The sequence below is a fragment of the Lathyrus oleraceus genome, chromosome 1 (genome assembly GCF_024323335.1).
Source record: "Lathyrus oleraceus cultivar Zhongwan6 chromosome 1, CAAS_Psat_ZW6_1.0, whole genome shotgun sequence".
In the NCBI taxonomy this organism is placed as follows: domain Eukaryota; kingdom Viridiplantae; phylum Streptophyta; class Magnoliopsida; order Fabales; family Fabaceae; genus Lathyrus; species Lathyrus oleraceus.
The window spans coordinates 21,152,368-21,224,456 of NC_066579.1; the positions used below are offsets into that span (position 1 = coordinate 21,152,368).

Here is a 72,089-nt window from a genome sequence, read left to right on the forward strand (position 1 = left end):
TGCAGTTGATCCCACCTCAAAATCATAAAAAATGAATGAGTTATGTCCTTGGGAAGTTGACCTAAAATTAGGGTTTTAGTCAAAATGACCTATAATGTTTTGGAATGGATGATGACCTTCCAAGCTTCAAATAAAATTTTGATGAACATAAAAGTTGTTCATATTGTCCTTAAGAACACGTTTTCATTTGGAATCATCTCCATTTGACTAACACATCAAAAGTTAGGTCTCAGTGCATTTCAAAATAGTCAGATGAATTGATTGATCAACTTCTCAAGTCCACAACCCATATCTTGATGAATTGATGATTGAGGACACTCAAATAAGTTCAAATATGCATGAAATAATGAGTTAAAGAACTTCCCTTGATTATATTTGATCATGGGCTGAGGTTGCTTCAGGAGCAAGGCATTGTGGCGCATAGATGAATTAGGGTTTTCTTGAAGAACAAGGTCTCAAGCCCTTTGACTTGCTTTGATCAAAATGATGAATTGAGGTACTAGGGAGGAGTATTTGATGGATGAGAGATTTGGGAACCATTACCATGCTTGCTATTATCTCCTCTTGACCATGTCTTTGTACTAATGATCTCCTTGAAGCTTTGGACCTTGTGATTGCTCAAGCTACAAAACAAAAGATGTTAGTGACATATTTTTGTGCTTTTGGTTAGTAAAAAAAATGAGAAAAGTAATGATATACAATTCAAGCATGCTTGGTGATCTCACACCACTCACAAGGAGTCCCACCCAAAGGTAAAGGGAACCAAGATGCTTATGATCCTTGAGGCTATGCAAATGAAATGTTATGATGCCATGAGGGATCTTAGGGCCAAAATTGGGGTCTTACACTATTGAAACTCACTTCGCTTAATCTCTCCAACCAACCCAACATTCCGAGACGCGGCTTGAGAGGTGTCTCACGAAAAATTACAACTCTAACCTCTCTCATTTGTTGCAGTATTGCTTCTCTCTCTACTGCTGACTTGCTTTTTATCTCTCATTGCTTTCCTTCCCTTCAAGAACTTGACCTCGGTAACAAAATCAATTTTACGCTAAATACCGATATTTCAATAGTGTTTCCTAAGTTGCGCAAAGTTAATTTCTATGGTCGTATCCATACATATATGACCGACGCATGGCTTTTACAAGTATGTAAGAATTCTGAGTTTCTTTAAGATGTTGTGATGTCGAAATACTCACTATTAACTCATCACGACATTACTTCTGCCATCCGTGAGAGACCAAATTTGAAGTCTCTATCAATTAAATGTAATGTATTTGAGTTAAGCCCTTTCTAGTTGTTTTGTTCATTAACAAAATTTAGCTGATAAATTACATCAAAAGTAAAATAGATAATGATTATTTTTTCAAAAATGTGTTTTTTAGAAAAAAATAAAACTTATGGGATGTTGGGAAATTTTTGGTACTTAGGGATGAAATTTGTTTGATTTAAAGCTTCTCAGTTTTGAGGAGAAACGACCACATGAGTGCAAACTTGTCGTAAAGTTTTATGAATTAGTTCTATAACACATTGGAAATAAAGGGCGGTTGAATTAAAACTACAAATTTTGTCATAAGGAATCAAGTTTGTTTTGTTTTAAGTGTAACTTTCCTTTATATGATGCTATCACCTTTTTTACAATGAAATTTAGAGTTAACAACCCACAGTAGGACATCAACCTGCAACTGCAACTTTTCTAGTTTTCTTAAAATGCTTTAACATTGGCACCGTTGTTTCCATGTAAGTTTCTCGTTGTTCCTCATTCATAAACAAAACTTGGAATAATTGTGCAACCTTCATAGAGTGCCAGCAAGAGAAGAAAGAAATAGTTCTATGTGATGTGATGAATCAACGTGAGATAGTAGGAAATGTTACTATGTAAGAGGCATTCATTTTCATCTAAACCAATTGGTCCAAATTTGTAGGAAACAAATGAAAAAAAAAGGGAAAAAGTAAAAAGATAAGAAAAAAAAGTGCTACTATGTCATGTGATAAAAATAATATGTTGATTGAGAAATGAGGTGGACCAAGTGCTTACCTAATAGTCCCGCATTGTTTTGGTTAGAAATAATTTGAGTGTTTATAAATCTAATAGACACAACTTAAAATGTAATATGCATATTGGGATTTGGTTATAAATGGATGGGTTAAAGGCCAGTGACTTTAATTTTAAAAGTTTTAATTAATTTATTAGTTTAGAAACATATTAATTTAATTTATTAAATATTAATTTATTTAAAAAATATTAATTAATAATTATCCTAGTCATCTTTACCACCTAATTAAAATATATTTTTTCATCCCAATCTTCGATGCCACGTCTTCAAAAGTGGAGGGGGACTACACAAATCCAAAGGCCATCAAAATTAAGGGATAAAAATCGCAGGTTTTGTAATAGGGGGATCAATTATTTAAAAAACCCAAACTAGGGGGACCAAAAGTACATTTAAGCCTAATAATTAACTTCTCCAAACAGAGACTTCAATTTGGTACAGGAAAACTTGAAATAAATTTGGAGAAAAGTTATGCCAGCAAGATTAAAACATCTGGTTCAAAATGAAAGATAGATTCCTCCAAACTAAGAACTACTATTGCAATAATCACTCAATGTGAGCAATTATAAATTTTTACACGATGAAATTTTTGGTTATTACAAAGATTGGATAATTTTTCTGAGTCCTAAAAGCCTATTTATAGATGTTAATTCGTGATGGAGGTTATTAGCACGTGTCAAAAGTGATGGAGAGAAAATTGGGAAGTGGAGAAACTTGCTAAAAGAGGTCGATTTTTCTGGACTGAGGGGTCATGATGGGCATCATGACCATGACAGACCATCTGTCATCCTTGTGACAGTCATTTATTTCATGACGGACCATCCATCATCCAGCTCAGGCAGAACCTCTCCATTTTGTTGACGTTTTGATAACGGATTGACCTCCAAGGCAGGTGACAATCGTCATGACAGTTAAAGTGATCGTCATGACAACATAAGGCTTGCTTTTTCACCTCGTTTTTTCCATTTTTCTCCGTTTCGTCACGCGGAAGCTTCCAAACACTAAGTACTTGCAACAAACACATACTACCAGTATAATAATACTAAAAAAACATAAAAACGACACTAAAATGCATGCAAATTGAGTCAAAATATAGTATATATTTCAAATTCATCAACTTCTCATCATATTTTCATATCCCATCCTTCATAATATGCTCATAAGCCATGCACCCAAACACCTGAAGATGGTCGTATGTGTCATACCCCAAAATTTTCCTCCCCTTTTCATATTTCATCTGATCATTGACTTGAGATTCATCTGCACTCATACATGTGCATCATATATTCATGTTAACATTTATAAATATCTTCATAGATTCAAATGTTTGTGGTTGTTTACACCTAACCAAAGTTAGGGTTTTGCATGAGGATCAAGCCTTAGAAGGGGTGGTTGTGCATTCATATGGATCAAGGTTTTAAACCTTAAGACTTGAAGCCTTGGAGATTGCCTCCTGATATTCCTGGGGCATAACCCTAGTTCTTGTTTGTAGGCATCCTATTTTTTTGGGTGGTTAAAACCATAATTTCATCATGGGTTTGATTTACTTGGTTCATGTCATTGTTGGTTCTTGTCCATATAGTTTGGTATGTGGATCTTGTGAGTTGGCTTTAAACCCTAGTTGAAGGTGTTGACATTTGGTGACCATACTAATCTTATGATTAACCCTAATCTTTGATTCATTTCATTTATGTACCATTTTCTTTGGAAGCTCATTATTGGTTTGTGATCTTTGTGTGTATGACTTGCATTTTCGTCTTGGAATCAAGCCATGAGAATCCTAATCAAGTACTTGGCGTTTGTGATATTAATTCATATGACATGAAAGTCCCAATTCATGCATCATACTACTTGGTCCTTGGTCTATTTGATACTTCACATGGTTGCATTCATATCATTCAATTCTTGTTTCATTTGATCAATTTGTTCATAATGCATATATTGAATTCAAGATAGTTTTTGGTGGAAAATCCTTATTTTAAAAATAAAGCATCAATTCATTCAAAGCTATTCATTACATTTCTTTCCAAATATCAATTTATATTATCCATAAGCATGTTTACAAAAATTGAACTTTTTTGTAATGTTAATCTTTAGTTAACTATCGACTTTTTGGTCAACAGTTGACCAAAGTCAACTCATATAATCACTAACATTAATCTTTTCAACCCAATTTCAATTAAAATTTAGAAACTCTTTCATTTTTTCAAGATACTTCAACATAACTTTTTAATCCATTTCAAAATTTTCATTAACATTTGAAACCTTTTCATTAACATTTTCAAAACCTTTAAATTCCATTAACATTGTCATTAACATTTTCATTAACATTTAAATTACATTCCATTAACATTTTCAAAGCCTTTAAATTAACATTTTCAAAGCTTTTACTAACTTCTAAGTCCATTTCAACTTAACAGAAACCAATCTCTAATCAGGCATTCAAAAGCAATCTCAAATTACGATACAAAATAGTATTCCATTCATACATAATTCAAACTCTTCAATTCATAAACATTCAAGTTCCAATCCAAAATTACAAAAGTCTCAAGTTACAAATCGATTCCAATCACAAGCTACATGTTTCAACCATCTGAATTCTTCTTTCCAATGAAACAACTCAATTGATTTTTGAAGCAGCTCGAATAATATATATAATAAAAATCTCAGAATTTGTTATGACCCTACATTTATCATGACAATAAAAAACTCAACATATGAAAAATTTCAACCTGCAAAACTAATTCCATATGCAGTCATGACAGAAATACAGAAAAGCATGCCCTGCAGAACCAATGATTGAAAATATAACAGAAAGCTAACAAAATCACAACCTATAAATTCAGTTCAACAACTTATTTCATCTTCTTTGACAAATTGATTAACCAAGTTCAGACTTAATGACTAACCATAACTTCACTAACAGAGTTAATAACAAAATTCCTAACTAACTAACTTGTAACTAACATAAATCCATTAACTTCAAACACAACTAACTCAACCTGGATTTCTAACAGACTGATAAATTACATTGAATTTCATGATGAATTTCATTTGAATTTCTAACAACTTTAAAATTCTATATAAGTCATACCTCACTACATTTCAGAATTCATGAATGCACTCAATCTTCACTCTCGATCCCAGAAACACTCTTCATCGCCATTATCATCAAACGCAAAGCTTTCACGCTCTCCCTCGGAACCGCTCTAGACTCACATAAAATCAACGCACTACAGAATTACAGTGATAATGCAATCAACAAATTGAAGAATAATAATTGAAGAACAATACAAGAAGAAGCGCAAAGATAAGAAGAAAAAGAAGTGGACAAATACCTGATACAGTGAGTATTTATCGCTGTAATCTGGATTTTGTTCTAGTTTTCTGTTGCGACTTCGTTTCGGTTTCAATTGAATTTGTTGAGGTTATACGCGATTAGGAAGTTGTTGATTAAAGTCATTGGTGATTTGAATTACCGAACAAATTTACTCAAGAATCTATGCCATGACCGGTGACCTGGAGGGAAATGTAGCTATTTTTACCATCACACCAGGAGATATGGAAAACAATATTTGACATGAATATCGTTAGTCTAGATAATCAACACTTCATTGTGGTAATGTCAAGCCTAAGAAGCTAACAAAGGATGCTAAAATCCCAACGCATGTTCTGTATGCATATGACATTCTCATATTTTTTTTTCTAGGAAATAAAATACCCTTTAAAATATTCCTAATTATTTTTAAAGATCACTTGGAAGCTTCAGGAAAAAATTATTAACAAGGAATTTATTTTGGATCACATGTTTGGAAATCAACCAACTAAAGAAGAGGATCATCAAGAGGAGAAGTCTGCAAAGAAAGACTAACCTAAAGGTAACTTGGAAATGAAGCAGATGAAAGAAAAAGCAAAGAAGAAGGTTTCTTTCTTGATGACTGAAGTTGTGCTAGAGACGACTTCTGATGTGCCTCCAAAAGAACCATTAAAGAAGAAGAAAAAAACATCCTTAAAAATATCTGATCACCATTTTCTGGATGATCTTCTTGATCTTCTTGTTTGCTGTTTCAACAACGTCGTTCATCTTGGGCCGGTATCGCGCTGAGTTGTGGTGTTCAATTTTGAAGTTTGGACAAAACTCTTTTATCATTTTATTGTTTAGGTTATAGCCATTATCAGTGATGATTTTGTTGGGAACCCCGTAATGACACATGACATTGTTCTTCAAGAAGCGGGCAACCACTTGCTTAGTGACGTTGGTGTAAGACGCATCTTCCACCCATTTGGTGAAGTAGTCTATAACAACCAATATAAATCAATGTCCATTTAAAACCTTCGATTCGATCATCCCAATCATTTCTAAGTCCCACATGGAGAAAGTCCATGGTGCCGTCAGGACATTCAGAGGAGTAGGTGGCGCATGCACCTTATCAACATATATTTGGCATTTGTGGCATGTCTTGGTGTAATGGTAACAGTCAATTTTCACTATCAACCAATAATATCCCACCCCCAATATTTTCCTGGCCATCGTATGTTTGTTTGCATGGGTGCCAAAGCACGTTTCATGGATTTCATATATGAGCAAGTCTGCTTCGTGTCTATCCATGCATCTGAGCAAGACCATGTCATAATTTTTTTTATGTAGCACGTCTCCATTCAGGAAGAACTTCGATGCTAATATCCTTAGAGTCCTCTTGTCTATGCTTGAAACATCTGCTAGATATTCCTGTTTCTCGAGACAACGTTTGATATCATAGAACCAGGATTTGTCATTTGACTTTTATGATGTTGCCAAACAATAAGTAGGTTCATCAAAACACCTGACTTCGGCAAAAGGCCGATGGTTAGGCCAAATCAATTTGTACATAGATGCCAGAGTTGCCAGAGCTTTTGCCATCTGATTTTCTTCTCGAAGAATATAAGAAAATGTGATATTGTCAAACTTTGGGAGCAATTTCAGCACATAATCAAACCAAAGACCTTGTTTTAATTTTAAAAATGGGCCTAAATAAAAAAAATGCATATTTAATGATTAAAAATGACGTACCAAAAAAAATTATATATTAACTAAATGGAGAACCAAAAAACTAAAAGTGATGTTTAAACTATAAATAACATTTCATACAACTTAAAGTCTTTAACTACTTAAAAAGAGCCTTCCTCTGAATACTTTTTGAAGCAAATTCATCAACTAGGTCTTCATATTTTACTGTCTCCAACAGATTATTTTCAATAGCTATCAATGTTAACCCATTAAGCCTTTCTCGTGACATGGTAGACCGCAAGTAAGTGTTTAACAACTTCATTTTTCAAAAGCTTCTTTCCGTAGAAGCAAATATCACAAGAATAATCAATAACATTTCTACATGCAATAACTGTATTAGAAAAACAGTCAAAGCCTTTCGAAAATAATAATATATCAGTAGGTCTTATGATTCCTTAAGGAAAAATTTCTCTAAGTAACTTTAACTCCTAAAACAAATTCATTCCCATCAATGTCATATTGCTCATTATGTTTCAATACCCGTTCAAAGTTACCAAAACAAGACTTCATAGTTGCATCATCCAATGATTGTAACTTGTGAATAGTAAATAAGAAACCAAAAATAATTTCATATTCTAGGTATTGCTCAAATATCTTATTCCGAGAAACAAAAACTTGATCAATAAAGTAAATAAAATAATTAACCCTAAAAGACTCCTCTTCAGATAGCTCTACTGCCGAGGTATTCAAATTAGCATCAAACAATCTTTTTCTTTTAATTATATGTCTTTGAGGAAATGTTAGGGCGACATTCAATTCAACCATAATTTCCTTAGCATTAACCAGTTCCTTATAAAAACCTGTTTCTCTATATCCCTTAAAAAATGAAATCAATCCCTTTATTTTTTCCATAGAAACATCAATAAGCATATCCTTTTCTTGTAAAAGCTTACTAACAAAGTTAATTGCATAAAATATTTCAAACCAAATAATTATAGCCATCAAAAACCTAAAATCACCAAGCTCATTTGTTTATAAGGATTTGGCTTCATTTTTTATTTTAAGATCGAGATGACTTTTTGACACTTCAAGTAAAACTTCTATAAAATCATACATTTGATTTCTTATAACTTTGACACTTTCTACCAGACTCTCCCAACGAGTGGATGACAATGATTTCAGAGTCAACCCTTTTACATTATCTTTTAAAAAATTTCATCTCTTATTTGAATTGGCGAAAATTGTATATATGCGTTGAACAACTCTAAAAAAAATCCTAACTTTATTATAAGAGTTAGCCATATCACATAATACCAAATTAAGACTATGACACCCACAAGGAGTATAGAAGACTCTCGAATTTATGTCTAAAAATATCTTTTGTACACCTTGATACTTTCCTTTCATATTTGACCCATTACCATAACCTTGTTCTTTCACATCAAATAGGTCGAGACCAAGTTCTTTCAATTCGTTTTGTAAAACATCAAAAAGTCATTGACCAGTTGTATCATTCACATTCATAAATCCTAAAAATGATTCCTTAATGCTAACAGAGGCTGAAGAAACATCCACCTATCTTATTATCAAAGACACTTGCTCTTGGTGACTAACATCAAGAGTACAACCAAATATTACTGAAAAATACTTTTCTTGTTTGATATTACTAATTATTTCAATTTTAATTGCAGAACCAAGTAATGAAATCAATTTATTTTGTATTCTATTCCTAAGATAATGAGCGTGAACTTTTTGAGATGTAACACGACTAACATGTTCTTGGATAATTGGGTTAAATTCAGCCAACATTTCCATCAAACCCAAAAAGTTTCCATGGCTACCTTCTACAATTTCTCTTTAGAACCACAAAAGACTAAATCATGTTTAGCAAGAAATTTTATTGTTGAAATAACTCTTTTTAAAACATTTTTCACGTGTTCCTTTCTTTCTCAATTAATCTTTGAGTCATTTTATCAATAATTTGAAATTTTTGCAGCCTTTGAAGATACTCATACCAAATAGTCATATTCTTAACATGTTCCATGTCTAACTCATGTTCTTTAGTTCTTGCACCAACATGTGGCCAATCACTATATCCCCCATACTCTAATTGTCCCCTACAAATCCCATTTTTCAAACTTTACAACAAAAATAAAATACTCTATTAAGCTCTTTCGAATAAACAAGTCAATCTCTATCACACTTCTCTCAATTTGCTAAAGATTTAGTATACAAATTAGCCGTAAAACGTCTATTACAACTATATCTAGGATCCTTGACAATGAAATTATCTATTTTAGGATCTTTTGCAATCAATAAATCAATCAATTCAGGTTGAAGATGATTCTAAGTTTTTGGATCAAATATATCATAATCAACATTATCACCATAATTGTTAACTTCATCACCAATGGGCACACACTAAATATTATTGTTTCTAATAGGAACACAATCAACATTATCATCTTCAATTTACGCACTATCAGCATTATCATTTTCAACTGGCACACTATCAAGAATTTCAACATCAGTATTATCAACATAATAACTTTCGTTTGAAATTTGTGATTCTTTTATAATTTTTTTATCAAGAGCTCCTGCTTGAGATTGAATTAACTCTTTATTTTTATTTTTTTCTTACACTATCATTTTCACATTCATACTTTCTATTCTTAGAAGGCATTTTAGGAGACATAGTAAAAAAATCTAGAATATCTCAATATATCTACTGTATCAGCTGATGATCAACTCCGTAATATTTACCAACAAACGATCTATTAGTAGTCTGGTTGTAAAATTGTGTTCCTACAATAAATTATTAAAAATTAGTACCAAGAAATTTTACTTTTAGACCAGATAATCAGGAAAAATCTATGTATATTATCTTTTCTTTTTCATTTTCTTTTTACTACTTTCTTTCCCAAATTTCCTTAAGAATACATACATACAGACATAGACACACAATGCCAAAATCAAAGAACCACACTGAAGAATAAAATTAAACAAATTGAATATACACCATTATTTTCATTCACCAAATACCAATCATAAGGATTCCAAACAAGTTACAACAACAATCAAAAGCATTTACAGGAATCATAACATATTAACTTATCCATTGTTACAGGTAACATTGAACACTGCCACAACCATTGATTGCATTTGTACTGTACACCACCACACTGCCGTTGTAATGTCAATTATGTGGTGTCTCTGTAGACGCGGTGGTTTACTTGTGGTTGACGGCGGTTTCACTGCGTTGTGTTCTTTTGTTTCATTTAACAACGGAACGTCGTTTCATTTTTTTTTTCATTTGCATCATTTCTTCGTTGCATATGTTGTAAGCCAAGCCGTTTAGAAATAAAGAAGAAGACATAATATTTTTTTTATTATAACACCCTTTCAATTTTTTTCTTAAGTAATTAATTAAAAAAAATGGGTCTTTGGAATTTTGGGGCCCGACGCTACATGGCATGTTGCGCCTGGAGATGGTCGGCCCTAAACGGCGTGACGTTGAGTGGTGAATAGAGTAATCTTTGATGTCACTATGGTTTTGTGAGCTCAATATCTGACCCGTTTGAGAAAGAGATCGGTACTTCGTAAGAAGAATATATGTGATCTAAATATTCAGTGAATAGACGATGGTTTTTTTTATTGAAAATGACAGGAACCACCAGTCGATTCTAATAAGCGGCACATCTATTCTCCTCCAGAACTAGAGATAGGTGCTAAAGTGAGGGAATATAACTCATATGCGACAGATCAGACTTTAGGTGTAGTGGATCATACTTTCAGTGAGGTTAAGATGAGATGACCTTGAAATGTTAGTACTCTAACATCCAAGTAAAAGAATGAGTGAAAAGTAGTTTCAAAGTGAGAATGAATTGAACACCTGAAATCTGTGAATTGATCCTCGTATAGTATAAGTAGTTAATACCATCCATGTGTCATTCAACGGTGAGAAACGTAATGGATGACTTGATCGTGTGTCCTCGGTAGGGATGAGGACCACCTATTCTATATGCATTTTTCTCCTACATCCATTATTGGGCTTATTTCACAGGTCTTGCAAGCGTGCCCAGAACACAAAAGCAAACTATCTCGTCTGAAATAAAGCAAACTATCTCGTCTGATATTAATCAAATAATTCACAACAAACTATCAATGTGATTATGTCATTCCTTAATTGTTGCAAGAATCCTAATCCCTCTTTTATAGGTAGATGTGACTATATGTCATAATAAAGAAATAATAAAATATATAAGACTTTTAATGAATTTTTTATATTTAAAAACTGAAGTAATTGAATGAAAAATTGTAAAAAGGAAAATATTATAACTTTAAATATTACTTGAAGTAGAATATGCAAAAATACTATAAAATAATAAAAATATTATAATATCATGATAGAGTGACTATTAAAAAAAATCCTTTGCTTTAATTTCCATTTTTATTATATATTTAAACTTTATTTATTTATTTTCCTGCCAACATTTATTCAAATAAATATTCATGGCATAGGGATGAATGCAGTTTCCATCTCTTCCCATGATGTAATACTACCTGCTGGGAGAGAATAGAACCATTCTTCTTCCGCTTAAGCTAAAGTGAACGGGAACATTCTTAACTTCTTTGCTTCTTCAGTATGATCATCAACTTTCAAAGTAGTACTCATGGTCAGGAATATCTGTAAGTGTTTGTTTGCATCCTCATTTACCTTTTCGGTGAAAGATTTTTTTTCAAGTTGATTGATTGTACTAGAATGCAGTTTAAAATTAGTCACACTCACCGATTGTTTGACAATTGTTAATCTACCACCCGGTGCATTTGCGCATCCATAATCACCAAGGAGTCTCTCTAGAGGTAAAGGTGGATTTGGAGGAACTTCAGCGACAGTTTCTTTTTCTGAATCTGAATCTGAGTGATCAAATGGAACTTCTTCTTTGGAATTCAATCTAGCATGTCTGAGTCTCCGGTGAAGGGTTCTCTCGATTTCTACGTCAAAAAGAAATTCAGCTGAGGGATCTCCTTGCATACACAGATTAGTGAATAAAATTATATATATGACAGAAAAATCATTTTATTGCAGAGCAACAAAATTTTAATTGAACTAAAATTAAACTTTATATTTTGGCAGTCCTCGGCAACGACGCCAAAACCTTGGTTGGAAAAATAGCAAGTGAATTATTTTGCCTTTTGTAGTAATAAAAGGGAAATTCCCCAAATGTCGATCCCAAGGACTGTAAGTTAATATCGAGTTCAAATCATCGTTCAATTAAACAAAAACTAGTGTTGGGGTTTTTGAATTCAATCTTATAAAAATAAAGGAAAATAAATAATACTGTAAAATAAGGGTTTGCAAGGGAAGAGGAACAATGTCAAGGAATGTGTATTATTTACCTATGTAACAAATCTGAGTCACTATTGCATCAACAAATATCAATTACTACCAGTTCCAAGGGTATTTTTTCCCAAGTCCTTGATGAGAAAAACTTTAATCATTCAACCCTAATTTCTATGTACATAGGAAATTATCGTTGAAATTAAGCCTTATTATATCAAGAATGCTCTGGTTGATACATCGTATCCCTGGTTCTAGGTGATATCTACTGTAGAGTAATCTTTTGAAAAACTTTCCAATGGCGGTCCAGCCTGATTGATAATCATACAACAAGCTCAATTGGTTTGAAAGAGAAAGCATTAAACACATCAAAAGATTACCATAAAAAATATTATCAATGTAATCGTAAACTCAAAGTTCTTACATATCTAAATCAGGGACACACCCCTAACATTGGGGGGTTTAGCTACTCATATTGTTCAAAACAGATTCAGAATAAAAAATGCACATTACAAGTAATTGGATGACTTGGATCTTCAATTACTTTCGCTCATGAAAATCTTTCGTTCTCGGAATTCCTCGATCTTTGTAATTCTCGATCGTCTGACAATTCTATGTGCTATGTTTTCTCCTCTCTCCCAAATGTCTCCTCCTCTTGTAGAAAATCTACTAAAATAGTGAAAATCTCTTGGCAATGGTTGGAAATCCCCAAAATGCCCTTGCTGCTCAAACCCGGGTAAAAAGCACAAAAATTGGGAAATTAGCGTTTGGGCTGACACGGGCGGTTGTGTTAGGCCACTGCCTTGCCATTCTATTCTCTTTTCACTCCAGGTGGGCTGACACGGGTGGCCGTGTCAGGCCCCTGTCTTGCCATCATCTTCTGTTTCACTCGTAGGTGGGCTGACACGGCCCGTGTCAGGTGACACAGGTGGTCGTGTCAGCCCCCCTGTATTGAGAAATCTCCTTTCCTCGAACACCAGAACCCTCGACTTTCTTGCATTAAGTCTGTTGTATCTTCTACTTGGACCTGGCGGGAATAAAAATAGACAACCAAAGCATAACATCCCGAAAATACGAAATAAAACTAAAATTTGATAAAAATGCTTAATTAACTTACAAAAATGAAAACTAACTTAAAAAGGTACCATAATGCGCACAAAGTATTCAAGAATCTTTTGTTTCTTGTCGAATAAGTAATGAAAACATAATGAAAATGGTGACCGATCAACAACACAAACAACAAATATCAAAACAGATGAAAATACTTAACCACAACATTTAAAAACAACATTTCTAAGTGATTACTATAATCAAACTAATGTCATCTGGTTCAAACATCACTTCCCTAACATCCTTATCATTTTTTACTCGCACCCAACCACGTACGCCATCGAGTCTTTCAACACTTCTAATTTTTATACTTTTAGTATGTTTCCATTTAACCAACGAACTAACTCCCTATTTAGTTGATCGAAAAGACAAAAGTTCCAAAATATCATCTCCATCGGAGGCTGTATCTCGAATAAATCACTATACCATAGCGGCGGCGAAGATGAAACATGTTTGCAATGTAATGAAAAGAGATGTGGAAAAATGATTCACACAACATCTCTATATATACAAAAAAATTAAACACTACACTGAGGCGCCATACCAATTGGTGCCTCCTCTCATTTAGTACACATGGGCGTCAATTGGATTGACAACACCATGTGTTGTAGTCAAATCAATTCGCGTCCCCTCTTAAATATTAAGAGTAGGCGCAAATTGATCTGGCACCTACGTCTTAACGTTTTTTTTGTTAAAACTGGGGTAGTTTGAGAAATTATTTGAAAACTGTGTTATTTTGAGATTTTTTTTTGAAAATGTGGGATATTTGAGTAAAAAATTCCACAATGGCAGGTCTACTTTATAATATAATCTAAAATCAATGCTAAAAGTGAAGCCTTTTGATGTAATGAAATACAATATTATTTATTTATTTTGTAAAAAGTAACTACTTCTTTAAAAAATAATATTTAAAATATATTGATTAGATTTAAATGATATATTTTTTTGCTTCTGAAAAATAAAATATAATATCCAAATGGTTTGTGATCTATACAACAACACAAATTTCAAAACGCATTCCCAAACATTATTGGTCAAACGATCAACACAATCGATAATTTGTAAATCAAAAACCGAGAGAGAGAGAGAGAGAGAGAGGAGAGAGAGAGAGAGAGAGCATAAGGATTTGTTAAGGCAGTTCCACAATAGACCTCGATATGGGTACGTTTACGCTTAATTCGGATTCGAACTGAGATATTATATTATATCTTACTTTGTAAATTTCTGTATACAAGAGATAAGAAATTGAACCCTACAAACCTTAAGTTTGATGTTGAAATTACCACCTTCAAAACCCTTGATCAAAGATTGATCAAGAAACCAACAATGTCGCTTCAATTCACTAGTTCTTGCTACTACCTTGCAAGACACCCTTTGTCTCAAAGTTTTAACTGTGTCGAATTAATCCCAAGAACACACTTGTTAAAATCCAAGATTTATCAATACGATCCCCCGTCATACGATACTCCCTTGCAAGGCACCCCTTGTCCTAAGGCTTCCACTCGATCGAATCCGATTTGCACAGTCTTGTCCAAAACCTTCAAACCCTAAGAGATGTTGAAGGAAAACCCCAACTTGGTTTTCTGATTTGAATCCCTCAAAGTTCTCAACCCAATATTCTCGGTACAAGAACCTAATTGGAATATCAACCATGATCTAGTCGACACCCCATAAAAAAATAATTAAATGTAGTTTGATTGTGTGTATGCATAGATGGAGTTGAAGATGATGAAAATATTTTGAAATCCTGGATTCATGTAAGTTTTACCCACTCTAGAAACCTTACTAGAAAATGATGCATGTATCAAGTATATATATATATATATATATATATATATATATATATATATATATATATATATATATATATATATATATATATATATATATATATAATATATATATATATATATATATTATATATATATATTATATATATATATATAATATATATATATATATATATATATATATATATATATATATATATGCAAGTAAGAAGTAAAGGACATGCAAAAGGAAATGAAAAGATTGCAAAAATTCAATATTTTAGGTCTATAGGTCGACCTAACAGAGCAATGTGTCGACCTATAAAGGTCTTAGGTCGACCTATAAGAGGCGCCATATGGAAATTGGCTACAAGCTTTAATATTGAAGCATGTGTGTTGACCTATGCATTCTATATGTCGACCTATACTGAAGAAAATCTTCTATAGGTCGGCATAAAGTCGTATGTGTCGATCTATGCTGAAGAAAATCTTCTATAGGTCGATCTAAAGTCGTATATGTCGACCTATACAATTTTTTATGCATAAAAGTTTCCTTTTGCGGCATGACTCTTTTCTAAAACATTTCCAAACATGTTGGCATGCTTCCTAATACTAAAATGCATGGACACCTAAAATCAATTAATATCGTCCAATGTACAAAAACGCTAAAGTTTCTCCTAGTTTTAATATCATGCAAAACATATCTAAATAGAAAATTGCACTCACATACTTCCCCTTTTTTATGATGTAAAAAATTGAGACGCTGATTTCTTCATGAAAAACTCCCCTTGAATGTGTATCATAACTTCATATACTTCTCCCCCTTTGACAACACAAAAAAGAGACAAAGCACACTATTAGCACTATCATATAATCAATATACAATACAGAGGCAACTGCAAAGATAAGAATATCAATACGATATCACTCACATAGAATGATTTTCATATCGAAAAGAATGCCTAAGCATAACTACGAGCATATAAAGCAACAACAGAACATAATTGTCACACCTAATGCCAATTAATACACCACAAACATGAAAAATGAATGGTACAATGTAATAAAAAACTCTTGAGTTGCTACAAAAGCGACACAATTACGTGACGCATGTCTTTGGTGCTCTCGAAATGCTCAACACGCATGTGCTCTAGCAAGACGATAAAATGATGTACCACCACTCAAATAAAAAATAGAGATGCAAACATAACAATGACACACAACAAAATTTTTGCTAACATTATAACATGTTTAACCATAATTCATGAGGAAATAGATAAAAAGTCAATGCACTACAATATATTTCAAGCATGACAATGTGATTATGTCATTCCTCAACTGTTACAAGAATCCTAATCTCTCTTTTACATGTGGACGTTGCTATATGTCATTAATAAAGAAATAATAAAACATATGAAGTTTTTAATGACTTTGTTTTTAAAACTGAAGTAATCGAATGTAAAATTGTAAAAAAGAAAACTATAAATTATAAGTTTAAATGTTACTTGAAGTTGAATATGCAAAATTCCTATAAAATAATAAATATATTATAATGTCATGATAGAATGATTATTAAACCAAAAAAAAGTCTTTGCTTTAATTTTCACATTTAGTATATATTTAAATTTATTTATTTATTTAACTGCAAACATTTATTCAAATAAATATTCATGGATAGGGTGATCACAATGACAATCTACTTTAAAATCAATATTAAAAGTGAAGCCTTTTGATATTATGAAACACAGTATTATTTTTTGTAAAAAGAAATTATTTTTAAAAAAATAATATATAAAATATATTGATTAGATTCAAATGATACATTTTTTTTCTTCAAAAAAATAAGATATAGTATCTAAAAATTACTCTTGTAATCTAAAGTAACAAATAATAAAAATATATAGATGGATTGTCTTATATTTATTTAAAATATTTATATTATTTGAGAATGGTGAGGATATTTATTTAAAATTAAATTGAAAGGATGTTAAAAAATGGTATTAATATTAAAGTTTCGTATCATCTTTAAAAAAAGATGTTGAGATTATTAAAGAAATAACCCTTAATAAGAAAATAAGTAATAAAATGATTCTTTTGTATGATTTATTTAAAAAAAAGATGGTGACAAACATTATTTGGAGGAGAATGTCTTGAAAATTTTAATAATTATTTTTGTTTTCAAACCATTTTCTCTTTTCTTTCTATATCTTCCCACTTGTCTTTTCTTCCCATTTCCCTCTTCTTCCTATTTTCTCTATGCTTCCAAGTTGGTTGAGCGTTGGAGGAGGTTGCATGTGATTAATATATTCTTCTTGTTTTTTGGCTGCATCCATTACTTGCTAAGAATGGAGAGTTGTAAGCAGATGGTATACTCCTGTTTTTGCTTTAATTTTATTTGTAGTTTGTATTTATTTTACAAAGTGCTTGAGGTGCATATCGGTTATTTATTGACCAATTGGAGAGTTCTAAGCACTCATTTTTCTAGTTCTTTTCTCCCTTTTTTGCTTCAACCACTGAGATTGAAAAACACCGGAAAATGGCTTCTACAAGCACAGCAGCTCCTGGTTCCTCTGACTCCAGACCTACAAGAAGAACCACCACGTGTAATGCTATATCCAACTCTCACTGCCAATGCAGATATGCACAATAGAGAACTAAACAAACAGCTACTTTTAGGTATTACATGTGGTGTTTCTTCTTGTAGGTCTGGAGCAAAAGAACATCGAGGCATTACATGTAATGCAGATATGCCAATTTATGCTTACACTTACCCATAATTTATTCTTGTGTCTATTAGGTTGTTGAAATTGTGTATGGCTACGAGTCGGATTGCTTGAGTAATATTTCAGACAAGCTAGTCTACATCCAGAATCCCACGACGGATTGGTGGGAAGAATGACTTGATTGGCATACTATTTCTCACAGTTGGAGGACTATGTTTATTTTTGTCATTGTTTTTTACCATTGGGTATTTTGTGAAGCCAAGGTACAAATCACCGATTGCATTACACCATAAAACTTCATTCTCTTTTGCAAATTTTTCTGTCTACTTAAAATTCATTTATGTCTTTGTAGGCAACTTGGAAATCCATCTCATTTGTCTTGGAATAGGAAACAAGCTTGAGCCACCTTCTAAAGCAGTCATAAAAAAAATCAACATTGAAATGTGATGTATGATAAGTAGTATCCTAAAATTAGGAAGTTATCTTCAGAGGTGCATTCAAGCTGCTCCTCTTTCTAAGGATTTCGGCTAAAATTAATTCCAAGGTTGATGATGTTTTCTTTTAATAATATGCTCTTTACAATATCTACGTACCCTTATAAATTGTGGCTCCTAGATGAAAAAGACATGCAATTTATTAGCTCTCAGATAACTTGCAATCCAATGGAAGGTTTTTCCCCTCTTTTTTAAGCACAAAAGTAGTTATCGGAGAGAAGATTACATCTATTGTGTTATAAATGAAATGGTCATGCCTGGAAATTTTAAATTTATACAATGCAATGATAAAAATAAATTGACATTAAAGAAATAAGAGGTATGACAAAATTGGGGGTATGACAGCTATCCTTATATAATTGTCGTAAATCCGGAAAAATTGTCGGTCACAATGATCATACTTTCAAGGTAGAAGTTGATTAGTTACGAAAAGATCATAAAATTTTGACTTAAAGCAAATGAGATTTGGTGAGAATTGGTAGAGCGGAACAACAAGACTCTTTGATAATAGATAGAGCAGTAACTTTCATGATACAATTGAAGTTTTTCAATAATGGAGCAGACTTTTAATTTATAAGACGTAAGATCCTCTGAAAATCAGCAGAGAAATCTAAAATGAAATAAACAAGACTCTTTGATAGTCAACAGAGCAGTATCTTTCATGATATAATTGAACATTTAAAATAATAGAACAAACTTTTTATTTATAAGACTTAAGATCCTTTGAAAATCAGTAGAGAAACCTTAAATGAAACAAACAAGACTCTCTGATAATCGACAGATCAGTATCTTTCATGGTACAATTAAAATTTCCAAAAAATGGAACAAACTTTCAACTTATAAGACTTAAGATCCTCTAAAAATCAACAGAGAAACCTCAAATGAAACAAACAAGACTTTTTGATAATCGGTAGAGTAATATATTTCGTGATACAATTGATAATTTTCAATAATGGAACATACTTTTAATTTGTACGACTTAATATCCTCTGAAAATTAGCAAAGGAACTTTAAATGAAACGAACAAGACTCCCTAATAATCATCAGAGTAGTATCTTTCGTGATACGATTGAAAATTTTCAATAACGGAACAAACTTTCAAGTTATAAGACTTAAGATCCTCTGAAAATCAGCAGAGAAACCTTAAATGAAACAAGCAAGACTCTCTTATAATTGACAGAGCAGTGTCTTTCGTGATACAATTGAATTTTTTCAATAATGGAACAAACTTTCAATTTATAAGACTTAAGATCCTCTGAAAAGTAACTAAGAAATCTACATTAGAGGAGGTTTACTAGAAAAGCTCTGTTGGACAAAAGTTTCAAGGAGACTTTTTAAGGTAGCCTCTGCTTGGGGAGAAAAAAGAGAGAAAACACTACAAAATATCATTATCAACACAAAGTTGAAGAATGACTTGCTGGGGAATAATCTCATGAGCACACACGGGGTAGGAACTCATTCAGAGAGATACCACCGACTTGATTAAGGATTGTTCTGGATACTTATGATTGAACCTGGATCCTGATTTATGTTATGTATGTTTGATTTTGGGTATGATATTCCACTTTGGATGGAAATACCATGCATAAAAGAATGCATGGATATGCATGTGGAAATGCAACTATTTGACTGAATTTTAGTTTTTTGATGAAGTTTCCCGTTTCAGTGGGAATGTTATGCATGCATGTATATAGACATGTTGATGATTGATAGGATTATATTTTTAATGAAACTTTCCGTTTCGGCGGAAAAGGTATGTATGAAATGATGCATGAAATGCACGTGGGAATGTAAACAAGTGATTGCATTTTTGGTGAAATTGGTCTCCCTTTTTCAAATGTGAGGTCTTTTCTGGGTACCTATGTCGGTTAGATTTGAGTTTATGAAGATTCCAGCAAGGTGGACTTTTATTTCGAGAGACCAATGGAGATTAGTGAGTTGAATGAGTATGACTTCTCGACACTCGAAATTTGATGATGCTGCGATTAGTAAGAAGACGTGGACGCCCTTAGTGACTCATTAGGGATCTGTTGTTGTTAGGCTACGTATGAGAAAATTCATGGGAGAACTAGGTTGTTCGTGCTGAGAGGGCCATGGTGACCTGTAAATGATTTGATGTCTTTATGCGACAAGGGCATTGATGATGACTGTTGATATTGTAAGACCCCAATTTTGACCCTAAGATCCCTCATGATATCTCGTCATTTGCATTGGCTTTAGGATCATACCTTGGTATCCTCCTTACCCCTCATTCATTAGGTTTTCATTTGGAGAGATCACCTAACACATTTGATTGTATCATACTTTATTTTCTTTTGTTTACTAACCCAAATACCAAAAATATGTCAATATATAACTTTATTTCTTCTGTAGGTAGTGTGTGCATCCACCTGTGCCTTATCAAGCTCACAACTAGGGTTTGAGACCCTCATGACAAGAGATCAATCAAGAAATGATCCACATTGGTTCTAAACATCATATATGGATCTCCATGATCATTTATCATTTTGATCAAGAATTCATCAAGAGTTTGAAGCTTGTTTGTCTTGGAAGCCCTAATTCATCTAGGTATCTTATGTGACTTCCTCAACAAGTTTCTTCAGCATTTGGTCAAATATTTCAAGGGATACTTCATTTCACATCATCTAGGTATCTTATGTGACTATCCAATTAGGAATTTGTATGGGTTAAAGCTAAACCCGTAAAAAGCTTTTATTTGAGATTGGGTATTTCAGTCCTAGTTTAAGTTGAAGATCAACCTGTACAAAATCTCTCCTAGGTTCTTGGTCATCACAGTGTTAAAACCTAGATAGGTTGAAACTCAGCCCGATACTTAAAAGCTTCTCAAGTAAGAGATCATCCCGATGTTAAAATCTCACAAGATTTTGGTTATCCCGGTTAAAACAAAGGTGTTGAGCTTAAAGGTTATGGAACTTGAATACTAATCACTCCAAGGTTCGTGCCTGTGGAAAGAAGCCTAACCACTTCAATCCATTGTTTGGGAAGGAAGATTTTATCCTTCACTCTCAAGCTTATTATGAAGAAAAGACACAAACACATACATTCATTGAATTGTATATTATGATTGAAGATCAATCACCATTTTCTTGTATAAGGTGGTTTATGAGTCTTTCCTGCTAAAAGCTCTCAAAGTATTATTGGAAACTCTTAAGATAAATTCTTGGGAGAGTAGTAGGTCCTCTTGTTTTTTACCAAACCACAATAATTCTTGGTGTTCCTCTTTTCTCTTAACTTCTTTTATTTTGGCAATTTATTTTCTGCATTTTATTTTTCCGCTGCTAAGTTTTAAAAATCTTTTTTAAACTTTGTTTTTATCTCCCAAAATTTTTTAAAACCAAAATTTTCTAATCCACACAATTCATTCCCCCAATCCTCTTGTGTGTGAAGTCTCAAGTCCAACATAATTAAACCCTAGTTAGTCATTTTCCCTAAATATGTACAATCTTCCTTTAAGATAAGGTGAGTTAATGCTAGGGTTCTCTCTTGATTAGTTGGAACGTGTTTAATTATTTTTACAAAGGTGAATATAGCTTTCCTCTTGATTTATTCAACTAAAGAAAATATTCGATCACGATTAATAAAATTATGGTTTGTAAGTTATCACGTAATAGACCCGTCTTCTATATGGATCATATGAGTTAAATCAATACTTCAATTTTGATCATTAGAACAAAGTTAGTTAGTTTTCTAAGATATTGGTCCTACTTTATATATGGATCAAATGAACTAGAACAAGGTTTTACTTGTGATTAATTGAACTCTGGTTAGTTTGTTTTTTGAACTTGGTCTTATCTTTCTTTTGGATGAGATGAACTAACGCTTGAGGTTCGCTCTCTATCCGTTGTAATTTGGTTTGTTCTTTTTCCGACAATGGATCTAGATTTCTTATTGATATGTTAAACTCAAGCGAGACTTCAATTGTAATCGGTAGGAACATTATTTGGAAATTATTAGAAAATGGTCCTAACTTTCTTCTGGATGAGATGAACTACATCTAGACTTCACTTGTTACGTGTCTGAGCAAAGGATAATTTGTTTGTTGATAATGGTCCTACCTTTCATCTGAAATAGATGAACTACAACACGACTTGACAAGGGATTAGTAGAATCCTAGTAGTCCTTTTTTCAAACTTAGTCTATATTTTTTCAGGATGAGGTGAGTTAATGCCAGGGTCTAGGCTTGATTAGATAGAACATGGTTAATTATTTTTACGATAATGACTCTTCCTTTCCTCTTGATATGTTGTACTAAAGTAAAGATTTTATCTTGACCACTCGAATTGTGGTCAGTAAGTTTTCACGTAATGACCCCATCTTCCATATGGATCATATGAGTTAAATTGATACTTCAATCGTAATCATTAGAACAAAGTTAGTTCGTTTTCAAGTTTTATATGTAGTCAAGAAAAAGCCCTAATAATAATTTTGTAAATGGTGACATATAATCCTTTTATAAAAAGAAAACTTAATTTAAAAAAAAATATTTATAATATATAAGGTTAAATATGTTTGTGATCCTCTTAAATAGTTTATATTTTATTTTTAGTCCATCAAAAAAATATTTTATCCTCCTAAAATTTTTCATCCAGACTTTTGCTATCGTATTCTACTTAGCGACGATTTTTATAATTTGAAGGCAGAATTAACGACGGTTTTATGATTTACTACTTAACAACTGAATTAGTGACTGTTTTATCAACGGTTTTAGTAGGAATGATCTAAAACGTAGATGAAATTTTTTAAGAGAACTATTATTTAAAGGAAAGTTTTTAAAGAATTAAAAGTGAAATATAAGATTACTCAAACTTATTTAATTGTAGTATTTATTTCTTTTTATTGGAGTATATACGTCATATTTAGTCAAAGTTCATGGATTTGTGCATTAAACTGGTTTTTGTTTTAAGGCATACATTTATCTTATTGTGAGGTATGATTGGAGAAGAATACAATATACCACTACTTGAAAGGAATTAATGATGATGACTAAAATAATAATATAATATGTACTTTTTTATATGATACTCCTTCTCTTTTATAAGCGATTTTCTTTTTAAATTTTTCTTATTTAGAATTTAATGAACATATAATATTTTTCTTATTTAGAATTCTTAACTACGATCTCGGACACTGATTAGCATGATCTAAAGAAATAATAAATATTACAGTATTATTCTACCGGAATAAATAATTTAAAACCTATTATAAAATGGAAGGAATCTTATATAAATATACACGAAAAAGAATAAATTAAGAATATTTACATACAAATAATAAATTTTTTATATTAAGTTGAATACTAAAATTGTAGACAATTAAAATATTTTCATATATCCTATAAGTGAAGAAAAATATTTTATATTATTAGACCCTAAAAAAACCCTTAAAAACTTTTAAAATTAAATATTTTTCAATATATTTATTTTAGAAAAAATAACTGATATTTGTCCCGAGATCATTAAAAATCTTTATTACATATAATCAAAACTTACTTACAATAATTAAGTATTACATTTACCACCAGGTCCTCCAAATTGAAAAGAATATCCAAAACTTTTTATTTCATCTTTGAAGTTTGTAAGTCCATAGCAATTAGGAGCATCATTGTAACTTTCTACCATAAACGGTATAGGATCATCAGGAGTTCTAACTATATTGAGATATTTTACAAATTTAAAATAAGATGCATGTGAGAAGTCTTTATCAGGCATGTATCCGGAACCCATTGCAGGACTAGTAGTACCAGCAGGAGTTGTAGTATATCCACCAAATCCTGCTTCTCGGGCTCCGTGGTCCAATGAGGAGAATAAAGCTTTGGGAAAATATCCAATATCCCTATCTACAACTTTTAACCACCAATTGCCTACATTATCCTGAACATCATAACATTTCATGATTTTACATTAGAATTGTAATAATTCAAATATTTATGATTAAATTCATAGAATTTAATCTATAATATTTGTATATTATGTCTTTCAACTTCACCATTTCATAGCATTATAATTTGGAAATATTTTGCTGACATTACATAATTTAAATATGTTAACTTTAAACTTTACTTAAAGAAATTACCCGAGAAATTTGAAGCGGCAAATCAATAATCTTTCCTCCATAGGTAGATGTATTAGATATACGCGTACCAAAGATGTATGATTTATCAATCTGAATGAAACCTTTGCACAGCATATTAAAGCATCCTTTATTACCTGACTGTATTTTTTTAATACCACGTTATATTGTAAAGAAACAAGTTTTTTGATTTTCAAAATAAATTGCATATAAATTGAGATCCAAAGAAATATTGACAAAATTAATAAAATTATTCTTAACAATTTATGTGAAAGGAGCATTCTAAATGACCAATTTCAAAAAAATTGGATAGAGTTATCTTTAGACTAAAATCCATTGGAAACATCTAAAACTTAAACTATTTTAAACAATGATATATGATATATAATAAAATAAAATGATAGTAGATACTTAGTTTAAGATACAAATACAATAGTTAAATATTTTTAATAGATAAAAAAGTCGTCACTTATGTAAAATAATGTATACAGTATTAATAAGTGAATTCCATAAAAACATATTAAATAATATATAAATATTTATTTACCGCCCAAAACATGTATAGATGTGTTTGATCGTCATTATATAGTTGTGGAGACACCTAACATCAGATATAAGATAAATTAGAAAGTAATTTATATATTTTAAAATTTATTTAAATATCAAAGTTATATATATATTTAGAGTAAAATAAAAATAGAATTATAAAATAAATTAAAACTCACATGCCATCCAATTGAAATTTTATTAAGATTATCTCCTTCTCCTCTTTGAACATATAAATTAGCGGAGCTTGATTGACCTTTATAAATTTTTGGATTCCAAACACTAGTAATTCCACTAACTCCATAATAGGGAGAACCCAATAATGAAAGATACAAACGAGCAAACTATAATTTCAAAAAGTTCACTTATTAATTTAAAAAAATAATATATGTTAATTATACAAATAAATTAAGAAATTAAAAATTTAATTGTATATATATGAAAAAACTTACATGATTAATGGAGTCATTTTCAGTTAGATTATGACTCGTGAATAAAGATTTTTTTTGAATTAAATCTTTTTTCGTTGTCCTCCGAATAGGTACCGTTCCTTCAGGACACTTAACTTTCTCAAGTATGAATATAGACTTAGGTTTGATCGGTGAATTCCAAACTCTAGTTTCTGTGACGTTTCTTTCAAAAATTGGTTTTATCTGATATAAAGAAAATAAAAATGAAGATTGAAACAATTTTTTATAAGTAATAAAAAATAAATTGAAAATAATACACTAAATTATTTTACCTGTAATTTGTGATTTTTTAACAAAGGATGATCAAAAGCTGGTTGTTTGTTAATATCAACACAATCAACTATATATCCTGACTTTGTCTATAAAAATCACCAAAATGAAATATAAAACAAAATTGTTAAAAAGATATATCAAATTAAACCAATTAAAACGACCAGTAAATCATGTGAAAATACATTAATACTCTTTATGGGAGGCTTGTTAAGGATGTTTAGTTGCCTCTCCAATTCCAAATCTTCTTCTTTCAACCCTCTCTGCATACCATGATCTCTCTCAGCAGTAATAATGGTCACCAAAGACACAACCAATAACAATATATTAATCATTTTTGACATTCCCTTTTAGTGATGAATCAATTTTGATATATCAGAGTTTAGTATATTGCTTATTTATAGACAAAATATTCAAAAACAAATGAAATAGTATAATAATTTAATAAAGATAAAATTTATGAGTTCTATTGAATATATTATTTTATTTTGATATCTTTATTTTTATTAAATATAAATTTTGACTTTTTAAATTTATTGAATAATTAGTTTTATGTATTTAATTTATATGTAGACTAAATATATATGTTATTCAATGAATAAAAATATTAAAATTTACTTATAAAAAAGAATGGAGGAGGATGTACCTTTTTGTTTTTATTTTTTTGAAATAATTTTTTTTTATTTTTCTCCATATAATGGAAAAAATCTTAATGTTTCAATTAATATAATATTACTTAGCATCTAAATACTTTGTAGTTTTTTTTAACAAACACGCGTTCAATTTCTCAAATATAGTATATCTATTTTAAATTATAGCTTATTTGTCTATTTTACACAAATTAAAAATACATTTAATTTTGTAAAAAAAAGGTAAATTATAATTTCTTTTGAAAAAAGTATCTTTCAATAATATTATGACAAAGAGAGAGTAATAGATATTAAAAAACTTGTAAAATGTATAATAAAAAACTATTTTTATATATGAGTTTAGTATATTCCTTATTTATAGACAAGATGTTCAAAAACAAATGAAATAGTATAATATTTTAATAAAGATAAAATTTATAAGGTCAATGATATGAATTAAATATATTATTTTATTTTGATATCTTCGTTTTTATTAAAAATAAATTTTGACTTTTTAAATTTATTGAATAATTAATTTTATGTATCTAATTTATATGTTGACTAAATATATTTGTTATTCAATGAATTAAAATATTAAAATTTACTTATAAAAATTAATGGAGGAAGATGTAACTTTTTTGTTTTTCTTTTTTTAAAATAATATTTTTTGAATAACTTTTTATTTTTTATTTTTCTCCATATAATTGAAAATGTCTTAATATTTAAATTAGTGTAATATCACTTACTATCTAAATAAATACTTTGTAGTTTTAAAAAAAAAAAATTGCATTCAATTTCTCAAAGATAGTATATCTATTTTAAATTATAGCATATTTATCCATTTCACACAAATTAAAAATACATATAATGCTGTACAAAAAACAGGATAAATTATAATTGCTTTAAAAAAATATCTTTCAAGAATATTATGACAAAAAGAGAGTAAGATATATTAAAAAATTATAAAATGTATAATAAAATAATATTTTTATATAAAATGATTTATAATTTAAAGTAGAAAACGTGTTATTAATACAATTCTTTTGCATAATTTTATATAATATTTTATGTCATAATTTATCGTCAATATTTGAATCGTAGAGACAAAATAAAAAACTTAAAAAAATATAATCAAATCTTTTATTGGTCAATAAAACAAAATCTTTATTGAGCACACATTGAAGTCTACCTCAAGTTAGTGCAATTAATGCAATAAATACATGTTAGTTTAATCCCAAAGACAGATTCATGTTACCGCATAAAAAATATATATTATTACATTAATTTTTAATTTTCCATATATAAAAATAAAAAAATATAAATTGACCTAACTTTTCTAGAGTCATATTTTTATTAAAGGTGTTCAAAATCAAACTAAACCAGTAGAAAATCGCAAATCAAATCAAATTGAAATTACAAAAAATCGCATTTGGTTCGGATGTATTTGAGTTCTTTTTTAACAAAAACCGTAGGGTTTGGTTTGGTTTGCGGTTTATATTTTGCAAACCGAGTTAAACCAAACATAACCGTATTATGTTATAACTCAAGCTTCACTAATCCCACAACCAACCAAAATCTCAAACCTATTATACCTTAATCTTACAATTAAGGACGGTCTTCTCTTACTCACACTTATGATTTTAGTTTCAACCTTTCCAAACCTCTCATAGTTGTATCCCGTATTCTTCTCATCTTTTTTGCAATGTACGTCTCATCTCTTATATTCTTTCTTTTTCATTTTATTTTCATTTTTATGTTACTATTTTCTCTTATAAATAATTTTTTATCGCATATTTCTTCTCTAATCTCACATCTCTTCTGCTATTTCTTTTATATTTTCTCTAATCCCTCATCTCCTCTATTTTATTGGTTTTATTATAATATTTTTGGTATTATATTATGCTACTATTTTTTTTACGTTTGTCTAAACTGATTTTTGTATATTGAATGAATTTTTTTTGTCTAAATATCATGAGTTTTGTAGTTATTTGGTAATATATCAATGAATAAACACAGAGTTATGGTGTTCACTATATGTTTATATATGACTCAATAAAAATATTATAAAAAATTGAATCAATCAAATCAACCTAAACAGCATTGGTTTATTTTGATTTTGTTCGGTTTTATTTCTAAAAACTAACCGAACTAAATCAAAGTGAATATTTTTTTCTCTTACGTTTCATATGATTTTTAAAGTCAAAATCATTCAAACATATACAAAAACTAATGAAATACTATAATAATTTATTAAAGCTAAAATTTATGAGGTGAATGATATGAATTCAATACATTATTTTATTTTAACATCTTTATTTTTTAGTAAAAGTAAATGTTAACTTTTTAAATTAATTTAATTAGTTTTATGTATTTAGTTTATATGTAAATCAGTTTTATATATATATATATATATATATATATATATATATATATAATATATATATATTATATATATATATATATATATATATATATATATATATATATTAAATGAATCTAAAATGTTAAAATTTGCTTATAATAAAGAAGGGAGAAGGGTGTACTTTTTTTGTTTTTCTTTTTTTGGAATAATCTTTTTTATTTTTCTCTGAATAATTAAAAAGTCTTAATATTTTAATTAATGTAATATCTAAATATTTGTATTCTCTTAAACACTCACATGTTCAATTTCTCAAATATAGTATATCTCTTTTAATTTATAGTTTATTTGTCCATTTTACACAAATTAAAAATACATCTAATTTTATAAACAAAAAAGATAAATTATAATTGCTTTAAAAAAAAGTATCTTTCAAGAATATTACGACAAAGAGAGTAATAGATATTAAAAAAATTATAAAATGAAGAATAAAAATATATTTGTATATGAAATGATTTATAATTTGAAGTAGAAATCGTGTTATTAATAAAATTTGGTTGTATAATTTTATATAATACTTTATGTTATAATTTATTCCCAATATTTGGATTGCAGAAACAAAATAAAAAAACTAAAAATTTATGAGGTGAATCATATGAATGAATACATTTTTTTATTTTAATGTCTTTATTTTTTATTAAATGTAAATTTTAACTTTTTTAATTAATTGAATAATTAGTTTTATGTATTTAGTTTATATATATATATATATATATATATATATATATATATATATATATATATATATATATATATATATATATATATATATATATATATATATATATATATATATATTATATATATATATATATATATATATATATATATATATATATATGAATCTAAAATGTTAAAATTTGCTTATAATAAAGAATGGAGGAGGGTGTACTTTTTTAAAATTCTTTTTTAGGAATAATATTTTTGGGATAATCTTTTTTATTTTTCTGCATATAATTAAAAAATTCTTAATGTTTCAATTAGTGTAATATCTAAATACTTTGTAGTTTTTGTAAGAAACACATGTTCAATTTCTCAAATATCTATTTTAAATTATAGCTTATTTGTCCATTTTATACAAATAAAAAAAACATCTAATTTTGTAAAAAAAAAGATAAATTATAATTGTTTTAAAAAAAGTATCTTTCAAGAATATTATGACAAAGAGAGTAATAGATATTAAAAAAATTATAGAATATATATAAAAAACATTTTTATATAAAATGATTTAAAATTTGAACTAGAAATCGTGTTATTAGTAAAGTTCTGTTGTATAATTTTATAAAATATTTTATGTCATAATTTATTGCCAATATTTGTATTGCAGAAACAAAATAAAAAATTTAAAGAAATATAATAAAATATTATGTTGATCAGTAAAAAAATAAAATCTTTATTGAGCACATGTTGAAGTCTACCTCAAGTTAGTGCAATTAATCTGCAATAGATACATGTTAATCTGATCCCAAAAGATTGATTCATGTTACAATATAAAAAATATAGTATTGTATTAATTTTTAATTTTTCATATATATATATATATATATATATATATATATATATATATATATATATATATATATATATATATATATATGTGAATAAAAAATATATATTGACCTAATTTTTCTAGAGTCATAATTTTTATTAGGGTTGTTCAAAATCAACCTAAAGTAATAGAAAATCGCAAACCAAAACAAACCAGACCGAAACTATAAAAAATTACATTTTATTCGGATGTATTTGAGTCATTTTTTGATAAAATTGTGCGGTTTGATTTATGGTTTGTATTTCGCAAACCGAGTTAAACCAAGTCTAATCGTATTATGTTATAACTCAAGCTTCACTAATCCCACAACCAACCCAAAAGTCAAACCTATTATGGCTTAAACATACAATTAAGGACGATTTTCTCTTACTCACACTTAAGGTTTTAATTTCAACCTTCTCAAACCTCTCCCAGTAATATTTTGTATTCTTCTAATCTTTTTTGTCATGTACGTCTCCTCGTCTCTTTTACTCTAATTACTATTTTCTCTTATACTTAAGTTTTTATCACACGTTTCTTCTCTAATCTCACATCTCTTCTACTATTTCATTTTTATTTTCTCTAATTTATCATCTCCTTTTTTTTTATTATAATACTTTTGGTATTATTTTATTCTACTATGTGTTTTTACGTTTGTCTAAATTGTTTTTTATATATTGTATAAAATATTTTTGTCTAAATATGATGAGTTTTGTTGTATAATTTTATATAAAATGATTTATAATATTTTTTTTGTGTAAAATATTTTTTCATAAAATGATTTATAATTTGAAGTAGAAATATTGTTATTAGTAAAACTCTATTGTATAATTTTATATAATATTTTATGGTCATAATTTATTGTCAATATTTTATGACTCTAATCTTTTCTAGAGTCATATTTTCTGCAATGTTTTTTTAAATCTGAAAAAAATCATTTTTTATTAAATGAGTCTCATTTTCTTAAAGGATTGGACTATGATACAAGTCTCTTTGCTTTGAATTAATGAATAAGTATGCTAATATTTTTTTCCATTTTTGGTTTGCTACGTTAACAATGGCAGATTGAAAAAAGAAAATAAAAAGTCATCATAAAAGAATGCACAAAAGTGATCAATATTGAAGTTCCCTTGCATATTAACATTTGATGAAGAAATGGGAAGTCAACTACTTGTACTCAATCTCCGGGTATTTTAGCTAGTAAGATTTGAGCCAAATGTTTTCATTGTTCACTTTTCTTTCTTATCATAGTATTTGTACATCAATTACTTTCTAGAATTTCCATTGTTTCTATTTGAGCCTATTGGTCTGATAAATACGCACTGAGACAGTTATTTGTGAAACCTCTAAGGCTTTTAAGCCAACATGTATTGAAATGATTATATCATTTGCTAACCACTTTGAATTTTAGTTATTCATTCTGTGACATGGCTTGTTATATAGTCATTTGAGTTTGAGGTTGCTCTTGAAAGTTAATATCATTTAAGTTTAGGGTTGGGGTACTGGAGAATTGGTCAAAAGAAGGGAAAAAGAAAAATAAAATCAAGAAGTTAAATATTACTTCTTAAAAAAAAGATAAAAAGACCGACAAAATGAATCTTTTAGTACAAATTGACCAGAAAAAGAATGATATGAAGGGGAAAATGTAACATAAGGAGAATTAGGTACCTAACTCCAAAGGTTTAAGCCAAATATCCTAAAATATCATTCTTTGACATAAGTCATGTTACAACCGTAAAAAGACCTTAAAAATGTATGTTTAAATATGACTTTAATTGACTTGGTTCGAAATTTTACAAACTCAATGCACTACGCCAAAAAGGTTTTTTAACAGCGCATCTTAGACAGCGCTTTTAAAAGAAAGCGCTGTCTAAGGTTAAAATAAAAATAAAACACGGAAAATGTTCTAAAAAAATAATGAAAGCGCTGTCTAAGGGGGGGTCTTAGACAGCGCTTTTAGAAAGCGCTGTCTAAGACCCCCCCTTAGACAGCGCTTTTAGAAAGCGCTTTTAAATATAGACCTTAGTCAGCGCTTTTGAGAAAGCGCTGTTTAAAGTCTTTCAATTAAAAAGAAAAGGATAATTTACCTAAGTCCGGTGTTACCCCATTCAAACCAAAACCTGCTTCAAGGCTCACCGTACTCCCTCCGTCTCCTTCGCGCCGGAATCGCCTCCGGCAGCGGCGGAGGGCATATCATCACTTTCGTTACACCATTAAGACCGTCTCTTCGTCCTCTATCACAAATCAACCTCAATGCCTCTCAATTTTCAGTCAAACATCCAAACCAAACCAAAATCAAATGAACCCTAACTCACTAAATCTTGAATTAAACGCGAGCAAAGGGAGATTCGGAGACCAAACCATAAGGGATTGGCTCCATGGACTACAAAATACACCATAGTAAGGAGAATCGATCGAGAAAAATGGAATTTCACCAACCTGTAAGACGGCGGAGTGGCCCGGTGAAAATTGAATTCAGAGCGAACGAACATGAAGATGAAGGCGCCTTCAGGTAATCTTCAGAATCCCCTCCTTCTTCCCTTTGATTCTTCTATTTTGTGCGATGCTTCTTCCTTCTTCTCCTCTTCGCGTGTGCTTCTGTGATTGTTGTGTATGATGAAAGATTCATTGAAACTCTGTTACGTGAATTCTTGTGTGCGTCGCGTGTGAATAAATGCTCTGTGTGAATCGTTGTGTGGAGACGAATCCTAGATCAAGCATAATTGCAGCTTCGATGTGAAGCTCCAATGGCTTCCTAATGGACCTTTGTGCAAGGTTAGAAGGGAGAGAAAAATGGTGAATAGAGGTTATGATAGTGATGAGTGAGCTTTGAGAATTGTTCCTTTTTGATTGAAGAGTGATGTATGTTTATATAGTTTGGAAGCCGTAATCGAGTCGGGTAGCTCGGGTAGAATGGTTAAGGCAGGTTAAATTTCAGTTAGATTTGAAGAGTATGGTTGTTGGGAATGATTTTAACACTGTTAATTTCTGTTAAATAGTTTGTTAAGGATCTATTCATTTTTTGACAGAGCAATTGCACTTGGGGTTGGTTACGGGATGCGATTAAGTTTGTGAATCAGAAGGAAAATAGATTGGTTATGTTGATTTGGACTAAAACAGGTTATTGAAAAGAAACTGATTATAGTTCTGAAACCTGGATTGTGAGTTGGGTTAATTTCTAAAATCGTTTTCTCTTACTGTGACTTTCAGGTTTTAGTTGCCTAGTTATTCGCAGCTTTGGATTTTTCTGCTATGCATATGCTGCTGTTGGGCATTGCCTTGCTTGAATATTTGAAATCGATTTCTGGAACTGCTGTTGGATTATTGATGCAAGATTATGGATGTTGGCTTTCGATGAAGTTAGTTTTAGTTGAGTTATCAGTTAAATTTGGTTGATATATTTTTACTTCTGTTAGCAGGTTTGGATATGTTATGACTTTCATGTGCTGTGGAGCTTTTGGAGGTGTCCTGTTAATAGAGAAAAGGTTAGAGTGAAATTGCTAAGTTGTTGGTTAGACTCACTTGTTAGAATTTGAAAACAATTACAGTTTGGATGTGATTAAAGGAAAAAGTTAGAAATTATTTGCAAGCTTGGTCTGGACTTAGCAATTATTTGGAAGTTATGTGTTAGTTAACAGTTAGCAAATCAAGAGAAAGTTAGTGGAGAGTTTTAACAGTATTAAAATTTGTCGGAGGTTGTTAGTGAACTGAATTTAGAATTGAATTAAAGCTGAATTTGCCATTATAATTTCAGTTGTTTTGATTATAAGTTATATGTGATAATGCATGATTTCATTATATTTTTGTTTTCAATTGCTTTGATTATAAGTTATATCTGATAATGCATGATTTCTTTATTTTTTTTTGTTTTCAATTGCTGTGATGTTGTTGCAGAGACCTCTAAAAACTTTATATCACGGCTGCAATAGCAGCTTCTGACTGCTGTTTTGATTTTGAAATATGGTTTCAATATTATGTACTTGTGCTGAATTACCGTTAAATCTAAAATACAGTCGCAACTATGCCGCAAATCTTGATATTTCAAAAAATGCAAGAAAATGCGGCTGATGTGGCCGAAATTGTAATTGTGACGTTGTTGCGAAGACATGTAAAGTTTTTATATTGTGGTTGTAATTGCTGTAGCTAAGGACAAAAAAAATGTAGTTTGTTATTTGGCATATAAATTACTATAAAGCGTGCTCCTTTATGTAAGGGATCATTTTATGAGGTAATGTTGTACTTGGCTAGGGATTAATGTGATGGCTGGAGTTGGGCTTCTATCTACACCTGATACTGTGAAACAAGCTGGGTGGGCCAGTATGTTGGTGATGGTTATTTTCGCAGTTGTGTGCTGTTATACAGCAGAACTAATGAGACATTGCTTTCAAAGCAGAGAAGGCATCCTTAGCTACCCAGATATAGGAGAAGCTGCATTTGGAAAATATGGCCGAGTTGTTATATCAGTAAGAATGTTTCTGCTTTTTGATTAATTTTTGGAGAGAACTTGCTTGTTTTTTTGCATAATCTTTCTTAGTATGAAATTCCTTAAAGTCTTTTTTCAAACCCTTGTCTTTTTAAGGGTATAACTGCTGATTAAATCCCTTTTAAGAGTAAAATTATGTTCTTCTTTCTGTTATGTTCTTGCTCACAAACAATTGTTATGTTCTTCCTACATATGGTTCAGTCCTATTATATTTTTCTTCTCTGTTTAAGTATTTTTTCCAGCTTTCGTCTGTTTCTTTGGCCCCATGATATGATATTTCTCTATTTTATTTATTTCAACGAGTGCTAAAGAATGGTGACATAATATGTATTTTCTACTGCATAGCATGATGGTTTAAACAATGTGTATACTGACATTTTATTTTCAATTTTTATCTTGTTGCAGATTGTTTTGTACACCGAATTATATGTAAGTGCTGCAGTGCATCCATTTCCTTTTGCCTTTATTACTCTGCACAATCTATATGACACATATCAATCATTTATGAATGCAGTCATATTGTGTGGAATATATCATCATGGAAGGCGATAACCTTACTGGTCTTTTTCCTGGAACGTCCTTGCATTGGGGAGGTTTGGATTTGGATGGCAAGCACTTATTTGCAATTTTGACTGCACTTATTATTCTCCCTACTGTTTGGTTGAAGGATCTTCGTATAATCTCCTATCTCTCAGGTTAATACTTTTGACGATCCGAAAATATAAAGTTGTGGAGACAATACTGATATAATATAAAGTATATGTAGGAGCAGCTAGTTTGTATCTCCCAATGTCTATTGAAAATATCCATCCTTATTTTAAACCTCTTTCTTGCAAGCATTTACTGAGATAACTTGTGATGGTTCTGCAGCTGGAGGGGTTATTGGTTCAATGTTGATCGCTATTTGTGTTGTTCTTGTTGGGACAAGAAATGATGTTGGATTCCATCAGACTGCTCCATTCGTAAAGTGGAGTGGCATTCCATTTGCTTTTGGTATCTATGGGTTTTGCTTTGCAGGACATTCAGTTTTTCCCAATATATATCAGTCTATGGCTAACAAAAGAGAATTTACAAAGGCAATGATCATATGGTATGCTATGCTACGTAACTTTCTTTGTCAGTGGCAACCAAGGTTATTATTATTTTTATTTAAAAAAGGTCCGCGTTAAGGCATCGAGTTTTTTGGTGTCTCTGTGACTACTATTGAGACCTCACTAGCAGCATTTGACCATGACTCTGCAATATCAAAGAGCCTGATGTGGCCGCTACTGAGACTGCAATTTAAAATCTTGATAGCAACACATGTTTTTTAAGTGTTTTCATTTACCTCTACATTTTATTCTTGTACAGTTTTGTTTTGCCCATGTTTTTATATGGAGGTGTTGGACTGGCGGGATATCGCATGTTTGGTGAAAAGACATTGTCTCAGATAACATTGAATCTACCACCAAATTCACTTGCTTCCAAAGTCGCTTTGTGGACTATAGTAAGAAATTTTGGGGCCGCTCTGCATTATTTTTGTATATTTTTTTTCTTTCTTTCAAGGTACATTTTTATTGTTTCTAATTTTGTTTGTTTTCTCTTTCAGGCAATTATTCCGCTAACTAAATATCCTTTTTCCCCCATGTCGATTGTCTACCACATTTTTTATTATATTAGTGATGACACTTGATAAAACTTAGGATTTATAATCCATATTTTTTTTTCATATGTAGTGTCCTCAACAACGTAATCAAATAGATTGCGGGTATTTCATGTTGAGGTTTATGCGAGATACTCTTGCTTTGGGCCGATTAAAGATTCCCACCGATGTATGTATTTCTAACTTATGAGTTATTTTTATATTTACACATATCTCATATAATTAAATAGTTGGAATTAATTCAAAATATGTTATATTATTATGTAGTACTTTGATGAATTCAAGTGTGCATTTTATACAAAGGATCAAGTGGACGAAATCAAAGAGGAGTGGTGTCAATTCATGATAAAGCTCAATGTTTGTTCATAAATTTGTGTAATTAATGTGTACATTTGTAGTATATGTTATGACTTGTAAATGTGTACATAAATTTGTATATATTTTGATACATTTAAGGCAAAATTGGTTTGAATTGGTATATATATATATTTGTTAGCCAAAAATTGGTAGGAAAAAGGCCAAAATGGCATATATAAAATGTGATAATTGTCTGTCAAAATCTGGTTGAAAACAGGTAGAAATTCTGGTTTATAAACCTGGAAAAAATGTGGTTTAAAACAAAAGCTTCAAAAAATTTCGTATACCTTAGACAGCGCTTTTGTAAAAAGCGCTGTCTAAGGGGGGGATTAGAAAGCGCTTTAGGCAAAAGCGCTGTCTAAGGGGGGGGCTTAGACAACGCTTTTTGAAAAGCGCTGTCTAAGGTATACCTAAAAAAATTAAAATAGGAGGGTCTTAGAAAGCGCTTTTGGCCAAAGCGCTGTCTAAGGGGGTGGGGCTTAGACAGCGCTTTTCATAAGCGATGTCTAAGGTATACCTAAAAAATTTAAAATAAGAGGGTCTTATAAAGCGCTTTTGGCCAAAGCGCTGTCTAAGGGGGGGGGGCTTAGACAGCGCTTTTAAGATTTAAAAAAGCGTTGTCTAAACCTTTAGCAGCGGAGGTTTAGACAGCGCTTTAAAGCGCTGTCTAAGGCTAAAAAAAGCGCTGTCTAAGGTCTTGTTTGTTGTAGTGATGTTAAATGCTTTTGTACGTTGATTGTGATTATCTTATCAAATTGAGTGAATAAAGGTGAGATGAGAGACAATTTGAGTACTTACGTGCTTGGAAGAACTTTTCCAAGTAATTTGGATTGGCGTAGGGAACAAACATGTTGATTAGATGACAAAGTTGATGTGCATTGGTAAGGGTAAGCAATTTGATTCTGATGTGATGTTCAGTGTGCATACATGTTACTTCAAGACAAGTAACAAAGTAAGTTTGGGATTATAATGATACTCGGTCATTACGTAATATTTTCCAGAAATTTAGGACAAATCTGTGAAATAATGAGCAAAAGTTAAGCTAAAATGTGGAAGAAGTGAGCAAAAATAATCAAGAGGAAGAAAGTTGGGACTTAGTGAAAGTTTGAAGAAAAAAAGTGATTTTCCTATATTTTTCTCACGGTTGCGATACTCACATCATGGGCACAATAATGTCACATCACAATCGCAATGGATATTAACGCGGTCGAGATGCAGCGAGATCCTAACACGCTTTTTGCAATTTTAAAATGAGATTTTGACTAATTTTTTTAAAAGTTCCGAGTTTGATAGATAAAGTGACGACCAAGAGGTTTGGAGCATAAAATTAGAGAGCATTAGATCCATTTTAGAGTAATTTTTCCATTTATTTTAATGAATACTTCTTATCAACTCATGTTAATTGTTAATTTCACTATGAATAACTAAGTTATTCTATATTGTATCTTTTGAGCTAAACCTGATTGTGCTCTGTTAGATCATATGTATGTTTGATATTATTTAAAAAAATTATGTTATAATCATTATTTAATTGTTCTTGTGCTTAATGTTTTTTGTGTGTCAACGAAAATGCAAACTATTATCATATGAGTATAGATTATTAATCGTAATTCTACCGATCCGAATTATGATAATTATTCAACTTAGTAATTAACTAGGAATAGGTGATTATAAGTTTTGGATTTTGAATTAACAAACTTAGAAACACCTAATTTAATTCTGGATTGACCCAAGGAATTAGTGAATTATTGTGTAAGTTAGTGAGTTGTACAATGAGTAATTGGGTACAATTGTCTTGTTAATTTGTTGTGAGATTATAGTGTAATTGTAATTCATTTGATACACAATTCATCAACATGGATAATTAGGGGGATTCGATAAAAAGATCTAATCACCTTTCCTAATCAACTTTTACTCAATTAATTTTCTCATTCTTGTTTCGGTAATAAATCACCATTGAATCCCCTCCCCTATTATTTCTTTTAAATCGTGTGGTTACGTTGTTAAAAATTTACAATCCCTATAGAGATGAATTATTTTATTACTTCGGCAAGACTCATACACTTTCTATTTTAGTCGAGCACCTACACAACGAGAAGTCTGTTTCAAAATGTTGGGAAACATGAATAGACACAAATTTAAGCTTCCCCACTCATTTTTTTCTCACTTATTTTACCTATATTATTTGCAAACCATGACACACACTAGAGAACACCATTCAAGGTCAAAATCTTCACCAACTCAAACATCAATCCATTACAGAGATTGCTCGGGTATATTATTCTACTCTATTTCCCGCAAACTTCTCACTTATTATTGACTTTTCTCAAACTTGCAATGAACACCCAAATTACTTAAATTTAGGGTAATTATATTTCTCCATAATGATAAAATAGGATATGGTAGTTTAATTGTAAAAACATTAAACAAGTTTGTGGTACCCCTAAGGTAGTAAGAATGACCAAATGCCTTAGTAGTTTCCGGGAGGTGAGTGCTTGTCCATGGCAGCAAGAGGCCCTATTTTGTGGTGTTTGTAGTGATGAGAGAGAGTCAGCTCACTTGAGGTAAGAAACTCCATGTTTATGTGTTATTATGGATAATTTATGATTTGTCCCCTCAACCCTAAGGTTGGGGTATTTATAGTGGCACTTTGGGTCTAGGGTTTTCTTGGGATAATCGTCCACTCAATCAATGACAGACCATTGAATCCCTATTTCCTAGAAATATGTGGGTTAGACTATTAGTGCCTTTCAAACTTATTTTTTTATTAAAAGCAATGCATCCACTTTGAAATTTGTATCACGAACTACGAGGTTTTGATCCCTCATTTTTATGTTGGTACGTAGGCATAAGACCGAAGATCTTGTCAAACACAAAAATATAATTAATGAATTCTTTTCTCACCCCCCCCCCCCAATTCTATTTGTTTGTAAACATCACTTTGTACCAAATACATATGCACACAAAAAGGGCTCCCTAGGAGTACCTAGGACAATTTGGGTGCTAACACCTTCCCTTTGTGTAACCAACCCCCTTACCTGTAATCTCTAACTTTTTATTAGTTTTGATTTGAAAACTTCTTACTTTTGGGTTTTGTTCGTACTTTTCCCCTTTTTCCCTTGGAAACAATAAAAGCGCGGTGGAGACTCTTGTTATTTGATCTCTAGCTTATCCATAGCTTGATGATCATGAATTTACCGCTACAGTCATCATGTCCATCTTCTCATCTAAGATGTCCAGAATTCTTCCATAGTCTTGCATAAAGTTGTTGAGTTTTATCGATGTCACTTTGGCATTCAACTTCTGCAAGCTGACAAGGTCCACTTTCTTGTATTTGAACTGAAAAGTGATTCTTCTCTCAGGATTCATTTTGTCAACAAGTCTTGAATTCCTGAAACAATGTGAAACAAACTAAGAGTTTTGATTTTTATGCGTATGCGATGAATGGATGAATGCAATGTTTTTGGTACAGGTTCAAAGGTCCGAGGTATGGATGAATCTGGTTGCTTTCTAAAAAATGGGTTCTCACCGGGTATGATCTAGAGTTTTGTTACAAAGGACCCCTAGAGTCACTGATTCACGAGAATGTTTGACGCGTATGGAAAATGCTTTCTGGTCATCAACTCCTTCAAGGGAATCTATTCTAGGTGAGGTTCTCGTACCGTCCCTTACGAGGTATTCACCTCGGGAGTCCGTACTACGCAACCATCGACTTTGGTTCTAGATAGGGTACTCATAGTCATGGATTCAAAAGAATGTTTGACGCTTACGGAAAATGCTTTCCGGTCGTCAACTCCATCTAGAGAATCTATTATGAGCGAGGTTTTCGTATCGATTCTTACGAAGTATTCACCTCGAGAATCCATACTACGCAACCATCATTCCTAGTTGTCCAAAGGTTCAATGTTTCTAAAAGGTCCTTAGAGTCATGGACCCCTTCGAAATATTGAAGCTTACAAAGTATTCACCTCGGGCGACAATATTTGCAAAAGGATCTACTCTAAGTGAGGTTCTCATACTGACTCTTACGAAGTATTCACCTCGGGAGTCTATACTACTCAACCATTATCCTATCTTATGTTTTTCCATTCTAGACTCGGGTATAAAGTCTTTCCCACATTGTTTGCAATCAGAATATCTAAATACCAACATCACAATGAAACTAATATACAACAGATATATCAATATATCAAAAAAGATAACATAAGCAATACAGAAAAAGCCGCACAAGTAAACAAACAAGGCACACAAAGGTTCTAACCAGGCTTGACTCACTTAGGGAAACTAGTCCCCAGCAGAGTCGTCATCTGTCGTACCTCAAAAAAATGAGAACACGACCTAGTAAAGCGCAATTGTACGCTTGTAATGATTGACTGAACAGAGTCGCCACCGAACTTTATTTATTCCTAAAAGGAAAGGGGAAATACCGATAAAACCCAAGAAAGAACGACAATGATTATGGTCGTCGCAACCAAATCAGGGTTCGGGAGTCGATTATGCAAGAGGAAGATATTAGCACCCCTCACGTTCGTTATACTCAACGGGAACCGTTAGGTTGGTTGTGCATGTTAGTGTTTGTTTGAAATATTATGCTTTTGAAGTTATTAGGTGGGAAAGAAAGAATGGAAGAGAGAAGAATGTTTTTGGATTTTTGCAACAAAGGGGACTAAACCTAAGTTTTTTATTAATTGGCCTGACAAGATTTATGAATCTTTCTCCTACATATCTCCAGATGGAATAGAGAACTCAAGGCTTACGTAGTTCTAGGTAGAAAAATGTTTCTTTATTGGTCTATTTTAGCGAAAGCTACTTTGTGTCAATCGACGAAAATATTGTTGAACTACCCAAAACAAGTGGAGAAGGGGACGTTTGCTTCACGGACGAATGGATTTACAAATCAACATTCGTGGACAACATCACAAGCTTACTCACACGTTCAAGCGGATGAAATATTGATTTGCATCATCTTGAAACAGAATACCTTACGTTTGAGAAAAGGGTTTAAGGGTCGATCGCACGGCGGCGACAAAAGAGTTTGATTGGTTTGAGTGTATTTTGAGTAATGGCGAGAACTTGGATGGGCGAGATATCTATATCGAATCCTAGTCTCAGGAGTGCGTGGTATCCACCACGTTCCATTTCCATCTTATTTGCGAAAAGGTTTGATATATTTACGTGTTTTTGAGATTTGATTGAGAAAAGGGTTTGACAACACCGTTTTGACAATTTTGAATGATGACGAGAGCTACGATGGGTGAGATATCCATCTCGAATCTTAGTCTCAGGAGCTCGTGGTATCCACCACGTTCCATTTCCATCTTTATTGAAAAGTATTTGATAAACATTAAGTACTTTGAGTTTTTATTGTGAAAATAACTTTATGTTGGATCAAACATTTGATGAGCGATTGAGAAAGATTTGAATGATATGGTTTGAAAGAAGTGGAATAGATAGAAATGGATGGATTTTGTTTATTGAGAAAATACTCGACGTTGGATCGAGTCATTATTTTTTATCTTTTTGAAAGGAAGTTGGTTTTATTCTTGCGTTAGTAACTAGCTAAAGAATCAAGCAATAAAGAAATAAAAGCTGTAAAATTATTATACATCATGGAAGTGGGGGTACATTTTGTCGAATGGAGATTCAAGATAGTAAAATAATTACATCGGGCCCAATCAACGAACAAACAATGCATGAGTGTAGGTGCGAGAGTAACGTCTCATTGTCAGAAGGCCCAAGAGTAACTGTGGTGTATGAGTCTAAGAAGCTACGTACAGTTGGTTGCGATGCTTAAAAGCGATAGACTTATGGTAGAAAATGACTTGTAATCGAGTATTAGTTCTTTTTGAAAAGGTTTTTATGCATGAGAGAGATAATCAAACAAAGATAAAAAAAAGTATAGTGTATAATTATTTAAAATAATAGGGAGAGGAATACATTTTTATCAAATGGGGATAAGACCACAATCTTCTAAGTCCACTATTTTTTGTCTTTTTAATTTTATCATGTTTTTTTATTTTGAATAATATATGAAAAAGTAAACATGCAATATGTACAATGATGATTAAAAGATGAATTAAAATAGATTACAATGCATAAACGAGAACAAAGAAAATTAAAATTGAATTGCGCAAAGAAGGAGGAGTCGTATCAATACGAGAATAACTCGCAAATTGCTAGCGCTCAACGCGATCAAGGCAATCAAAACACAAACGCAAAAATAAAGAAGTGAATCGACTATGAATAAGTAATGCGGATTATTATGTGCAAATTGAATCTTGATTCGTACACGATTTATAACGCAAAGTCGATAAAAAGACGTAACGACAATAAATTGAATGATATCGCACGCTTACGTAAAAATAAAACCGAAAGGTGCTAATGCAAAAACGGTCCTTACACAAATAAATAAAATGAGAAATATATATACATCAATTTACTATATTAGTAATATTAGTATATACAATATAATTACAATATTAATATATACAAAAATTTTAAAATATACACAATATAATCATTATATATATATATATATATATATATATATATATATATATATAATATATATATATATATATATATATATATATATATATATATATATAAGTAACTAAGTATAAAAGATGATGTACTATAAAAAGATGTCGTGATCAGTGTCGTCGGAGCTGGCCGAAAAACGCATTGGAAAGCGGAGGCACGCGGCGGCTGGTTCGAGGAGAAACTGATTGTGGATAGTTGTTGCAAAAATGAGATAAGGTTAGAGACGGATTGTTATTTCAGTGGTGAGGGTTGTTGATAAACTGAGTGAGATGAAGAGATTAGAGATAATTTGATGGGAGAAAGGTAGCAGATGAGATAGTCTTCCAAAAAATGCAGCAGCAAATGATTTTCTTCCTCACTTTTCTCTTCTTTTTTTTTAATTGCAAAAATGGGCCTCCAAGACTAATGCTTCTTTTTTTTTTAATTGCAAAAATGGGCCTCCAAGACTAATGCTCTTTTTATATTCTAAAATGGAGAGCTCCCAGAGGATCCATATGCATATCATCTTTTTATTTTGGACCCCATCTCAAAGAAATAAAATAATAATAAACCCAATAAATGTGTTGTCCACAAAATTGCTATCCACTTTTGGAGTTTAGTGCCGCATGGGATGACATTCAAAGGTCCGTTCTCTCTTCTCTTTCCACACTCACAACCTAAAAAATGGACACAAAAATGACCGAAAAATTAAAACGACCGTAACACAATGATCAGTGCGAAATAAAAAACTTGAAAACATACACGTTATTGTCAAAATTTGAAATGAACAACGTCCGGTTAAAACGCTCAGACGGACCAAAAAATGATAGAAAAATTGGCCAACAAAATAAATCGAGCACACTAGATTAAACTATGTGAAATGTAGATTAATAAAACTGATATCTGCAAGCTTGATTTTAAAATTTTCCGTCCGCTGATTTGACGCACATTTGTCAATTAATTCAATCGGTCTGCCGGTTGATCCGAAAAATTATTTCGACTGATATTCTAGGCACTATGCGGTATGAAATGCATGTTATGCTATGCAGAGATCTAACAACTATGATGAATGTATTGAATCAGCGATTCTGGGTCAAAATTGGGGTGTGACAGGACCGTGTTTCTAGTTACGTAATATCCATGATTACGTCGGGTAAGATCGAAAGTCGTTTGACACTTTAGATAAAAGTTGGTTAGCTTTTAATTGATAAAAACAGTGAAAGTGCTTTATTAATTAATTAGGAAATTTTGATATTATTAGGAGGTCATTGGAAAACTATTTTCGGACGCGTTTATAGATTTAGGATCCGGTTATCCGCGAAAGCCCGGAACCCTTTTTAGTCAAACTTTCAAGTCAAAATCACTTTTCAATTGAGCTAAGAGTTTATTTCCTTAAAAAAATGAGTTTACTATTTTAACTCGGTAAGTCTTGACCATATGCGACAAATGGAATGTATAAATTAGAGGGTAAAACTTGGTTCCGATTATGCTAACGTGATGGTTCTTGTTTAATTAAATTTTATTTCGAGAAGAAAATATTGCCCTGTAAGTGTTACTACTAGACAACAAGAGTACTGTTAGATCGAAGTGAATCACATTCCAGTATTATTTCTCTGAATTGAATCTTTGTTTTTTTATTTCTTGTACGCATTACACTCTATTTCGATTAGCCTTAGATATACAACGTAACAATAGTAATCGATATATTGACATTGGTCTTTGTGGGATCGATAATCTTTTATATTACTTGGACATACTCCGTATACTTACGAATACAACCCATCATCCACCAATGTATTTTTTAGGGTTTTTGTTTTTATTAAGTATTTTAAGATCCTAAGACCACAAACAAAACAAAGTCACAAACACAAAATTATATCACAAGCACAAAATAATGGCTCAAGTGAGCAAAGTGAAAATGACTGAAACATAAACAAGTTGCATGAATGTAAATGAAAATGAATGATAAAGTGAAAGAATTTAAATCGAAATAAGGTAAATGACATTAAAATAAAGTCAATACAAATAAATTTAGTGAATGTTACTGGAAGAAGAAATTGTTTAAGTCATTTTTTGGAGAACACTCAACCATTTACTCACAAGCATGAAGATATGAACCTAGACATCATTCATGAGAAGGGATCAAACTTGGATAAAATCAACAAGTATGCCATTATATAAATACCAAGATTCTAAAGCATACCACACACAAAAATAAGAGGGGATGAACCTATCTCAATCAAGCTCATGTTGATTCATCTGACACAAGGTCATTGATGAATCAACTAGCATTTTGATCTTATGATAAATCATTGGTCATGGAGTGGATTGGGAAGAAATGAGATGAAGATGAAGTGAGAGAGATCCCAAATTGGTCAAGGGATGAACCTCACTTGATCAATACCATGCATTCATCTTAAGGATTGAAGTTCAAACTTCATCAACCCCCTAAATCCAATGGTATTGATCAAATTAAAGTCCAATTTAACCAAGACCAAGGCCAAAAAGAAGTTGAGTCAACACAAAGTCAATAAAATGACTCAACAAAATATTAAAGCAATTAAAAATAATTCAAATCAATTTTTAAATGAAGAAAAATACATTTTAAAAGGTCAAAAACCTAAAATCCCTTCAAATCATCAAAGAAATGACCAAGGGATTTATAATAGGTCAAACAAGTTCAAAGGACCATTGACAATTTTTTTTGGCATTTTTTTAAAGTCAGAAGTATTTAGAATCAATTAAAATCAAGTCATAAATCACAAAATTCATTAAAAATATCAAACTCAATCCAAAAATTAATTTTAATTCAGAAATGGAAAAAGTAAAATATTTGTGAAATTTTGGTGGTAGTCCCATATTTTTTGGATTAAAATTGAAATTATAGTGAATTAGTAAGAAAATGGTATTTAAAAATTAATTTGGAAATTAGAAAAAACAAGGGCAGATCTCCCTCATTAATTGAGGCGGCATATCTGATGGCCACACGCATATTATCCATGACATGCCTTAGTCAACGTGAGTGCAAGCTTGTTAATTAGAATCAAAGGACCAAATCAGTACATGGTCAATGGATCAGATGGTCTGGACTGCGCCAGCACACCACCAGAGCCCTAGCTCCTGTCATCTTCTCCGGACACCTCACCGGACTGGTCAAGATCAAATCTTCACCAAAATAAATGGATCATGCAATATTTTAAAGAGAAAATCTGAGGATTCCAAATATGACCTCCCAATTTTCCAACTCTCACTCTATAATGAGAAATGTGGAGTTGAAAATTGAGGTGTTCAAACTGAATTGCTTCGATTCAACCTCAAAGCAACTCAGTATCAATGCCTACATTGGTAGGACTTTAGTCAACCAAAAATCAATCCAAAATCTCAAGGAATGAGTGAGAATCGAAGAGTTAAAGTTTGTGAAAATTCACCTTCGGGTAGCAGCTTTAAGGCTTGATCTTGATGCAATTCCATTTTGCTTTGCTTCCTCTTGCTTGCACGAGATGAATGGGATCAAAAAACTTGTGAATCCTTGGAGTTCTAGTTCACAAACAGAAGTTGAACTAAAAGCTTGATTTCAATGAAATCCTCAAGGTATTCTATGTAATATGGGCATGGGATTTATTGGAAGAGCTTGGGACATGGTTATCTTTAACTCTGAGGCAATGCATCTCAATTTATAGGAATGCAATTCATCTTTGCATCCTTTCAAATTTTGGCCAAAAATAGTAATTCAATGTGCATGGGTGCATGAGCACGTGTTCAGGCCCAAATGATCATTGCAATTTTTCCAAATCTTGCACAAATGATGTTGAGATCATAATATGAAGCCAGGCAAAGTCGTTTATCAAATGAGTTCAAAAGTTTCCAAATTAGGTCATGCAAAGAAACCATGCGCAAGTTCCTCAATATTTGTCCAAATGAACTAATATTGGACTATCTGGAAAGCTACCATCATGTGGAACAACTTTGATGTTGGAACTTTTTCCATTTTAAGCATGGAACATGATGAATTATGGCCTTGAAGTTGGAGGAATCAAACATACTTGAAAATTTTCTAAGTTAAAAGTCAAATGACCCCTTTTTCCACCTTGAATAACTTTTTCTATGAGCTTTTAATTAATTTGGTTCCTTCTTCAAAGTTGTATATATTTCAATTATTTTCAAATTTGTCCCAAATTTGACACCATTTGGAGCTTTCATGGTTGAGTTATGGATTTTATAAGTTGAGGAAAGTTGCTTGTTCAATGGTGAAGGCCAAAATGGACCTATAATGTTTCTTCATGACACATGCCCTTGCAAGTGTAATTTCATCTTTCTCAAAGAATAAAAGTTGAAGATGGAATATTGAAATTAATTATGAAACTTAGATCATATTTATATCATATAAATTGAGGAAGTTATGGATCTTGGAAGTTGACCTTCTATCTAGGGCACAAACAAAATGACCTATAATCTTTCACCATAAAAAATGACTTTCCAAGAAGACTTAGCTCTTTATGCCAACATGAAAGTTGTTTGTAATGTCATAAAGAGTAACATTACTCTTGGAATAATTTTCATATGAGAAAAATTGTAGGAGATAGGGTCTAGGGAACCCTAGTTTTGACCAATTGACTTTTCTGGTTAACCTTCTTGAACCAACTTGAAAACTTGAAGTTCCTTTGCTCTTAGGGGCTCATGGAGGATCATATATGCTTGTGATGAAGTACAATGGAGTATAACTTGATATTTTTGACCAAATGTTGAAGAAACTTGTTGAGGAAGGCACACAAGATATCCAGATGAATTAGGGCTTCCTTGACAAATAAGCTTCAAATTCTTGATGAATTCTTGATAAAAATGACAAATAAAGAACATGGGGATACATATATGATGATTTGAAACAATGTGGACCCTTTCTTTCTTGATCTCTTGCATTAATGGTCTCAAACCCTAGTCGTGAGCTTGATGAGGCACGAGTGGACACACACTACCTACAAATAAATTATAGCTACACTAGACATATTTTTGGATTTTGGTTAGTAAACAAAGAAAATAAAGTATGATACAATCACAAATGCTTTGTGATCTCTCCCAATGCAAACCCAATGAATAATGGTGAGGGGGACACCAAAGTATGATCCCAATGCTAATGCCAAGTTAATGAGATGACATGAAGGATCTTAGGGTTCGAAATTTGGGGTCTTACAATTAAGGAACTAGAACATTATTAAAAAAATAATAGTATTACATCTTCTTCCTCCCTCCACGTTCCTTAAATGAAGTTCGTCCTCGAATTTAGGAATTTACTTAAATAAATGAGGATACATTTCTCGAATTTTGGACTCCAGCTCCCTCATGGCCTCGCTTGGATGTGATTCTTTCCAATCACTTTAACAAGTTATATCTATTTATTTGTTAACACCTTGATTTCTTAATCGAAAATGTGGCTAGGTCGAGGTTGAAAAGAAAGATCATCAGCAACTTCAAGCATACATATGAGGATAGGTTTATACGAATCTGAGACAAATTTCCTAAGTTGAGATACGTGAGACACGTCATGGAGCTTGAACTGTGGAAGTGGAAAAGCTAACCAGTAAGCCACTTCATCTAACTGAATTATAATATGATACACACCAATGTACCTCGGACTCCACTTCCTTTTACTGAACAATCTCTTTAATCATGGCTTCAGAGTAACCTTCTAGAATATATGGCCTTCCTCTTCAATCTCAAAAGGCCTTATATGTTGATTTGCATAACTTTTTTTGACAGTTTTGGGCCTTCTTTATTTTCTCTTTAATTATCCTTACTTTCTAGGTGGTTTCTTAGAACATTTCTAGTTCAAGAATCCCTTTATCACCAACTTCTGCCAACCTAAAGGCATTCTAATTTTCTTCCATACAAAGTTTCATATGGTGCCATCCCGATGTTTGAATGATAGTTATTATGGTAGGCAAAGTCGATCAAGGGTAAGTGGTCATTCCAATTTCCTCCACTTCTTAAGTTACATGCCCGCAATACATCTTCAACGGTATTGATAATTCTTTCTGTCTTCTTGTCCGATGGAGGATGATTTAAGTTAATAAGGTTCAAATTATCCCCCATTGCATGACGAAAAGCCTCCCCATTTCCAAAAAATTTATTTTTCAGCAAAACTACTTTGATTCAACTGGCTACAAAATTCTATGGGATCCAAAAGCACTCTTGGTTTGCTTGTGGGATATTAGTAGAGAAGTTCATATTCATTCAACATGAATGAGTATTGCCTGAATTTGCCATAATAGCTTCACCAACCACTTTCTGAGTCTCTCGTGCTAACTTATACCATCATATCCTATCTATCTCATTGCGATTCCACGACTGTGAAAAGGCTGAACACATACCGAGTTGATGGAGATGCAACTACCACATGTAAACTCTAACTCAAGAACTTATGTGTTGGGACCTACTGAGACAATATCGAATCAACAAAAGTCCTTAACCGAATAACTCATATAGTACCCTCACGGTCACAACCAGTAAGGGTTCTCCCACAAGCATTATATCGGAATTTGGTCTATCTCACTGCCATCTTGCAAGAGTCGAGCCATGCATGGTTCCCATGTAACTTGTAGGTCATGTACTGCATAGGTAGTCCTTAACTACCACGTACAACATGCAAATCTTTGATCGTCCTACTATACTTCATGAGAGTTCTAGTTCGTGATTCATGACTACACTATCAAGATTATACATCGAGGTAAGGATCATAAAATATGCACACTTTGCTGAAAGGATAACTTGTGTATCCTATGTTAGTAGGGATACTGCAACATTGTATACGTTTGATACCACTCACATGGGGGGTCCACATCTGAGGCCATGTATACAAGTGAATCCAACGTCATACTACGACCATCCACCCCGTATGTTCTTCCGATCCAATCCTTATGTATATATCAAAACGTAAGAGAACAACATGTCTAAGGTATGCCTATACTAAATGTAACAAATTCAAGTTTATCATGCGACATTCTAAAACTGTTGAAAATAGACTTGTCAGGTCCTATGGGTCAAGTATATGAAGAGAAATCCACTCCATTCCACGAGGGATAGAGAAATGACATTCTATGGATACACTTCTTTGAATTCTTCCATTGCTAGAATGGAATAGATCTTTTTTCTTCCATCTCTGTTCATGGTAATTGTTAGATAAATCGGTAAATTTGAATGGATCTATGTCTGAATCGTTGTTGATGTCACTTTCCTTTTTATTGTTTTAGAATTGAACGCAAGAATATCTAGGATAATTCAGCCTCATAAACGAATTTGCACGGACTGATGAAGCCTCACTTCCTTAAAAGTTTTTAAAAAATCAAAAGTGAAATATAAGATATTTAAGAGTACCACAAATATATTTAATCATAATGTATAAGTAGTATTTATTTCTATTTATTGAAGTATATACATCATATTTAGCAAAGTTCATGGATTTGTGTTTGTTTAAGGCCTACATTTATCTTATTATGAGGTATGATCGGAAAAGAATACAATTATATATAATATATATTATATATTATATATATATATATATATATATATATAATATATATATATAATATATATTATATATATATATATATAATATATAATATATATATAATATATATATATTATATATATATATATATATATATATACACGACTACTTGAAAAGAATTAATGATTATGATTAAAATAATAATATAATTTATACTTTTTTATATAATACTCCCTCCTTCTTATAATATGTTTTTCTTTTAAAAAAATTATATTTTTTAAGATAATGATTATTTATGTTGATTTTCATGATAAAATGAATGTTATTCATTAAAAGACTCTTATTAATAATAAATAGTAGAATAGTTACATGATTTAAACTACATAAATAAAGATAAATTAGTGAAAATAAATAATAAATATCATATTAGTATTTAAAAAAATAAATAATTTGAGACAAATAAAAATAGAAAAGATGACATCTATTATAAAACGGAAGGTAAGCAAATATAGCCGAACTTTGAAAAGTAAATAAAAAATATTTATACACAAATGATAATTTTTTATATTAAGTTGAATACTAAAATTATAGACAGTTCAAATATTTTCATATACCTTATAAAGTAATAGGATTTATATTTATATTTTTAAATATATGAAGAAAAATATTTTATATTATTAGACCCTAAAAAACCCTTGAAAACTTTTAAAATTTAATATTTTTCAATATATTTATTTTAAAACAAATAACTGATATTTGTCCCCGTATGATTAGAAATCTTTATTACATATAATCAAAACTTATTCATAATAATTAAGTATTACATTTACCACCCGGTCCTCCAAATAGAAAAGAATATCCGAATCTCTTCATTTCATCTTTATAGTTTGCAAGTCCATAGCAATCAGGAGCATCGTTGGAACTTTGTACCATAAATGCTAGAGGATCATAAGGAGTTCTAATTATATTAAGATATTTTACAAATTTAAAATAAGATGCATGTGTGTAGTCTTTATCAGGCATGTATCCGGAACCCATTGCAGGACTAGTAGTACCAGCAGGAGTTGTAGTATATCCACCATATCCAACTTCTTGGGCTCCGTTGTCCAATGAGGAGAATAAAGCTTTGGGAAAATATCCAATATCCCTATCTGCTACTTTTAACCACCAATTGCCTACATTATCCTGAATATCATAACATTTGATGATTTTACATTACAATTGTAATAATTCTAATATTTATGATTAAATTCATAGAATTTAATCTATAATATTTGTATATCATGTCTTTCAACTTCACCATTTGAAAGCATTATAATTTGGAAATATTTTTCTGACATTATTTAATTTAAATATTTTAATTTTAAACTTTACTGAAAGAGATTACCCGAGAAATTTGAAGCGGCAAATCAATAATCGTTCCTCCATAGGTAGATATTTTAGATATACGCGAACCAAAGATGAATGATCTATCAACCTGAACGAAACCTTTGCACAGCATATTAAAGCATCCTTTCTTACCTGACTGTAGGTTTTAAACAAACAAATATTTCAATTTTAAAATTAAAATTGCATATAAATTGAGATCCAAAGAAATATTTACAAAGTTAATAAAATTATTCTTAACAATTTATGTGAAAGGAACATTCTGAATGACCAATTTCAAAAAATTGGATAGTTATCTTTAGCCTAAAATCCATGAGAGACATCTAAAACTTAAACTATTTTAAATAATGATATATGATATATAATAAAATAAAATGATAGTCGATATTTAGTTTAAGATACAAATACAATTGCTAAATATTTTTAATAAGTAGAAAAGTTTCCACTTATGTAAAATAATGTATATAATATTAATAAGTGAATCCCGTAAAAATAATATATTAATTAAATGAATATTAAATAATATATAAACATTTACTTACCGTCCAAAACAAATATAAATGTGTTTGATAGTCATTATATAATTGTGGAGACACCTAACATCATATATGAGATAAATTAGAAAATAATTTATATATTTTTTAATTTATTAAATATCAGAGAGAGAGAGAGAGAGAGAGAGAGAGAGAGAGAGAGAGAGAGAGAGAGAGAGAGAGAGAGAGAGAGAGAGAGAGAGAGAGGAGAGAGAGAGAGAGAAGAGAGAGAGAGAGAGAGAGAGAGAGAGAGAGAGAGAGGAGAGAGGAGAGAGAGAGAGAGAGAGAGGAGAGAGAAGAGAGAGAGAGAGAGAGAGAGAGGAGAGAGAGAGAGAGAGAGAGAGAGGAGAGAGAGAGAGAGAGAGAGAGAGAGAGAGAGAGAGAGGGAGGGAGAGAGAGAGAGAGAGAGAGAGAGAGAGAGAGAGAGAGAGAGAGAGAGAGAGAGAGAGAGAGAGAGAGAGAGAGAGAAAATTAGAATTATAAAATAAATTAAAACTCACATGCCATCCGACTGATATTTTATTAAGATTGTCTCCTTCTCCTCTTTGAACATATAAATTATTTGAGCTTGATTGACTTTTATAAATTTTTGGATTCCAAATACTAGTAGTTCCACTAACTCCATAATAGGGAGAACCCTCTATTGAAAGATACAGACGAGTAAACTATAATTTCAAAAAAATCATTTATTAATTTAAAAATCTAATATATGTTAATTATACAAATAAATTAAGAAATTGAAATTTAATTGTATATACATGAGAAAGCTTACATGATTAATGGAGCCATTTTCAGTAAGATTATGATCCTTGAATGAGGATTTTTTTTTAATTAAATCATTTTTCGTTGTCCTCCGAATAGGAACCGTTCCTTCGGGACACTTGACTTTCTCAAGTATGAATATAGACTTAGGTTTGATTGGTGAATTCCGTACTTTAGTTTCTGTGACGTTTCTTTCAAAAATTGGTTTTCTCTAATATAAAAAAACAAAAATAAAAATGAATATTGATTTTTTTTATAAATAATAAAAAATAAATTGAAAATAATACACTAAATTATTTTACCTGCAATTTGTGTTTTTTTAACAAAGGATGATCAAAGGCCGGTTGTTTGTTAATATCAACACAATCAACTATATATCCGGACTTTGTCTATGAAAATCACCAAAATAAAATATAAACAAAATTGTTAAAATGATATATCAAATTAAACTAATTAAAACCACCAGTAAATTATGTGAAAATACATTAATACTCTTTATGGGAGGCTTGTTAAGGATGTTTAGTTGCCTCTCCAATTCCAAATCTTCTTCTTTCAACACTCTCTGCATACCATGATCTCTCTCAGCAGTAATAATGGTCACCAAACACATAACCAATAACAATATGTTAATCATTTTTGGCATTCTCTTTTAGTGATGAATCAATTTTGATATATCAGAGTTTAGTATATTGCTTATTTATAGACAAAATGTTAAAAACAAATGAAATAGTATAATAATTTAATAAATATAAAATTTATGAGTTCTATTGAATACATTATTTTATTTTGATATCTTCATTTTTATTAAATATGAATTTTGACTTTTTAAATTTATTGAATGATTAGTTTTATGTATTTAATTTATATGTAGACTAAATATATATGTTATTCAATGAATTACAATATTAAAATTTACTTATAAAAAATAATGGAGGAGGATGTACCTTTTTTGTTTTTCTTTTTTTGAAATAACATTTTTGAAATAATTTTTTTTTCTCCATATAATTGAAAAAGTCTTAATATTTTAATTAGTATAATATCACTTACCATCTAAATACTTTGTAGTTTTTTTAACAAACAGACATTCAATTTCTCAAATATAGGATATCTATTTTAAATTATAGCTTATTTGTCTATTTTACACAAATTAAAAATACATCTAATTTTGTAATAAAAAAAATTATAATTTTTTTAATAAAAGTATCTTTCAATAATATTATGACAAAGAGAGAGTAATAGATATTTTAAAAAATTATAAAATGTATAATAAAAAAATATTTTTATATAAAATGATTTATAATTTAAAGTAGAAAGTGTGTTATTAGGACAATTCTGTTGTATAATTTTATATAATATTTTATGTCATAATTTATTGCCAATTTTTGAATTGCAGAAACAAAATAAAAAACTTAAAGAAATACAATAAAAAAATTTGTTGATCAATAAAAAAATAAAAAATTTATTGAACACACGTTAAAGTCTACCTCAAGTTAGTGCAATTAATCTACGATAAATTCATGTTAATTTGATCCCAAATGAACGTAAAAATATATTATTGTATTTTCTTAGTTTTTCATATATAAGAATAAAAAAATTATAAATAGACCTCATTTTTTTAGACTCATATTTTTTACAATATTTTTTAAAAAACTGAAGAAGAAAAAAACACATTGTTTCATTAAATGAGCCTTATTTTCTTCGAGGATTGGACTATGATACAAGTCTCTTTGTTTTGAATTAATGAATAAATATGCTATTTTTTTTTTCTGTTTTGATTTGCTACCTTAATAATGGAAGATTAAAAAAAGAAAAGAAAAAGTCATCACAAAAGAATGTACAAAAGTGATCAACATTGAAGTCCCTTGCAGATTAATATTTGATGAAGAAACGGGAAGTCAACTACTTATATTCAATCTCTGGATATTTCAACTAGTAAGGTTTGAGGGAAATGTTATCCTTTTTCACTTTTATTTCTTATCATAGTATTTGTGCATCAATTATTTTCTAGAATTTGCATTTTTTCTATTTGAGCCTATTGGTCTAATAAATACGCATTGAGACAGTTGTTTGTGAAGACTTTAAGACTTTTAAGCCAATATGTATTGAAATGATTATATCATTTTCTAACCACTTTGAGTCTTAGCCATTTGTTCGGTGACATAGCCTATTATATAGTCATTTGACTTGAAAGATTAAATTTTTCCACCATCTTTGGAGTTAGGTAGAAAAAAAATTAATTTTCCTTATTTGATGCAAAAGAATAAGTTTGAAGTTTTTCTTGAAAGTTAGCATCGTTTAAGTTTAGGGTTAGGGTATTAGAGAAATTGGTCAAAAGAAGGAAAAAAAATCAAGAAGTTAAAAATTACTTCTTAAAAAAAATGATGAAAAAGATAGACAAATTGAATCTTTTAGTACAAATTGACCCGAAAAAGAGTGATATGAAGGGGAAAATGTAACATAAGGAGAACTGGGTACCTAACTCGAAAGTTTTAAGCCCACTATCCTAAAATATCCTTCTTTGACATAAGTCACGTTACAATTGTAAAAAAACCTAAAAAATGTGTGTTTAAATATGAATTTAATTGACTTGATTCGAAATTTTATAAATTCAATGTTAAATGCTTTTGTACGTTGATTGTGTGATTGTCTTATCAAACTTAGTGAATAAAGGTGAATGAGAGACAAGTTGAGAACTTGCATGTTTGGAAGAACTTTTCCAAGTTATTTGGATTGAAGTAGAGAACAAACATGTTGATTATATGACAAAAGTGATGTGCATTGGTAAGGGTAAGCATTTTGATTCTGATGGGATGTTCAACGTGTAGATAGGTTACTTCAGGATAGGCAACATAGTAAGTTTGAGATTGTAATGATACTCGGTCATTACGTAATATTTTCCCAAAATTTAGGACAAATCGGTGAAATAATGAGAAAAAGTCAAGATAAAATGTGGAAGAAGTGAGCAAAAATAATCAAGAGGAAGAAAGTAGGGACTTAGTGAAAATTTGAAGAAAAAAAGTGATTTTTCCTCTGTTTTTCTCACGGTTGCGTTACTGACATCTTGGGCGCAAGAATTTCACATCGCGATCGCAATGGATATTAACGCGGTCGAGATGCAATGAGATCCTAGCATGCATTTTGCAACTTTAAAAGGAGATTTTGACTACTTTTTTTAAAAGTTCTGAGTTTGATAGACAAAGTGATGACCAAGAGGTTTGGAGCATGAAATTGGAGAGCATTGGATCCATTTTAGAGTAATTTTTCCATTGATTTCAATGAGTACTTCTTATCGACTTATGTTAATTGTTAATTTCATTATGAGTAACTAAGTTATTCTATATTAGATCTTTTGAGATGAACCTGATTGTACTCTGTTGGATCATATGATTGTTTGATATTATTTGAATTTCTTTATGTCATATAGCTTTGCAATTGCAACGATAGATAACATTATTTTGATTATAGTCTCTGTGGGTTCGACAATCTTTTAAAACTACCCGATAAACTGTATACTTGTAATTATTATCCGACAGACACGTTCGTCGCGATCAACAGGGAATAACAAAAGTTCCTGAATCTTTGCACTTTTGGAGTATGGCCTGATTGAGGGATGAAATAGTAGCTTTTTCAGGTGAACGTTTAGGTTGGATAAGGGCATAAATGTTTCGTCCCAAATTGACTCTCTCATTGCCCTTCAGCTTCCTCTTACTTGTGCAAAAGTCTTTTAGAAATTTTGCATACTTTGTAACCTGCTTAATCACATCAAGAAGTGGAATGTTTACCGCCATTTTTCTGAACACGTCTAAAATCTCTCTCTCTCTTTGTCTCCGTCATCAGTCCTTTTATTTTTCAGTATTCTATGTGAGAAAGGAACTGGTGGTACATACTCCTTCTCGTTTTCTTTTTGAGTTTCTACCACAACAGAGAGTTTAGTTTCTATCACAACGGAAGAAGGTTCAGGTGTTACCTCAAGAATTTTTTTATTTTTTCTGGGCTGGTTTTGTAACCTTTCCAGATCCCAAGGAAATTGCACTCACATTAGCATTAGGGCCTTTTGGATTTATAACAGTTTGGCAGAAAGTTGGTTCGATCCTTGAGCTTGCTACATGGCATTCATTGAAGTGACAAGCTGTCTAATTTGTGTTTGCAAAGTCTGAATACTAGAATTTGTTCGTTGCTGAAATCGGAGATTGTTCACAACCATTTGCTTGACAATACCCTCTAATGAAGTTCCGGAAGGTGCATAGGTGGAAACTTGGGGAGTGGTTTGTGGTTGTGGCAGGGGTATGACTAACTATTGTTGGGTGGGATGCTAGTTTCCATATTGAAGGTTTAGATGGTTCCTCCAATTGGGATGGTATTTGTGGGTGGACAGGTCAGAAATGTTGTACCCTTTATGATTGTTTCTTTGGTTGAAAAAGTTAGCTGCAGATTTGAGGCAACTCAGTGACCGACTCATCTTAAAGAATAAGACACGTGTTGGTTGGATGTGTAGCGGTAAATTCATGACCACCAAGTTATGGATAAACTTGATGTCAATAAAACCAGAGTCGCCATCACGCTTTTATTGTTTCTGAAGGAAAAAGGAAAAATTATGAACAAACCCCAAAGATAAGAAGTATTCAAATCAAAACTAATAAAATGTCAGAGATTATAGGTAAAGGGGTTGGTTACACAGAGGGAAGGTGTTAGCACCTAAAGTGTCCTAGGTACCCCTAGGGAACCCTTTTTTATGTGCAAGTGTTTTGGTCAAAATGTTATTTGATAAAAAATATAGAGTGAGGGGATGAGAAAAGAATCCAATAATTATATTTTTATGTTTGACAGGACCTTCGATCTTATGCCTACATACCAACATAAAAATGAGGGATCAAAACCCCGTAGTTCGTGGTAAATTTTTTTAAGAAGTTGATGAATTGATTTTAAGAAAAGCTTAAAAGAAGAGGCACAAAAGGCCAAAGACTTGAATGGGGTTGTTAGTTTTTGTATTTTTGAAATTAAAGTCAATATGGTTAAGTTCATTCACAAGTTTGATTTAAGAAAAAGTTTAAAAATTCAATGCATAAGGCAAAAGTTTTTAATCATTAAAACATGTCTGAGTTGAAAACACAAACAAAGAAGGTTTTGAAAAGAGGGAGAAATTTTGAAATTAAAGAAGTGGGAAGAGATGAAGGGACTATCCTAGGTAAAAATTAAAAGTTAGGAGTTGAAAAGCTCTGACCAATGGGTTGCAATCCACAAGACAAGAATGTCAGATAAAAACCATGTTTCCTTTGGAATTTTGAGCAACAACAAGCATAAGCAATATCCAAGCAAACCATATATAAAAACACAAGATATGGCTCAGGTGAGCAAAGTGAAAAGGACTGAAACATAAACGTCTTGCATGAAATATAAATGACAATGAATGATAAAGGTACTGAAATTTAAATTACATTAAGTAAATGACTTGAAAGTAAAGCAACATTAATAAAGAGTTTAATTTTTTTAAGTCATTCTTTGGAAAAACACTCAACCATCCATTCACAAGTATGAATACATGAACCAAGACATCATCCATGAGAAGGGCTCCAACTTGGATAAATCAATAAGTATGCCACTAGCTCTCATAAATGGAAAAAATATTAAGTTTTCACACAATGCCATGAACAATGGGAGACTTTCAATCTCACTTACAAGAATGATAAGCCTTTTGAGACAATTTTAGCTCTATGTTAAGCAATTATAATTTGACTTATGTAGAAGTCACAACTATCTAAGGCCGGACAATAAAAATATGGGTGTTAATGCATGTTAGAGATTTGTTACAAAGAACCAAACTCCTAAAATATACCACACACAAAAATAAAGTGGGAGGGACCTATCTCAGTCATGCTCATGTTGATTCATCTGACACAAGGTCATTGAGGAATCAACTAGAATTTTACTTGAAGAGAATCCATTGTTCAATGAGGGATTGAGGAAGAATAGGGATGAAGATGAAGAGGGAAGGGAAAATAGAAACCCAAATTAATCACAGGAGGAATTTCATCTGATTAATACTATCCATTCATTTTGGGGGATGAAATGTACATTTCATTAACCCCCTAAATCCAATAGTATTGATCAAATGGAAGTTCAAATCAACCATGATCAAGGCCAAACAGAAAGTCAAACATCACAAAGTCAATCAAATGGCTCAAGAATATTTTTAAACAATTAAGCAAATAACAATCAATTTTAAAATGAATTAAAATGCATTTTTAAATGGACAAAACCTCAAATCCCTTCAAATCATCGAATAAATGGCCAAGGGATTCATCCTAGATCAAACAAGGTCAAAGGACCTTAGACAAAAAATTCACAATTTTTGGAAAGTCAGAAGTATTTTAAAATATTTAAAAACATGTCAAAAATAAATTAATTCACAAAAGATATCAAAATCAATCCAAAAAATGATTTTAATTTAGAATATAGAAAAGAAAAATATTTAAAGATTTTTGGTGAAAGTCCCATATTTTTTGGATTAAAAATGAATTTATTATGAATTAATCAAAATAAGTCGATTAAAAGAAAAAAAATTAAAAAAAAATAAGAAAAAATAAGGGCCATCAGATCTCCCTCATTAATTGAGGTGGCCGATCTGATGGCCACGCGCATCAATACCACGGTGGAACCAAGTCAATGCGTGGAAGATGGGGGTAATCACAAAGGATGGCTCAAATTAAAACGTTTAAACAAGACCAAATGGTTGGAAGGGTGCCAACACACCACCAGAGCCCTAGCTCCGGTCTTCTTCTCTAGTGGACCTCACCGGACTGGTCCACTACCAACCTCCATAAAAATGGAAAGTGAATACACTAATTTGAACGAAAAACCTCAGAAGTTCAAATATGACCTTAATTTCTTCCAATTCCACGTATATTGAAAGATACATGGATTTGAAATTTGAGGAGTATGATCTGAGTTGCTTTGATTTGACCTCAAAGCAACTCAATTTTGTTGCCTACATTGGTAAGACTTCAACCAACCAAAAACCAAGTGAAATGATGGAGAATTGAGAGAGAATCAGAGAAGGAGAGTTTCACAAAATTCACTTTTTGTTTGTAGTGATGAAGCTCAGTCTATATCTCAATTTGCTTGGGCTTGCTTCTACTAGCTTGTATGAGATGAAATGGATGCTAAAATGGCTTGGACTCTTTGAGTTTCAACCTCAAAACAGAAGTGAAATTGAAACTCAATTTCAAATGAAATCTTCAAGATTATCCTATGAATGGAGGGTGGGACGGTTACAGGAGCAAAGCTTGGGCAAGGTGTCCTCAATTCTGAGCAGGATGAGTTACATTTATAGGCTTGTCAATTGATTTCCACACACTTCCATTCAAATGCCCAAAATATCAATTCTCGTGTGCATGCTTGCATGGGCGTGTGATAGGCGCATCAAGTGATTGGAAAAGGTCCAAAATTGTGCATGAGTGATGCTGGAAGCTTAACATGAGGCCATGCAAATTTATTTGAAAGTTGGTCATGAGAATTATCCAAATGGGACCATATAATACAACCATGCGCAAGCCCTTCAAAAATGCTCCAAATGTCTTGGACTCTTTGGAAAGGTAACATGAAGGGGAACAACTTTTATGTTGAACAATTTTCCATTTAAAGCTTGGAGCATGATGAATTTTGAGGTGGAAGTTGGAGAAATCAAACATAGTTGAAAAATTTCTAAGTATAAAGTCAAATGATCACTTTTTCCACCTTGAATAACTTTTGCTATGAGCTTCAAATGAAAATGGTTTCTTCCCCATAGTTGTATCTCTTTCATTCCTCTTCAATTTGGTCACAAATTTGACACCATTTGAATCTTGCATAAGGGAGTTATGGATTTTAGAAGTTGAGGAAAAATGCTTGTTCAATGGTAATGGCCCAAAATGACCTATAATGTTTCCTCTTGGCACATTCCCTTGAAAGTAGATTTTGACATTTCTCAAATAATAAAAGTTGGAGAAGACATCTTGAAATCGATCATGAAACTTGGATGAATATCATAAAAATTGAGCAAGATATGGTCTTTAGAAGTTTACCTTCCATCTAGGGCACAAACAAAATGACCTATAATCTTTCACCATAAAAAATGACTTTCCAAGATGCCAACATTAAAGTTGTTTGAAATGTCATGAAGAGTAACGTTTATCTTGGAATCATTTTCATATGACAAAAATTGTAGGAGATATGGTCTAGGGAACCCTAGATTTGACTAGTTGACTTTCTCTGGTCAACCTCCTTGAACCAACTTGCAAACTTGAAGTTACTTTGATCTTTGGAGCTCATGGATAATAATGTATTCTTGATATGAAGTATAATGGAGTATCCCTTGAGATATTTGATCAATTGATGAAGAAACTTGATGAGGAAGTCACACAAGATACCCAAATGAATTAGGCCTTCCATGGCAAACAATCATCAAACTCTTGATGAATTCTTGATCAAAATGATAAATAAAGAACGCGGGGATCCATATTTGATACTTAGAACCATTGTGAACCTTTCCTTGATTGATCTCTTTCATTGAGGGTCTCAAAACCTAGATGTGAGCTTGATAAGGCACAGGTGGACACACACACACCTACAAAAGAAATAAAGCTACACATAGACATATTTTTGGTATTTTGGTTAGTAAACAAAGAAAAACAAAGTATGATACAATCAAAAGTGATTGGTGATCTCTCCCAGTGCAAACCCAATGAATGAGGGGTGAGAAGGATGACAAGATGTGATCCCAAAACCGATACAAATGACGAGATAGCATGAAGGGTCTTAGGGTCAAAATTGGGGTCTTACAGGATGTTCAATAGAAGTACAAATACCATACAACTTTGTTTTTTAAGATTTACTCACTGCCATTTGTTTCACTAAAGAATTAAGCTCTTCAATTTTAGTTTCTAGAGCCTTGTTGGAAGAGGAAACATGAATCTCGTTCACACCTTTTGTTTGGATCACCGAATTATTTCTGGTTATGAACTGTTGGGAGTTGAGTGACATGTTCTTAATCAAGGCTTTGTCAACAGCTAGAGTTTTATCAATAAGTGTTCTACCACTAGCAGCATCAAGAATGTTTCTATCCATTGGTAATAATCCCTCATTGAAATACTAAATAAGCAGTTGTTTGATAATTTGATGTTGAGGGAAATTGGATACTAAGTGTTTGAATCTCTCTGAATACTCAGCCAATGAATCATTTCCCTGGATGATACCACATATTTATTTTCTAATTGATGCAGCTCTGGAGGCAGGAAAGTATTTCTCAAGGAAGACTTTCTTCAAATCACTCCAAGTTATGACAGAATTAGGCTCAAGATAATATAACAAATCCTTGGAAGCAACCTGTAGTGAAAACGGGAAGGCTCTCATCTTGATGTGATATTCGGTGATTCCTTCAGGCCTCAATGGTGTAGAGCAAACAACTTGAAATTCCTTAAGATGCTTATACGGATCCTCACCTACAAGACCACTAAACCTTGGGAACAAGTGTATTAGATCATATTCAGGAAATGTCAACTACAACCACTTGCGCCTTATCCTTCACGGACTCACTTACTTAGCTGATACAAATGTCAACTTTTTACCTCCATCAAACTAAGATTCATGCTCTGGAGGAAAGTCGCAGATATCTTCAGGAAAATATCAAAAATCACACACTATTGGCATAACATTAGTCGTCACCTTGCTCTTTACTCTCTGAGAAGCAACATCAATAATAACAAATCGTTTTCCCTAAATTCATCCCAACTTGACCGGCATGCGGGAATCTCGAATCCCTTGCATTTTCAATGTCAGGAACAACACAACTTCGACATCGCATGCACTCTTACAATCAGCAGCATACTACACCAACTTACTAAAACAATTGGTAAACACTTGATTTAACTCCAACCAATTCATTCCAAGAATAATGTTAACTTGTTCCAACAAAATACAAACCATACACATCCTCATGGAAAACATTGGGATACTCAACACACCACTGGCTCATCTCTAGTCAAAACTTCGCCTTCCCCCTCAAGGAAGCGACCAACGAGAACACCTGACCGTCTTCCTTCAAGGATCACACCATTTTACTAACTGATATCATCCTCAAATCCAACCTCTCTTCAGGTTCAAGAAAAACACAACATTCTCAAAACAGTTGAACTAGTCAACACTGCACTCTTGCATGCAACAACATGATATTCAAGCTCTATATAGTTGGAACATCCAAGAGAAACAGACCCTTCTCCCCCACTTGTTTCATTCTCAACCTGCAAATGGAAAATAAAACAAGCATCGACAATGTTCTCACACACATATCACATACTAGGGAACAAACATAATTAAACAACATGGTTGGATGAACCGACCTGCTCTGATACCACTATGTAACACCATAAATTTCCCCCGAGTAAATTTAAAACATTTATCAGAGTAAAACAAAAAACATGCAATTTAGGATGCTACACTACAATATGCAATCAACCTGCTCAGTTATAAAGACATGTAACATTTTTCATTTATAAAAATAGTAGTAAAAACCACATGTCTGAGTGTTAACTTTAATTAAATTGCAGCGGAACAACAATAACAAACATTTAACTCAACATAACCAACATCAATATAACATGTCATATAAGAAATATTAAAACATAAATAAAGACACGTCGTTTCAATCTCCCAGTGTTACACATCAGAGCAGACGCTGAAACAAAAATAAAATGGGAGACTTCATCTCCCACTCACATTTGAACTCCTACTGCGGGTTATTTGCATGTTACCTGCGTGGAGGGAACATTCAAATAGAAGGGGTAGGGTGAGATGTCATAATTATATAAAGGAAAACATGATAATAAGTAAGTATCAGATTATTACATGCACATCACCCATTCCACAACACAATACCACATAATCCACACAATGGCTATTCACACATAATAGCAACATAACAACAACATAATCAACCGTCTAACATAATAACAACATAATTAACCACCCAACATAATTACAAATACAACCAATATACAATGCAATGAGACTCAAAAACTCGATTCAATACATGTACACTCAGGTTCACCACTTCGATCCTCACCTCCTAGGATCAAAGTCATCAATTCGTTATCATCACCTCCGATAATGTCTCATTGATTCCATCACCTCCGAAGTCAGCTACCGACCCAATCCACACAATAGGATATGAGGCTCACCAACAATTGGCCATCTATCCAACAACATGAATGCATGCAACATACAATACATGCAACAATAACATCATGCACAAGGACCCACCTCTATAGTCAATGTACACCGCCAATATTGTCCATCATGCATCAAACACATGTTATACAGCTCAACAATATCAACATACAACATAATAAGAAACAATAATGCATTTAAGGTTATGTCACACAACCACATAAATAGTATAATGCATTCCAACACCATCACATAGAAAAATATACATTTGCATTTACTGCAACCAAATTTAAAGGACAATACACACTCTCAGCTTTTCCGAAACTTCAAACCGTGTGTCAAATAGAGTTACGAAGCTCTAGTTATGTCATTTTTAATTTTCTAATTTTTCACGTGACAAAGGTAATCGGTTACGCTCAAATCGGTGACCGGTTACGGGTTTCGAAAACAGCCCAGAAAGCTATTTTTCGCCGTTAAAGGCCTTCCAGGCCTCCGATTTCGATTCCGTAAAAACCTTCGATCTCAGAATTCGACATACTATAATTATTCAATGATTAAAAAATAAAATTCATATTATATTATAGATTAGCATAAAAACATTCATTCTCATCAATTCATATGTACCCTAAACCTCCCAACAACAACAATTGCAACAATTCATCATTCCAACTCTGACCCGAAATCACATCAATTCACACATCTTTTACATCACACAATCCAATCAAATTTCATGGGTTTAACAACAACATTTTCATCATTTACACAATTCAATCAAATTTCATGGGTTTAACAACAATATTTTCATCATTCCCACAATTGAATCAAATTTCATGGGTTTAACAACAATATTTTCATCATTCATACAATTGAATCAAATTTCATGGGTTTAACATCAACATTTTCATTATTCCCACAATCCAATCAAATTTCATGGGTTTAACAGCAACATTTTCATCATTCACACTATTCAATCAAATTTCATGGGTTTAACAACAACATTTTTATCATTCCCACAATTCAATCAAATTTCATGGGTTTAACAACAACATTTTTATAATTCACACAATTCAATCAAATTTCATGAGTTTAGCAACAACATTTTTATCATTCACACAATTTAATCAAATCCCATGGGTTTAACAACAATATTTTCATCATTCCCAAAATTCAATCAAATTTCATGGGTTTAACATCAACATTTTCATCATTCACACAATTCAATCAAATTTCATGGGTTTAACAACAACATTTTCATCATTCTCACAATTCAACATATTTAATGGGTTTAATAGCAACATTTTCATCATTCACACAATTCAATCAAATTTCATGGGTTTAACGGCAGTATTTTCATCATTCCCACAATTCAACATATTTCATGGGTTTAACAACAACATTTTCATCATTCACACAATTCAATCAAATTTCATGGGTTTAACCGCAACATTTTCATCATTCTCACAATTCAACAAATTTCATAAGTTTAACATCAACATTTTCATCATTTCCACAATTCAATCAAATTTCATGTGTTTAACAGTAACATTTTCATCATTCACGCAATTCAATCAAATTTTATGCGTTTAATCACAACATTTTCATCATACCCACAATTAAACATTGAGAAGAAAACACAAAACCTACATGGCATAATCTACCCACCATCATCATGTTAACCCTTAGATAATCAGAACCTCACCCTTACCTTAGAGTTTATAGCAATAGCTTCTTTAACCTCCAACATGGTGAACCTCCCCTTGAGCCCTAGCACCTTCTTCTCTCTTTCTCTACTTCTCCTCTTTTCTCCCCAAATGTTACGTACTGAGTTTCTATCCCAATATCACTTTTATATTTTTATTATAAATCCTATTATTTTATTAACTTATTATATTATCATTATTTTCTTAATAATAATAATAATAGTAATAATTATAATAGTAATAATAATAATAATAATAATAATAATCCACTCAAATTAAATAATAAAAATAATATTCATATAATATTAATTAATTAAATAAATAAATAACTAATATGATTAATTAGTTTTACTCACCACACCATCCTTTCTACACTTTTGCTCACACACTTCCCAACACCTTAATTTCTAAGGCAACTACCCCACACCAAAGGTACACAACACATCAAAACACCAAACAACACAACACAACCACAACTATCACATAATTAAATTATGAAAAATAATTTAAATAAAATCGCGATGTTACAAAAGGAGTCAAATTTGTTCACCTTTGAGACATTATGTCTCTATACTCAAGTACTGACATGATCAAAAAGTTTTGTTAGGGTATTGGACTTTCCAATACAAGGCATGAAGAAGATGGTTCCTAGTACCCTATTCAGAAACGAAGAGGGTCATCATGACCATTATAGGCGAGTCATATGCTTCTTGCTTTTACTTTTATCTCCCTATTATATATTAGTTGGGGGTTTTGATCCCTTTGACATCTTTTGAGACATATTTTTTGGTGACCATTAATTCCACCCTTTCTCGGATCACGCCTAACATGTGGACCATTCATAGGGCATTCCAGATAATCTGTTGTAACTTGGGCGTCCCTCTACTATTCGGGTATTCCTTTTTTACTTTGGCTGAGATCCTTCCCAATAATAGTGGGATAACTTTGCACACTTTTTCAAGTAGGAGCTTGTTGGAGCTCTATCCGGATCCTTACGAGGATTGGAAAGATAGGTCCATATGGGTTAGAGAGTGAGACAACACCTCTATGGTAACCACATTGGAAATAAATGCCCCTCTCTTTCCTTTATCATGGACACTTGATCCTTAGCTCATCAAAGGGATAAGCTTCGGCGCCCTTTCTCCCATCAAACAAGAGGTCATCTAGATTTTGAAATGCTTCCAGCTCCTAAACTCTCGTACTATAATTACACGTAACCGAGAAGATGACAATGAGGTAGAGAAGTACCTAGGTAAGCTCTATGTTATAAAAGAACCTTCCTTTATCCCTTCTTTTATTGATTTACACATCTTAACATTGCCTTTTTATAGAGGGTATGACATAAATCTTACTTAACAAAAGGAGAGAGAGGTTGGTTTGGATGCAAGCCACACACCAATCTACATCCCTTCTCCCACCCTTGCCATGGGATTTAACGGCAACTAGAGATAAGCATCAGGGCGAGACATGTAACACCCTAAAACCCGACTCATAAATACAAGGATAAAATCCATATTTTAGGATGCTACTCAAACATAACATGCAAATACTCTAAATATTTTCATAACTCAGAGTGGAACTCAAATAAATAACATAACTTTAATCATCTCATTAAATTGAAAATACTTAATCAAAATAACATAATCCAATGATTTACTCAAAACAAATAAAATGTCTTGTTCCCGATGTTACATGTCAGAGCATATAAACCAACTAAATAGCGATAAACGATAAAATAAATGAAGAAAAGCTCCAAGGCCATCTTCCAACTCTCAACATCACTTCTCTTAAGTATATGTGCGACAATGTACATAACAACACAAAATAAACAAGAAAGGGGTGAGAATACGCTCAAATATATTAACAGTGTAAAAGAATGCAAGGGTAACTTAAATCAAAAAATTATCAACATACACATTCAATTACGCAACAACACAATAATTCAATTCACATAGATTTTATGTATGCAATGTGACTCACAACTCGACTCTATACATGTGGTACCAATTTGGACTTATATCAATGCCTCGCATAAGTAACATAGATTTTTCTCGGGCGGGAACTAACTTAAAGTTTAGCCCAAGGAGTGCAACTAAAATTTGACTCAAGAGAATTTAAGTAAAGTCTTATACGAGGGCTTGATAGAAGTCCTTCCCACGGGGCTCAACGCCACATCTCAAGGACATGAAGTCTCATTAGTCAAGACTCAACATCTAATCTCGCCTAAGGGACTAAGAGTCATATCAAACAATCTTATCTCAACACCTCGCCTGAGTAACTTGGAGCTTTCTTGGACGAGATCTCACTTAAACTTTAACATATGGGTGCGGTTGAAGTCTAACTCCAAATACTTTAAGTCAATTCTTGTTTGAGGACTTGATATAAGTCTCACCCATAGAGATCAACGCCTCTCTTAAGGGACTTAGAGTCCCATCAGTTAAGGCTCATCATATAATCTCGTGTGAGGGACTAAGAGTCCCATCAAACATGCTTATCTTAATTCCCCGTTCTTAGGCATGACCTAACTTAAAGTTGAGCCCAATGGTGCAACTAAAATATGGCTTAAGATACCTTAAGTAAATTCTTGTTTGGTGGCTTGATAAAAGTTTCTCCCATGTTGCTCAATGTCCTTCCTGGGGGACTTGGGTCCCCTCAAATAGATATCCCCAATGCTATTTTGTTTAAAGCACTTTGCCCTTTGTTAAAGCTCTTGTACTTGAGGACGATGCAGTGATATATTTGTAAAGAGGCCTATTAACAGAGGTAGGATTTCCAATTGTCCTTAAAGGGAAACTCCGCTTTGACATCCGCCGTTAGGTACCGCCTCGCCCTTAGTGCTTCCTACTCACCCAAACATAGAAGATGTGGAAAAATATGTTCCTCAGTTAGAGAGAAGTCAGGGTCAATGGTCTAACCCACATCTCTTAAGGAAATAGGGATTCAACAGTCCATCTTAACTAAGTCGGCAATTATCATTCCCAAAGAAACCATATGTATAACGTGCCTCTATAAATACCTCAATCTTAATGTTGAGGGTGTAACACCCTAAACCCTGAAACTTATATAAAAAGATTTAATCAACAATTTAAGGTGTCACTACGATAACCATACAAAAACTATTGAAAACTTTTAACAACATGCAACGGAAATTAACATGATAACAACTAAAAAATTAAATTTCACAAATAAAGTATTAGACTTTACACCATATAATAAGCATTAACTCAAAACATAGTAAAAATGTCATGTTCCCAATGTTATGGATCAAAGTATTTAACCGACTAAAAGTGATGAGCGACATGGTAAATGAAGATGAGCTCTAAGAAGCTATATTCTACTCACAATAACAAAACTCTACTTCTGATTATTTGTAAGATGTGCATGGTGGACAACATAAAGCAAAAGTGTGAGAATATGCTCAAATATGTTAGTAGTGCAAAAGATCGAGAAGGGTAGCCTAAACAATAACAACAATCATCAGCAGATAATGTATTCATACAACAATCGTCGATAACATAAACTCACATAAAACACTCCAATTAACTCACACGATCAATTACTCATTCACATCAACTCATATCAGCAGCTAACTCAAACTCAATGCAGATATGTATGCAATGCTCGACTCCTCAACTTTGTCAATGCTCGTCATGGTCCCCTCTCTAAACTGGACTTGCAACTCAACTCTATATGCATGTGGTATCAACTCAACAATGGTTATTCATAAGAATTGGGTCCTAACATCTGAACCCCGAGCCCCAACATCTGAGCTCTAATCCCTAATTTTTAAGCTTAGGAAAAATTACTAGTCTCAAGTTCTGAACTAGCGAACATGCCTATTTCATAACAACGACAACATATGACGCATGGCATACAATAATGCAATGACAACAACACAACAATGATTACAGTCCCACATCTAACTATGAACAATCATGAAACAACAAAAACACACCAATGATTACATCCCCATATCTGACTATAAATAATCATGCATTTAAACGTATCAACAATAGTTCTCACTATGAACTACACATCTCAACAATCATCAGTAAGTATTTACAATAATTCACATAATTATACTTGCACTCCACATCATATATTCACACATCAAATAAACATTCATATAGAACTCAATCATATTAATTTGTATTGTCATCGCTTTATTATTAATTCATATATTACCTATGTCAGACCACCAATAGGGTAAGGCAACGGTTATTCAATGCAACTCTAGCCTTATCAAAACAATCCTAAATATTCAAATTACTTATATCCTAACTCAAATCAATAATATTATTATTAAATACTCAACAACTAATTTTTTTTTGCATTAACAGCCTTAGACAAATAAAAATATTACTCAAAAGGCAACTTTATAATGTCAACGGTACTCCAAACTCAACTCAATTGTATCATATATTCTGATATTTAACTCTAAACAACTCAAAATCAACTCCGATAACTCTAACCAAATAAAATATGACTCTTAAACTCATCAAAAAGGTAAGCAAAGGTCACCACACTCAAAATTGCTCAAAACTCTAGACCTAACTCTAAAATTATTTCACTTTAAAATAGCACAAAATATTATAGACTTATGATAAAATTATGAAACTCTCAAGTCTAAAATATATTTAAACCTTCTTTCAAACTCACTTAACCGCACCGCCAATGGAGTTACGAAACTTCAGTTCATTTGTTTCAATTCAGCCATATCGTAATAATTCATGCATAAACTCTAAAATAGAATGTTTGACTTTAAAATAGCATTAAAAATTATATACTCATTATAAAATTAGAAAAATATCCAGTTTTAAAGGTCATTAAATTTTCTTTCTAATGCAACTGACGACATCCTAAAAGGACTTACGAAACTCAAGTTACACGTGAAACATGATGACCAATGCAAGACCGAAATTGACTATGCCTCTGGCATAAAAACCAGCAAACTGCTATTGTTGTAGTGCCCCAAGACCCTATTTATCTACTTCAAAAGAAATGTTATTGTGTTATCTTTTTAAAATAACTGACGACACTTCAAATCAACTTACAAAACTCAAGTTATGCATGAAATAAGACAATCAATCCCCTTATATGTCTATCTGTGATTCTTCTGCGTTTTTCTCCCCTATTGAACAAATTTGAAACTCCACTATTTCGCCTATTTGAGTTCTAACCATCCAAAAACATACCAATAATTAAAATCATTGAAAGTATACGAAAGTTAGGATTATCAACAACATATTTGATTTTTTTACTATTATTATATCTGCCATATTGAACAGATCTACAACTCATAGGCAACCGACATAACAAATAGGGTACAACTATTCCAATTTTATATTTTTTTCTTATGACATCAATAAGGTTATCATATTAATCTTGCCTTATCAAAAGGCATCAATAGGGTTATCACATTAGTCTTGCTTTATCAAAGGCATCAACATATGTATCAAATTAAAATACAAGAATGCACACAAATCACTCAATAAAGTACAAAAATCATATCATAACAATTGCCTTAGAAGATTTTGCACAAACTTTCTTTGGCCTTAAACATTATCAAAATAC

General features: G+C 31.6%; 3 protein-coding genes and 2 long non-coding RNA genes across 6 annotated transcripts; 3 read left to right on the plus strand and 2 right to left on the minus strand.

Annotated features, from left to right (window-relative positions):
* Positions 1 to 17,667: 17,667 nt before the first annotated feature.
* LOC127135953 (uncharacterized) lies at positions 17,668 to 18,635 on the plus strand. The gene is made up of 2 exons (XR_007808665.1): positions 17,668 to 18,247; positions 18,337 to 18,635. It is a non-coding gene; the product is annotated as an uncharacterized LOC127135953 (long non-coding RNA).
* A 5,316-nt stretch (positions 18,636 to 23,951) lies between these two features.
* On the minus strand, positions 23,952 to 26,230 carry LOC127136008 (uncharacterized). Its single transcript, XM_051062639.1, has 7 exons — positions 26,040 to 26,230; positions 25,857 to 25,943; positions 25,567 to 25,767; positions 25,294 to 25,458; positions 25,116 to 25,169; positions 24,572 to 24,709; positions 23,952 to 24,369 (listed from the first exon to the last, which is right to left on the minus strand). The coding sequence occupies exons 1-7, from the start codon at positions 26,196 to 26,198 to the stop codon at positions 23,998 to 24,000; spliced, it is 1,176 nt and encodes a 391-aa protein (XP_050918596.1). The 5' UTR covers positions 26,199 to 26,230; the 3' UTR covers positions 23,952 to 23,997.
* A 7,012-nt stretch (positions 26,231 to 33,242) lies between these two features.
* On the plus strand, positions 33,243 to 34,023 carry LOC127136192 (uncharacterized). Its single transcript, XR_007808668.1, has 3 exons — positions 33,243 to 33,356; positions 33,460 to 33,550; positions 33,641 to 34,023. It is a non-coding gene; the product is annotated as an uncharacterized LOC127136192 (long non-coding RNA).
* A 436-nt stretch (positions 34,024 to 34,459) lies between these two features.
* LOC127087849 (amino acid transporter AVT1A) lies at positions 34,460 to 43,711 on the plus strand. The gene is made up of 7 exons (XM_051028769.1): positions 34,460 to 34,893; positions 35,319 to 35,342; positions 35,428 to 35,608; positions 35,784 to 36,003; positions 36,264 to 36,399; positions 36,502 to 36,539; positions 43,570 to 43,711. Exons 1-7 carry the CDS (start codon positions 34,690 to 34,692, stop codon positions 43,709 to 43,711), a joined length of 945 nt encoding a protein of 314 aa, XP_050884726.1. The 5' UTR covers positions 34,460 to 34,689.
* A 7,991-nt stretch (positions 43,712 to 51,702) lies between these two features.
* Positions 51,703 to 54,276, minus strand: LOC127136074 (uncharacterized). 2 transcript variants are annotated; one of them, XM_051062698.1, is made up of 7 exons: positions 54,101 to 54,276; positions 53,919 to 54,005; positions 53,627 to 53,827; positions 53,355 to 53,519; positions 52,864 to 52,917; positions 52,323 to 52,460; positions 51,703 to 52,120 (listed from the first exon to the last, which is right to left on the minus strand). In XM_051062698.1, exons 1-7 carry the CDS (start codon positions 54,257 to 54,259, stop codon positions 51,749 to 51,751), a joined length of 1,176 nt encoding a protein of 391 aa, XP_050918655.1. In that variant the 5' UTR covers positions 54,260 to 54,276; the 3' UTR covers positions 51,703 to 51,748. The 2 variants fall into 2 exon arrangements, with proteins under 2 accessions (XP_050918655.1, XP_050918697.1); XM_051062740.1 differs by lacking the exons at positions 52,864 to 52,917; positions 53,355 to 53,519.
* Positions 54,277 to 72,089: the final 17,813 nt, after the last annotated feature.

Coding starts and splice junctions, on each gene's coding strand:
- LOC127087849 (XM_051028769.1), top strand. CDS start 34,690: ATGGCTGGAGTTGGGCTTCTATCTACACCTGATACTGTGAAACAAGCT. Junction 35,343..35,427: donor TTTTGTACACCGAATTATAT/GTAAGTGCTGCA, acceptor TTATGAATGCAG/TCATATTGTGTGGAATATAT. Junction 35,609..35,783: donor TATAATCTCCTATCTCTCAG/GTTAATACTTTT, acceptor ATGGTTCTGCAG/CTGGAGGGGTTATTGGTTCA.
- LOC127136008 (XM_051062639.1), bottom strand. CDS start 26,198: ATGTCAAAAATGATTAATATATTGTTATTGGTTGTGTCTTTGGTGACC. Junction 25,459..25,566: donor AAAATGACTCCATTAATCAT/GTAAGTTTTTTC, acceptor TTGAAATTATAG/TTTGCTCGTTTGTATCTTTC. Junction 25,170..25,293: donor AAATTTCAATTGGATGGCAT/GTGAGTTTTAAT, acceptor ATCTGATGTTAG/GTGTCTCCACAACTATATAA.
- LOC127136074 (XM_051062698.1), bottom strand. CDS start 54,259: ATGCCAAAAATGATTAACATATTGTTATTGGTTATGTGTTTGGTGACC. Junction 53,828..53,918: donor TAAAAAAACACAAATTGCAG/GTAAAATAATTT, acceptor TTTTTATATTAG/AGAAAACCAATTTTTGAAAG. Junction 52,461..52,863: donor ATTTATATTTGTTTTGGACG/GTAAGTAAATGT, acceptor TAAAACCTACAG/TCAGGTAAGAAAGGATGCTT.